The following is a 72,089-nucleotide window of genomic DNA, read 5'->3' as shown; positions in this document are numbered from 1 at the left end:
GTACCCGCTGCTGCCTCTTGGCAGATGGGCTGGATTGAATTGAGCACACTTGGGTGGGGGGAAAGGAGAGACAGTGTGGTGGGAGCAACAGCTACGTATCCCTGGGGAAGATCAGCAATGGCCCATTTGCCTTCCAAACCCCGGAATAAAGACGCGAGACAAGTAATATCGGTTAAAACACGGGCCGCACTTTATTGATTGTAATTCAAGTTTGCCATCCTTTGGCAAAAGGGGACCTGCTGTATTGCAGAAACAGGTAAATTGCAGAGGTATCCAAATACCCCTTAATCAACAGATGGGCGAGTCCCGAACCGCAGGTTCTTGCGCTCTTAAAGACAGCAGGAACCCGGCCGGCCGCAAATAAGCACCCCCAGACCTCAAGCCATCTTTAATCGATGGCTGTTGGTCCGGTAGTGGCCCAGCGCATCTTCCCCCCAAGCACTGTAATTGCACAATCCGCAGCACTGGCAGGTCCGATGCGCTGTCAGCTTACCTGAACGTACAGGGGGACTCACCGGAAAATACCTGTTTTTTTCCGCACTACCTGCCACAGCATAGGGAGTAGCATAGCTAAGTCCCATGCCCGGCATCAATCCGCTCAAGCTCAACAAGCAGGCCCCCCCTTGATGTCTTCGAAGAAGACATCCAAACCTGAATCGGTCAGATGGACTTCATCGTTCAGAAAAAAAATCAGGGCTATCCAGTTGGATCCTCTGGTGACCAGTCACCGAACCGTGGCCGCTGCAGACCGCACTGCAGGCCTTGCGCTTACCAACCCTGTGTGCCATGTTAACCTGGCGTCTCTCCACGTCAGTCGGGGTATGATCGTGGACCACATGATACACGTGGCCGGCTGCTTGGCCTTCAACCACTTCAGGTTGCGTGTTACGTTCAGGATCAGCGCCTGTCCAGGATGCCTGGCCAGATCATTGCCGCCAAGATGTGCCACCAACACAGTGGGTAACTAAGGTGGCTTACTAAAAATATTTTAAACATCTTGAAAGCATACTAATTTAAACTTCAAAACTATTGCATCCAAATATTTCAAAGCATTGCTATATGTTTGTAATGTAGCAGTAATAGACCAATTGTCTAGAATCCTACTAACATGCATACTTACATCAGCATGAAGTCCATTGATGGAAATGCCTTTGGTGCAAGTTAAGTGATCAGCGTTGGCATTTGCTGTCACCTATGAACTCATGTAACTGGTGCATAACAGCCAATGCCCATACTAACACAACGGCAATTTATACAAGATCCTGACCCCTGAGGACCTGCGAGAGGGCACAGACAAAGATTGCAAAGACAGCAGAAAAATGTTTTAGCTCTTCTCATGCAAGTTTTCCCTGCATAAATTACATTCTAAACGACCCAAAAAGGGCTTTAGCACTAGGGAGCAGTATAGAAGTCAAAAACAACAAGAAGAAGAGCTTGTTGACCTTGAATATTCTTGTTAAGATGGCACCAAATGCCAGAACATCCGGTGGCATTCTCACTTGTTCCTTTTGAAATGTAATCCTGTTATCCAATCATTACACCCCAAAAGTAACTCAGTACAGGTTACTGTTTATTTATTTATTATATTTATCTACCACCATCTAGAACGTGTCTACTCTGGGCGATTGTTTCACTCTCGTTCATTGTTTCCCAGTACTGGAAATAGCTAGTTACAAGGAACTGCTTTTTTTTTTAATCCCCGGTGGGTACAGCCTTATTTTAAAAAAGTTTGAAGAGAGAGCCATTACAGCAAAATAAAAGTAACAGAGAAAATGAGATTCAGTAGAACTTGTTCGAGACTCACAGTAAGCAATGATGGACATACTGGCTCATAATGCATATTTGAAAATTGATCAGGCAAGGACAGGATGATACCTTTATTAGACCACTACAAAACCACAGACAAGGCTAGCTTTCAGCCGATATATTGTACCTGTCATCACACTGGGCACCATGTATTTGGGGACGGCAGAGGAAAACCCCACAAGCTCTAACAATCAGGCAACACATCTATGGTGGCTTCCAAATGAGGGCTGGAAAGTCAAACAAGGAATGTTGGCTTTAAACTCCACCTCTTGATCGAATGGTCTCAGATTCACCAGACAACCTTGGCATCAACATCTAGTCATGATTTTTTTGGGAAATCTTGAGTCATTAAATCACCCACAGATAAATGAGGCTCTTACAAATTCCTTAAAGTTCTTTATAACTGCTTATGGGGTGGTAGATCAGAGGAAGAACTGGATTCCTAACGCTATCCACTTTAACTCTGAATACTCAGTAAACCACATCATTGCATCCACTTGTGGGTGCTCTCTTTCAACCTGTTCCAATCATTTCGGCTTGAAAACCTAGAAGCTTCAAAGAGGCACAGGGAAAAAAACCACTTAGGGAGCAAAAATGGGCTGGGCCCAATCTATAAGTGGAACAAATCCCTCAGTGTTTGACCATGTAATCGCAATCATGGTAGCAAGCTGTCCCAATCCTGTAGCATCTCCTGTATTTTTGTCGCAGTAGTCACACCTTATTATCTCCATTATTATCTATTATCACTACATCTATTGCCTGTTTATAACTGTGCCTAGCCTGGTGAAGACCAATATGGGCCAAAAGCTAGTGTTTGTGATTTTTAGTGGTTTAGTAAAGCCAAAAGTGTTGCTTGTACATTCCACCTCCGACAGTTTTGATTGACTCATCTCAAAATTCGCCTTCTCTCTAAAATCCTTGTTCTGTTCACTAAACAGAAATCAACTCAACCAGCTTCCGTGTGACTAGGAGTCGTAAGATATTTGCATTCTCACAACCAGTGTGTCATTCCTTCCAGGAATAAATATGAAGGGAAACTTTTTAAGTCAGATGCATTTAAACTGGTAATTGTCTTAATGAGATTATTGACTTTGAAATATCTCTGTACTATCTCTGCCCGAAGAGGTTATAATTAGGGCTGAGTCAAAACCCAATGAAATTTGTTCTCAAAGTTTGTTTAGAAATGTGCGTGAGGCGTATCTCTGATATTCTCTCCCACACTAGTACAGAGAGAGCGAGAGCGAGACACAGAGCGTGAGCTTCTTTTTTGATAAAGAAACAGAAATCGCTGCTCCTAGTGGTGAGTCAAACTAGACATTAAAGGGAATATTGGTGTCCTAAATTCATGCTGTTCCTGTTCTCCAGAACACAGTTTCCTCAGAGCTAAGATGTTACCATCCATCGAACTTGAACATGAAACCCATGTTTACCTTCCTATGGATAAGCACACAACAATGCACATTAAATACAAGATACCTATAGGAGGAACATTGTGTACTAGGACAAATAGAGATGGCCACGACTGCAGTGTGGCAGTTTGGTCCAGTTCAATGCCACATCCACACAGGTGTGATGTAAGTGCCGTGCACTCCCCTCTCCACCTTCTCTGCATGCTCCCCCTTTTCCTGGGTGATGTGCACTTTCCTCTCCACATCCCCAGCATGACTGCCCACTTACGGATCACAGTAGTGTGCACTCCTCTGTTCCATCTTCTGGAGTTGCTGCCTGTTCAAAGGCAGCAACTGCGTCTCCCGGATTGACTACTGCAGTCCTGTCTACAGGGGTCTTCCCTCGAGGATGATCCAGAAACTACAATGGGTCTAGATGAATGCGGCCACCAGACTGGTGTTGGGTGCAAGCAAATCCAATCACATCCCTCTGGTTCTGGCTCGCCTTCACCGGTGATCCATTGTGTCTCGGAACAGGTTCAAGCTTCTGACTCTCAGGTATAAAGTCCTCTATGATTTGGGCCCTTGTTACTTGTCAGAGCATCTTTCTCCAATGCCATCTGCCCAACCCACTAGATCATCCCAAGTGAGGCCAGGAAGTCATCTCCAAGAGGCAGGGCCTTCTTCACAGTGACTCCAACTTTGTGAAACCGGCTTCCAGAGGAGCTTTGCCTGGCCACCTCCCTGTGGATATTTAGGAGGCCACTGAAGATGTGGCTTCTCAGGGAGATTTTCCACCCAACCTAGTTGACCACCCATTTTTGTCTGCCATTTTTCTGTATTATTGTTTCAGCATCATCTATTTTATTGGTTATTTGTTCGTGGGTTTTAGCAGTTTTAGTTTTATTTTAATTTTTGTTGTTTTTCCTTTGGCACTAATGGGAGCACTATAGAAATTAAATCAAACCACTCACTCACTGACTCACTGACTCACTGACTCACTGACTCACTGACTGACTGACTCACTCACTCACTCACTCACTCACTCACTCACTCACTCACTCACTCACTCACTCACTCAATCAATCAATCAATCAATCAATCAATCAATCAATCAATCAATCAATCAATTTCCTCTTGTTCCCTCTCTTGTTTTATGGGGCACTGCAGCCCTTTCTTTAATGTTTTTTTTAAATTCCTGATATGTCAACACAGTCAACTTATTTATTTATTTATTTATTCATTCATTCATTCATTCATTCATTCTATTTATAACTCGCCTATCTGGTCATCGCGACCACTCTAGGCGGCTTACAACATGAAAAAATAACACAACAAATATATAAAAAAAATTATCACACAATTCAATAATTCTGGAAAATGGGAAGCAAACAAAAAATCCAATAAAGAGAGGAACGAAGAGAGTCAGGAATTAACTGGGGGAGAAGGCCTGCCTGAACAATCATGTTTTTAATTGATTTTTAAAAATACCCAGCGAGGAGCCGCGCGAAGCTCCAGAGGCAGATTGTTCCAGAGGCGAGGGGCCACCGCTGAGAAGGCCCGGTTTCTTGTTTTTTCCTTCTGGGCCTCCCTCAGCGTCAGGCTCCTCAGCCTCACATCCTGACATGAGTGACACGGGTAGAACTAGGTGGGAGTAAGCGTTCCGCCAAGTATCGAGGTCCTAAACCGTTTAGTGCTTTATATATATATACGTGGTGGCGCTGCGGGCTAAACCGCAGAAGCCTGTGCTGCAGGGTCAGAAGACCAGCAGTGGTAAAATCAAATCCACGCGACAGAATGAGTGCCCATTGCTTGTCCCAGCTCCCGCCAACCTAGCGATTCGAAAGCATGCAAATGCAAGTACAGTGGTGCCTCGCATAACGATGTTAATTGGTTCCAGAAAAAAAAAACGTTATGTGAAAACATCGTTATGGGAAGCACCATTTCCCATAGAAATGCATTGAAAACCGGTTAATCCGTTCCAACTGGAACGGATTATCCGGTTTTTTCCCTCCCCCCCGCGGCTTGGATCTGACCCATGGCGGCTACCTCAGCCATGGCCGCTGCGGTTACCCTTTAAGAGGCGGAGACAGGCTGGGGGGGTGGACCGGGGAGCTTGAAGCCTCTCCGCACCGCCTACCCCCGCCGGGAACGACCTGGTTGGCGGCGCGGAGAGGCTTCAAGCTCCCCGGTCCACCCCCCAGCCTGTCCCCGATGCCGGTAGCCTTCCCCGCCGCCTACCCTAGGTGTCCGAGAACAGGCTAGGTAGGCGGCGCAAGGAGGCTTTAAGCAGCGGGGACAGGCTGGGGGGTGAATCGGGAAGCTTGAAGCCTTCCCGCGCTGCTTACCCAGGCTGTTCCCGGACTTCCAGAAGTCCAGGAACGACGGGGGTAGGCGGCGCGGAGAGGCTTCAAGCTTCCCGGTCCACCCCCCAGCCTGTCCCCAGAGCTCGGAAGGGAATTGTCGGCAGGGGACGGTGGCTTCGGGGTCCTTCCGAGGCCGCAGCCCACTGCCGACATTTTCCCCCAGCGATTTTTCCCCATAGGCAAGATCGTAGTGCGATCGCAAAAGCGATGGCAACGAAGCCATCGTTATGCGATTTTTTTGTTAAACGGGGCACTCGTTAAGCGAAGCACCACTGTAGATCAATAGGGACCACCTCGGTGGGAATGTAACAGCGTTCGGTGTCTAAGTCGCACTGGCCATGTGACCACGGAAGATTGTCTTCGGACAAACGCTGGCTCTATGGCTTGGAAACGGCAATGAGCACCGCCCCCTAGAGTCGAACACACACACACACACACACACACACACACACACACACACACACACACACACCCCACATATATAAATGCAATAAATAAATAAGTAAATAAATAAATAAGTAATAAATTATAGAAAATAATAATTACAGTGGTGCCTCGCAGAACGGTCGCTCCATAGAGCGACGAATCCGCGCAACAGTGCCGTTTTTGTGATCGCAAAAGCGATCGCAAAACGGCACCTAGATAGGGCACAATTCACAGAGCGAAAGTCGGTAAGCGGTTCGCTTACTGACCTTCGCTTTGCGACCCGCCGATCAGCTGGTCGATGGGTCTAAAATGGCTGCCGCACGACCCCAAAATGGTCGCGCATAGCGTTTTCGCGCCCTCCCCTCGCTTACCAAGGGCGTGAAACTGCTGCGGCCGGCCATTTCGGCTGTTCCGGTGGCCATTTTGGACCCGCCGGACAGCTGATTGCAGGCATTTTCGTGCCCTCGTTCAGTGAGGGGAGGGCGCGAAAATGGCTGCCGGCCACCCGGAAGCATCGTTGAACGGTGAGTATTCAGCCCAATTGGAACGCATTAAACACTGTTTAATCCGTTCCAATTGGTTTTCTTGCCCCATTCAATGATGCTTTCACACAGCGAGGGTTAATCCGGAATGGATTATCCTCGTTGTGCGAGGCACCACTGTATTATGAATTCAGTTAACAGTTAAATACCATCCAATTAATTTATGTAGAAATATATGTATATGTATATGTGTATGTGTGTGTGTGTGTGTGTGTGTGTGTGTGTATGTATGTATATGAATATGTATGTGTATATCTATCTATATATAACATTAAGTAAAGTAATAAACAATATAGGAAATTATTTAATTTATTAATATCATACTCATATAGTAAACTAATTTGATTTTTAATATTCATTAATCGGTTTATAATTACGAATAGTATTGAATAATTAATTAATTTAGCTAATAAATTAACTTAAAGCTTTTTGATCAACCTTAAACTGATAATTAATTTTAAAGGTTGTTTGGGACATTTACCAATTAACCAAGTATCAATTTGTTAAGAATTAATAATTTTGATGAACCGTGGCAAGGCACTTCATCCCCGCCCGGTCTGTTGGGGTTGCAACTCCAAGGGCACTTGTACAAAGAGACCATGCCGCCTCAGGCATGAGTGGACCACCTGCAGAGGTCAGCACCCTGATTCATTAAGTTTTGAGCTGGCGCCTGGCACCAGAACAAGGGCATAGGAGGCAGATAAAAGCCCAGCAGTGGCAGGGGTACTCCAGGAAAAGGGACCCAGCCCAGTTAGAGAAAGGAACTCAAGGACGTGGAGATTCATCCTGAGTAGCTTCCAAGCATTATCAGAAGAGCTGGGACTACTCCTAGCCAAAGAGAAAACTGAAGGACCAACCGCATCCCTCACTTTCCTCAAGATAGAGCTGGACACGATGCAGCAAACATCATGGCTGCCTGACAACCACCTAGCAGATCTTAGGACCAGGATAGCGGCACTATTGCAGAGGCGAAAGGTGTCACTGAGGGAATTCATGGAGATGTAGGGCACCTGAACTTCGCCTGTAGAGTGGGGGCACCTGGGTGCGCATTTCTGCGGCGACTATGCAATGCTATGAAGGATCTACATTGACCACTGCACAGGACTGGGGTCACACGTGGAATGAAAAACATCTATTAGTGTGGAGTCAGGTTTTAGCAGAATCTCCTTCTGGAGAGGTGAAATTAGGCTGATTTCCAGGTTCCAGCAGGCTCCTTAGGATTCAGAATTTACTTCAGAGGAAGGTGGTGTGCTGGCACTTGGCCCGATGAGTGGCATCAGAACGGCATTACCAGAGATTTACATTCCTAGAATTTTCCCAATAATGGGTGCACTTTGGATACGGGCCGAAGAGTGGTCAAATCCGGTACTACGGTTTTGGTGCGACAATCAAGAGGTGGTTTACATTATAAACAACCTTACGTCACCTTCAGAACGGGTTATGACATTGGTTAGGGCATTTACATTTGGGCACTGCAGTTTAACATAGTAGTGGGCTGAGGCTGAACCCGGACAAGATGGAGGTACTGAGGGTGGGCGCCCCCACAGTTGGTGGCTTGGGAAACTCTCTCTCCTTTGGGGGGGTTACCCTTACGGCAAAGAGTGCAATTCGCAGCTTGGGGATCCATCTGGACCCGGCGCTCACCATGGAAACTCAGGTGCCCTCGGTGGTCCGTACCGCCTTTTCTCACCTTCGGCGGATAGCCCAGCTGCGGTCCTATCTTGATGTTGGGGCGCTCACTACCTTGGTGCATGTGCTCGTAATCTCAAGATTAGACCACTGTAATGCGCTCTACGTGGAGCTGCCTTTGAGGCTGATGCGGAAACTCCAGGTGGTGCAGAATGCGGCGGCCAGACTCCTCAGTGGGGTGAAAAAATACCAACATATTTCACCCACTCTGGCCGCACTGCATTGGCTGCCCATCCGATTCCGCATCGACTTCAAAGTGTTGATGCTTACGTAATAAAGCCCTAAATGGTTTAGGGCCTTGATACTTGGCGGAACGCCTACTCCCACCAAGAACTATCCGTATCACTCGATCGAGTCAGGAGGTGGGGCCTTCTCGGCAGTGGCTCCTCACCTCTGGAACAACTTGCCTCCAGAGATTCGCGAGGCCCCCACGCTTGGTATTTTTAAGCCCCATCTAAAAAATTGGATGTTTAAGCAGGCTTTCCCTCCAGATAACACTTAATCTTTCTTTCTTTAACTATTTTTTTGTTATATTGCCATCTTGAGGAATCGCTTATTGTTTATGTTTGTTGTTCGTCGCTTATGGTTTACAGTATATTGTTGATATTTTTATTTGTTATATGTATGTGTTACTTTATTTTTACATGTTTGGCAGCCGCCTAGAGTGGTCATATCGACCAGATAGGCGGGGAATTAAACAAACAAACAAACAAACAAACAAACAAACAAATAAATAAAATAAATAAAATAGTGCATGCCCGACATGTTCCAGGTCTAGAAAATTGGATAGCTAACACATTGTCACGCCAACAGATTGAGCTGTTCATGGAGCTAGTCCCTGGAGCCGAGGAGGTCCTCGAACCTCTGCCCCCGGAGGTCTGGCAAATTGGCGTGAAGATGCATCAAGAGTGGTAGGTTTGACCCTGGCACCGTGGATGAGGAAGGGTTATTTGGCCGTGAGGATAGAGTTCCAAGAATTTAGGGAAATGGTTGACCTGGAGCCGGTTTGGTCGGCACCGGTAGAACATTTACAACTATTTATGGTGCATTAAAACAGAAAGGGACTGGCACCTGGAATTACTTAGGGAAGGCTATCAACAAAAAAATTGATGGCTTTAGAGATCACTCGGCCAATTACCATATAAGCAAAATGATAAATGGATGGTCCAAACAGAGGGGTACAGTACAAGATACCAGGGCTCCTACATCACCTCCATTATTAGAGCGCATTTACAAAGAGTGGGAGCTGTTAGGCAGGGACAAAAACGAAAGGGTCCTATTTGAAACGGCGTCATTAATGACGTTCGCTGGGGCTCTTAGAAATAGCAAAGTGGTTGTATTGGGGCAAAATGATAAGCCTAGGCTAGCCCTGCAACGACTGGACATTAAGGTTGAAGAAGGGAAGGTGCAAATTATTATTCGGCGATCCAAGGCCAATCAGCTAGGCAAGTGCCCACAGATCACCTTAGGGCACTGTAGCATAAGCAGCATCCGCCCTCTGAAAGCCGCACAGCCATATTTAAAGGTTAGAGGACAGGTCCCCGGTTATTTCTGTCAACATACTGATAAGTCACCTTTGACGAAATATCAGGGCTGGAAATTAACTGACTTAGCACTAGACAGAGTGGATGTCCTAGGCATGAGGTTCGGCACACATTTATTCAGAATCGGTGCCGCCTCCACTGCAGCAGCCCTGGGTCATAGACCAGAAGAGATCAAGCGTCTAGGCTGGTGGTCATCATCCAGTTAACACAGATATATACGAACACTACCTAATGTGGAGGCAGGGGCCAAGTCTTGTTATGTCTCTTCACAGGTCCCATAGGGGCGGTGAGACATTGTGATCATCGGCCACAGCTATGTATACTGGACAGCCGGCCACGTGTATCATGTGGTCCACGATCATACCCCGACTGACGTGGAGAGACGCCAGGTTAACACAGCACACAGGGTTGGTAACCGCGAGGCCTGCAGTGCAGTCTGCAGCGGCCTTGGATCGGTGACTGGTCACCAGAGGATCCAACTGGATAGCCCTGATTTTTTTTCTGAACGATGAAGTCCATCTGACCGATTCGGGTTTGGATGTCTTCTTCGAAGACATCAAGGGGGGCCTGCTTGTTGAGCTTGAGCAGATCGATGACGGGCATGGGACTTAACTATGCTACTCCCTATGCTGTAGCAGGTAGTGCGGAAAAAAACAGGTATTTTCCGGTGAGTCCCCCTGTACGTTCAGGTAAGCTGACAGCGCATCAGACCTGCCAGTGCTGCGGATTGTGCAATTATAGTGCTTGGGGGGAAGATGTGCTGGGCCACTACCGGACCAACAGCCATCGATTAAAGATGGCTTGAGGTCTGGGGGTGCTTCTTTGCGGCCGGCCAGGTTCCTGCTGTCTTTAAGAGCGCAAGAACCTGCGGTTCGGGACTCGCCCATCTGTTGATTAAGGGGTATTTGGATACCTCTGCAATTTACCTGTTTCTACAATACAGCAGGTCCCCTTTTGCCAAAGGATGGCAAACTTGAATTACAATCAATAAAGTGCGGCCCGTGTTTTAACCCATATTATTTGTCTCGCGTCTTTATTCCGGGGTTGGGAAGGCAAATGGGCCATTGCTGATCTTCCCCAGGGATACGTAGCTGTTGCTGTCGCCACACTGTCTCTCCTTTCCCCACACCCAAGTGTGCTAAATTCGTTTCAGCCCATCTGCCAAGAGGCAGCAGCGGCTACATTTGCTCACAGGCGTGGCGCAGAGGGAGGTGTGGCTTCCCTCCACGCTCAGCCTCCCTCCAACTTCAAGGCCACGTCTCCGTTCCAAGGGTTCAAGGCTGAGGCTGAGCCCAACCCTCTCCCGGCCTCACCTCCCTCTGGCAAAATCTCGAAGGAAGCCACATGTCAGGGAGGAGGCTTTTGAAAAGTATTGATAGGGTGATGCGCACATTTCATACTTCTCAGGAATATCTTGATACACCATTGGAACAGAAAAACAGAAGCCTCCCCGTGAAAGGAGGCGAAAAACACAGTTAGGCCGAGTAAATGATTGGGTAATGTTAGTGCGTTGTGTGAACAGAAATTTCAACCACTACAGAACATGTGCCTTGTGTGCTCAAGCCCCGAGCAGCAGGAGAGGAGATGGGTTAATGGGAGCATTTATGAAGTCCTGCGAACATCGGGCTTGACCCTAAGCGGTGCACCTCCAAATCTCCACCAAGTATTTTCCACAAAACACAGAAGCACACTTCACAGATTCTGGTCATCATATGCACGTTTATTCAATGGGAAAGGAGAGAAACAGAACCTAATTGAAGGAGAATCAGCTGAGGGAGAAAGATCAAGTGACTCTCATTCCGGGGGGTGATGGTGGGTATACAGCCGAAAGATGGGGATGAACGAACGCCCTGGAAGTCGATGAGGAATTCACCACAAACAGGCAGCGACCTACAGGAAAGAAAAAAGCTTTCAGATGCAGAATTCTTTGTGAACATGGATTATGTTACATAATAAGATTTATGAAGCAGAATGTATGTCCCTCAGGCGGAATCATTTCCAGCTGTGCTCAGTGTAGGATTTGGGGGACATATATCTATCTATGTATATATATGTAATTAGGTCAGAATGGACTTGACGGCACATGGTCAATATTCGTAAAGCTATCGGTCACTCCTGCTTTCGGATCCACTTCATGGTTGGTCTGCCTCTTTTCCTGCGGATTCTGGCCCCCTGGTCTCCCCGTGATCTGCCTTTCCCCCTCTCTTTTCCAGCACACCTTCCATTATTAAAATGAAATGAAAAGCCTTTGTAAATGATGAAGGGGGCTGCATAAACACAAAAGCTTATCTGTTTACCCTCAAAGAAATGACCTCACAAACATCATAATTACCTTTCCAAGGAGAGAGCTCCTCATTTCTTGCAGCAAGCAATTTTATTCACACCACAGTGCCCGATGCGTCTTGCTCCATGTGGACAATTCCCAGGCTCGCAGTAGCCACCAGCCTTGTGACATTGGGCAAGGGAAGTTGGCCCACCAGCAAGCGCTAGAACAGAAGAGGGATCAAGGTGTTTTTTCCATGTTCAGGACCCACTGTTGCTACCATCCTGACTTGCTCTGATACCAAACTCAAGGGGCGAGTGCCAAGCCTGAGATGGCAATTCAGACACGGTGTACGAGAGCCATCTTCTCTTGCCTGAAAGAGGCCGCCTGCCAAAAAGTTGCTTTTCCAGAGAGGAGGATATGACGCAGTAGCTCCAATCCAACTGGAGTTAGGCAGACAGGGTAACTTTGAAATGTGAATTGCTTACCATCTCCTTAGGCCTTACCTGTTGCATGCTGAGTAGCACCACTCTGTATGCAAAAGACTATATATTGGAAGATTTCCCAACTTCCAGCAATTGACTTTCAAAATTGACCCTGTTTGTCTAGCAGGATTTCATCAAGGAATTCCAATTGCAAGAAAGGAGGTCTTGGCTAAATGGTAGGGAGACCTTCCTGGGAGCAAGACCTGCCCTGCAGTCGAACGGGTTATCTTGGAACCTGATGGAAACTTTGGGAGCAGAGGCGGGATGGGCATCTCTCAGGGGCCTCCAGCTAGGGTTATCTCAAAACTTAGATGCCCTCTGGGACTCCTTCTGACTCTAATGTTTTTTGATGCTGAGCAAAATGAGTCCATAGAGAAAGAGGGACTGACGTAGGGAGGAATTCAAGATAGGGAAAAGCAGGAGAATCCATAAGGAGCAGAAAGGTGAGTCCCTGCAAGAAGAGATGCCTCCACCAGAATTGGGCCTTCCTAACAAGGAACCACCTGACCATCCTGCTCCTTCTAGGGGATCTGAACAGCCAAAAATGCCCACTGCGTCGGAGTTTGGGTTCCACCACACACTACATTAAAGATGTCATGCACAGTTAAGATGAGATGAAATTACATTAAATTATTTTCATTCTAAAAGACCCTCCTCCCCACTTCATGAAGATATTTTGAGGGGGGAAATTGCGAACACCTGAAAGGAAACAAAGCAAAATAAAGAGAAACCTTAAACTGCCCATGAACCCTATTCCAAGTCACCACCCAGTTTTCAGCAGAGATCTTACCCGGAGCAGCCATCAGGACAAAGAAGAGAACAGCTGAGAGGATGGCCAAGAGCTTCATGGCTGAAAGGTAGGATGGGATGTCTCAGGAGGTGGTAAGACAAGGAGGTGACCCGAAGATCCTACTATTTATAAGGCACAGAAGCAGCCGTTGCAATGGGGTGTGGACATCTTGGCAGCTTTCCATAAGGCTTTCCAGCTACATGTGGGCAACCTTAATTATCATGCAAATCAGCCCTAGATAGTTGAGGAAGGATGTATGAGGAATTGAGGAATAAAATAAAACAGACAAAGGACGGATTGCCAGTCTGTTGCCTCAGCACCTTATTGATACCAGGACATCCTGTTTGGAAGAGTAACACCTGACAAGGAAGGAGATGGACGCCCTCCCACCTTTCCCGGACCTTCCTCCTTCTTTGTTACTGGAAAAGGCTGGAAACCAATGAAACAACTTCTCAAGAGTTCGGTTGACTACGGGTTCACTAAGAGTGAAGCCATCAGACTTGCTCCATTCTGACACAGCAATGCCATTCGAAAAAATAGGAGTGTTTCAACACGAGCAATGCTGTTTCTCCGGCATGACGTACTAAAATAATATAACAACATATCTTAGTGTTAGTTTAATACAATAACTTTTAAAGTCATTTTCATACCTGGTATCCACAATCACTGAGCAGAAGACCTGAGGTGCTGTTATTATCACTGTTTCCAAAGGTGTATATCCACCAGATACGGAAGGATGTATTTCCCTGGAGACAAAGAAACCCAACAGGAGCTACTTTCTTGTTCTTGTAACTTCTTGGTCCTCACAGGAATGCACCGAAAACTGAAACATCAACTGGTTCGGTTTCCCAGTTGGTTCATGCCAGTTCGTGGGTCAAGGGGTCATAGGTCATGGGTAACCACAGACCATGAACCACAACAAACCACCCTTTTCCACGTTCCTGCCTATCTCTTCTGTGGAAACTTAGACTAGGAAATGTATTTCAATCTTAGCTTTTAGTGGATTATAGTCTACTTCATTACTGATATAGGTCAGCCTTTCTCTTTGAAGATGTGATTTGTAATCCAGAAAAGCTGGCTGTTGCATCTTTTAAAAGAAAGAAACAAATTTACAGTGCCGTACACCTTAAATCAGGAAGATAAATTTCGATGATCCGAATACGGAGGGCTTCATTAGTCCACTTCATGAAGAAATGTGATTTTTCTGAACAACGGTTCCCAAGTTGTAGTCCCACAAAAATAGCTTCATTAAGTTCTATGTTTTTCACATGAGGAATGCTTTCAGCTTTAGATCAACCCTAATTATTATTTTTCTTTTCTTTTCTTTTTTTCGTCTTTTCTTTTAACTTCTTCGATATTTCCTGGATTTCCAAACTCTGTCAAGAAATCAAAGAGAATTTAAGCCTCAAATAGGGATACAGAAAGATTACAGTTACATTGTACAGATAAACCTATTGCTAACCAATAAAACTGAGCGTAGCAAAATCCTAACTGGAATATCCAAAGAAATAAGGTAAATAAACAATGAGCCATAGGCTGGAAACATTCCATATACATTCCAGTCCCCCAGAAAGAAGATGTCTAAACTGCAGTAACTAAAGGACAAGGAAAATGATGCTCAACGTAATGCAAGAAGGACCTTTACCATTTGTAGTATGATAAAGGTCTGATGTTGAAGCTAGAGTCCAAAACGGATGAGGCACGAGGGATCAAACTGCAAATATATAGTACTGGCGATTGGAGCACACCTGCAAATGTCAGAAGACTATCCGTCATATGTTTAGAGACTGCAGCGAAGCCTTTGACCGCATGGTTCCTGAGAAACCATGGATTGTTCTGAAATAATTGCCTTGATGTGTAACCTATGTTTTAGATAGACATTCTTGTCATGACGGAGCTTGGAAATACAGAATGGCTTTCTATAAACAAAGATGCCGATTTCTCTTGACCAAGTGGCAAAGTTGAAGCTACACTTGGCAAAGGAATTCTTCCTTCCTTTTTTCAAGCTGGATAGCAAACAGGGAATGGATGTCTGGCAGGATGGGTGAGCTCCCAGTATAGCTGCTAATCCCAGGAAAACTTTCTAAAAGTTCACTGTGGCATTGTGACATGCTGTGAAGTTGCTCCTGACTTAGGGGCACCCTAAACCTTAATAAACACCAGCGGGACCCATTGTTCGCTCTTGCAAACACAGCCCATGGTTTCCTTTATTGAATCAAACCATCTCCTATTCGATCCTACTGTTTTCCTACTGCTGTTGACGTTCCCTAGTATTCCATCACTTCCCATGAATCTTGTCTTCTTCTGATGTGCTCAAAACACAAGAGCCTCAGATAAATCATTCTTTTAATTGCTTCTAGAGGGTGTTCAGACTTGATTTCATCTAGCATCCCCTTCTTTATCTTTCTGGCAGTCCCTGCTGTCTGTGAAACTCTTCCCAAACCCATCATCTCGAATGAAACAATGTGCCTTCTTTTAGCATTATTTACTGTCCAGGTTTTGCATCTCTGTTTGTTTGGTTTGGTTTGTTTGTTTGTTTATTCATTAGTTTGTTCATTAGTTTGTTCGTTTTTATCTGCCTTTCTTCTTCAAAGGGCCCAAGGCAGCTTATATCCTTTAACGGAAAACATTTAAAAATTTGAAACAGGAAGTAGAACATGTTAAAAAGAAATGAATAATTATAATTTTAAAGAACCGCAAATCAAAACAGTTCTAACAAGAAATTGAAAAAACCACGGACCACAGCAATCCTTGTATTCTTGCATTTCCAAATGGAACCGAAACAAAGGATCTGAGGAACAGGTCCTTGTTTATGGTTGGGGACTGACGGGGCCATTTTTAAAAAAATGAATCCGAAATGTTTTTTCTCTTTGTGCAGGTATTGTCGCAGTGTTTGCCATTCGCAATGGCATTCTGGTTCCATCGAAGGCTTGAACATTCCTTGGTCGTGGGATTTTCAGTCCCTCTTCTGCCTGTTTTCCTGAGTTCTTATACATTTGAATATTCAAACATAATTGAATTTTATCAATCTGGAAGTTGAGTCAACTGGCAAATGGACTTCTTTCTTCTTAGGCTGAAACATTTTGCTCCTCATCCAAATGGCTTCTTCGGTCTGGGGAGATTTAGTAGGAGACTCCTGAGATATTCTCCACAGTGGTTTCCTTCCCCCTGGCCTGAACAGGTTCCTTCCATGGACAAAGGATGGAGTGGGGGGAGGGCGGGAGTGAACATGCCACTTGAGCACTCCTTCCCCACCCATTGTCACGGGTCATTAACCGTAGTTAGCAGTGGCCTTTCTGGAGGGTGTGGCCCTGAACTTTCTGGGGACGGATGAAAGGGGAGCAGGATCAATGTCCACAATGGGATATTTGCAACCACTAGCCCTCCCTCACGGGTGGAAGTTGGCTTGAAACTCTCTTGAAGACCCCAGTCAGGCCCCAAGTGGACTGGGGAAATGGGGGGAAGCTGGCTCCAGTCCGTGCTTCATGACCCACTCCTCTGCTGCAATAAGAACAATCTCAGGCCGTTCTGACAGACTGGAGTTCAGGGAGACTCACACTGACAACAGCCCGCCTGGTGCCACTGCCCTGAGTGGCTTGGTGGCACATTTTTTATTTCATTTTGGAGGCTCCTTTTTGGAAAAATATGCACAGAATTATCTCTCTTTTCTTAGAATCATAGAACCGTGAAGTGGGAATTAAATACAAGACACTTGTATGAGGGAAATGGTGTGCTACGACAAATAGAGATGGGTGTGAATGCAGTTTGGCAGTTTGGCTCACTTCAGTGCCACATCCATACAGGTAGAAGGGCCGGACAGAAATTAAATTAACAAATCAATAAAACCAATGAAATAAGGTTCCTTTTCACCTCACAAAATTCATCTTGGAATAACTGGCTGATATACTGTTTTCATCTCACACCTAAGTAGCAGAATACCCAGTACAAAGGACTGGGGAACCATTAACTGATATCTGGAGACAGCCACTTTTTTGCTTTTTTGTCTCCAGGGAAATATCGTTCGTTTAGTCGTTTAGTCATGCCCGACTCTTTGTGACCCCATGGACCAGAGCACGCCAGGCCCTCCTGTCTTCCATTGCCTCCCGGAGTTGGATCAAATTCTTGTCGGTCACTTCGATGACACTGTTCATCCACCTCGTCCTCTGACGTCCCAGTCTCCTCTTGCCTTCACACTTTCCCAACATCAGGGTCTTTTCCAGGGAGTCTTCTCTTCTCATGAGATGGCCAAAGTATTGGAGCCTCAGCTTCAGGATCTGTCCTTCCAGTGAGCACTCAGGGATGATTTCCTTTAGAATTGATAGGTTAGTTCTCCGTGCAGTCCAGGGGACTCTCAAGAGTCTCCTCCAGCACCACAATTGGGAAATATCACCATTGGTAATTAGCTTATACACACCTCTGGAAACAGTGCCTCTGGTCTTCTTCTAAATGATAGCAGACACCAGGAACGAACAACATGGAAATGTGTTTATTATATACGATTAGGACATTTTCTTAGATCATTATAAGACATTACAGCAAAGAAATGCCACTGCTCATTTTGAAGCACTCCTGTTTCTTTGAATGGCATTGCTGTGTGGACTGGAGCAAGTCTGATGGCTTCACTCTTAATGAACTCGTAGTCAACAGATCTCTTGAGAGGTTGTTCGGTTGGTTTCCAGCCTCTTCCAGTAACAAAGAAGGAGGAAGGTCCAGGAAAGGTGGGAGGGGGTACATCTCCTTCCTTGTCAGGGGTTACTCTCCCAAACACGATGTCCTGTTTGACTTCCCATTGGCTCACATATCCTTCCCAAACTATCTAGGGCTGATTTGCATGATAATTAAGGTTGCCCACATGTTGCAGGAAACCCATGTTGAAAGCTGCCAAGATGTCCACATCCTGTTGTGATGTCTGCTTCTCCAAGGTATAAATATTAGGACCTTTGGGTCACCTCCTTGTCTTACCACCTCCTGAGACATCCCATCCTACCTTTCAGCCATGAAGCTCTTGGCCATCCTCTCAGCGGTTCTCTTCTTTGTCCTGATGGCTGCTCCGGGTAAGATCTCTGCTGAAAACTGGGTGGTGTCTTGGAATAGGGTTCATGGGTCCCTTTTTATTTTACTTTATTTTGCTTTGCTTCCTTCCAGGTGTTCATGGGTGAAAATGTTAAACACCAGGGGAGCAATTTCCCCCTCAAAATATCTTCATGAAGTGGGGAGGAAGGTCTTTTAGAATGAAAATAATTTAATGTAATTTCATCTCATCTTAACTGTGCATGACATCTTTAATGTAGTGTGTGGTGGAACCCAAACTCCGACACAGTGGGCATTTTTGGCTGTTCGGATCCCCTAGAAGGAGCAGGATGGTCAGGTGGACATCCTGTTCCTTGTTAGGGAGGACCAATTCTGGTGGAGGCATCTCGTCTTTCAGGGACTCACCTTTCTGCTCCTTATGGATTCCCCTGCTTTTCCCTATCTTGAATTCCTCCCTACGTCAGTCCCTCTTTCTCTATGGACTCATTTTGCTCAGCATCAAAAAACATTAGAGTCAGAAGGAGTCCCAGAGGGCATCTAAGTCTGAGGTACCCCTAGCTGGAGGCCCCTGAGAGATGCCCATCCCACCTCTGCTCCCAAAGTTTCCATCAGTTTCCAAGATAACCCATTCGACTGCAGAGCAGCTCTTGCTCCCAGGAAGGTCTCCCTCCCTTTGCAATTGGAATTCCTTGATGAAATCCTGCTAAACAAACAGGGTCACTTTTGAAATTCAATTGCTGGAAGTTGGGAAATATTCCGAGATATTATCCTTGGCATACTGAGGGGTGCTACTCAGTATGGTAAGCAAGTTGCATATCAAAGGTATGCTTTTTGCCTAACTAGAATCGAATTGGAGCCACTCCTCCCCTCTGGAAAAGCAACGGACTGGTGGGTGGTCCCTTTCAGGCAAGACAAGATGGCTCTCGTACACCGCGTCTGAATTGCCGTCTTAGGCTTGGCACGATCCAGCTGGCACTCGCCCCTTGAGTTTGGTATCAGAACAAGTCAGGATGGTAGCAACAGTGGGTCCTGATCATGGAAAAACTGTTTTTGTCTCTTTTCTGTTCTAGCGCTTGCTGGTGGGCCAACTACCCTTACCCAATGTCACAAGGCTGGCGGCTACTGCCACCCCATGAGTTGTCCACATGGAGCAAGACGCATCGGGCACTGTGGATCAAGTAAAGTTTCTTGCTGCAAGAAATGAGGAATTCTCTCCTTGGAAAGGTACTAATGATGTTCGTGAGGTCGCTTCCTTGAGGGTAAACAGATAAGCTTTTGTGTTTATGCAGCCCCCTTCATCGTTTACAAAGGCTTTTCATTTCATTTTAATAATGGAAGGTGTACTGGAAAAGAGATGGGGAAAGGCAGATCACGGGGAGACCAGGGGGCCAGAATCCGCAGGAAAAGAGGCAGACCAACCATGAAGTGGATCCGAAAGCAGGAGTGACCGATAGCTTTACGAATATTGACCATGTGCCGTCAAGTCTATTCTGACCTAATTACATACATATATACATAGATAGATATATGTCCCCCAAATCCTACACTGAGCACAGCTGGAAATGATTCCGCATGAGGGACATACATTCTGCTTCATAAATCTTATTATTAATATAATCCATGTTCACGAAAAATCCTGCATCTGAAAACTTTTTTCTTTCCTGTAGGTCGCTGCCTGTTTGTGGTGAATTCCTCATCGACTTCCAGGGCGTTCGTTCACCCCCATCTTTCGGCTGTATCCCCACCTTCAACCCCCGGAATGACAGTCACTTGATCTTTCTCCATCAGTTGCTTCTCATTGAATTAGGTTCTGTTTCTCTCCTTTCCCATTAAATAATCATGCATCTGATGACCTGAATCTGTGAAGTGTGCTTCTGTGTTTTGGGGGAAATACTTGGTGGAGATTTGGAGGTGCACCGCTTAGGGCCAAGCCAGATGTTCGCACGACTTTATGTATGCTCCCGTTAACCCGTTTCCTCTCCTGCTGCTCAGGGTTTGAGCACACAAGGCACATGTTCTGTAGTGGTTGAAATTTCTGCTCACACAACGCACTAGCATTACCCAATCATTTACTAGGTGTAACTCTTATTTTCGCCTCCTTTCACGGGGAGGCTTCTGTTTTTCTGTTCCAATGGTGTATCAAGATATTCCTGAGAAGTATGAAATGTGCGCATCACCCTATCAATACTTTTCAAAAGCCTCCTCACTGACATGTGGCTTCCTTCGAGATTTTGCCAGAGGGAGGTGAGGCAGGGAGAGGGTTGGGCTCGGCCTCAGCCTTGAACCCTTGGAACGGAGAGGTGGCCTTGAAGTTGGAGGGAGGTTGGGCGTGGAGGGAAGCCACACCTCCCTCTGCGCCTCGTCTGTGAGCAAATGTGGCCGCTGCTGCTTCTTGGCAGATGTGCTGGATTGAATTGAGCACACTTGGGTGGGCGTGAGGAGGGATACTGTGGCGGGAGCCACAGCTATGTATCCCTGGGGAAGATCAGCAATGGCCCATATCGTCCTTGAAATGATAGAAATCTAGGTAATCGTATTACCTTCATTGGACCTTTAAGAAAACAAAGCAAAGCAAAAGAAAACAAACAAACAAAACAAACCAAAACTTTGTGGTGGTGGTTGATCCAGGGAATTGGTTTCATCCAAGAGGGCCTGAAGCTGATCGGCCACCACCCTCTCAACTACCTTGCTAAGGAAGGAAACATTGGCAACGGGCCTATCGTTGCCAATTTTTTCCGCTGCCAAGCTCAGTTTCTTCCTAATGGGCCTAATGAGCGTTTCCTTAAGGGCAAGACCTTCCCCTCAAGAAGAGACCCATTTATTATTTCAGTAGCCCATTCAGGTATCCCTGGCCTGGCAGCGTTGATTAGCCAGGCCGGGCAAGGGTCAAGGGAGGATGTGGTGGCCTGGCAGCGATCAAGGACCTTGTCCACCTCAACGGACATCACAGGTTGAAACTGATTAATTCTCAACAGACAAGGCTGAATGTTTCAGCTTGATCCACTGTTTCCAAAAAGGGTGCAAGATGATGGCCTCAACTTTGGATTTAAAAAAATGCTCAAATTAGTCACAAGAAATGCTAGTTGGAGGCCAATCATTTTGGCCAATAGATCGCGTACTATACAGAAAAGCCTGCTCATTGGAGGCTTCACTTATTCGGACAGTGAAGTAAGCTTTCCTATCAGCCTGGGTTCTTCACATGAGGAATGCTTTCAGGTGGAAACAGTCAGCTCTATTTAAAATGTTCTTTCCTTTCCTTTCCTTGTCTAAACTTCTTCAACATTGCCTGGATTTCCAAACCTTGCCAAGGTTTGGAGGGAATATAAGGCTGGAACAGCGATGCTAAAAGATCAATAGGGGCACATATTATATGACCACAATAAAATAATGAGAAATAAAGGCATGTAAAGAGGAATGGCGAACAATCAACTATACCAAAACAAAGATTATGGTCTTTGGGAAGAAAGCGCCTAAGTATAACTGGTCACTGAATGGGCATGCTATTGAGCAGGTACACTTATTTAAATATTTGTGCCTTCAATTTTGTGAGAAACTCTTCTGGAGACAGCATTTAAATGCTACCGTCGTATTGAGTGTGAGATCAATAGGGCAATTAAAAAGATTTTTAAGGCATGGGGGGGCAGCTGAAATCCTGTTCTCAAGGTGTTTGTTGTCAAAATTCTAGCACAAATGCTCTATGAACTATTGGGAGAGGCGTTTCGTTTAGTCATTCAGTCGTGTCCTACTCTTCATGACCCCATGGACCAGAGCATGCCAGGCCCTCCTGTCTTCCACTGCCTCCCGGAGTTGTGTCAAATTCATGTTGGTTGCTTCGATGACCAGCGTGCCTGCGCCCAGGGGAGCCGAAGAACATCAGCCTCTACAGCTCACTGAGTGAGAGACAGTGGGTTTGTAGTTGGGTAGCTGCCAGCCTTTTTTGCCAAGAGATCCGGCTAGGTCTTCCTCTGCTCTGCAGGATTGGGCCCTGTTGCTTCTGGCTGCCTCCCCGTTTCCAACATCAGCCACCTGGCTCAAGGGGTAAGAAGGCTTTTAAGTCAGAGCTGCTTCTAGGGTCCCACCAGACCAGCATGCCTGCGCCCAGGGGAGCCGAAGAACATCAGCCTTCTACGGCTCACTGAGTGAAAGACGTTTCCGTAGGAGGAAAATGGTGGCGTGAATCTCATCTCTCGCCTGGACCCTGCCACCGCTGTTGCTGCTGCTATTCCTTTTTGCTGACTCTTGCACCCTGACTAAGTCCTTTAGGGATCTGGGGGCTCATTCTGACAACAAGTTTCATACCTTAGCACTCCTAACAGCACGAAGAACATCTGACTTAATAGCACTAAGTCCAATAATACCTACCAGGACAATAACACCCAAAAGAACAAGATTCTGATGGTAGTGGAGGACAGACCAGGCTTATATGTGGGGGATAAATTCTGTGGGTTTTCCTTTCATTTTATTATATGTATTTTATCGTATAACTGGGATAGGTATTGTGGGTTTTGTAAAACATTCTTTTAAAAAATTTTTATTACACTGCACCTGGTTTATATTTGTTCATCTGATGTTCACTATATTTACTTTGTTATATTGTATATGATTTTTTGTTATTGATTTGTTTATATTAAAATTCCTTTTCACTCCCCTATTTCTTTCTTTCCTCTCTCTTTCATTTAATTTAGTCCCCTCTTCCCCCCTTCGGTCTGATATGGATTGGAAGGCCTGCCCTCCCAGCGAGGGAGCCCAAAACATTTCTGTGGTCACGGGTAGAGGGAGATATGGCATTGGCACGGTCCCTACTGGTGTCAGAAGAACGATGAACAGATGTTTGACGGCTGTTCATTGTTCTGAGACCGCGACCAACCCTCAGTATCGAGGCAGCCAGCCCAGCCAGCCTTCCACTCTGTCCCTGCTGCTGTTGAATGCCAGGTCTGTGTCCAACAAGACCCAGGTAATTTACGACCTTATCCTGGAGGAGGACGCAGACCTGCCATGCATAACCGAGACGTGGATCGGTGGAGAGGGGGGTCCTCCCCTCGCTCTTATCTGTCCGCCCGGTTATGCTGTCCAGCACCAGGGTAGACTGGAGGGGCGGGGGGAGGAGTAGCCATTGTTTATAAATCCAGCTTACAGGTCACTAGGCGCTCCTCGGTGGTAAAGCCGGGTCTAGAGGCACTCCACGTGTCGATTGGGGCCAGGGATGGAATTGGGATTTTGCTGTGTTATCGCGCTCCCTGTAACCCAGCGACTTCCCTTCCGGAGCTGGCCGACTTTGTCTCTGCGGCATTGTTGGGATCCCCGAGGCTTTTGGTCTTGGGTGATTTCAACGTGCATGCGGGGGCAGAGGTTACTGGGCCAGCTCTTGAGTTCCTGGAAACCATGGCTTCCTTGAACATGTCCCAACATGTCAACGGCCCCACCCATGTGGGAGGCCATACGCTGGACCTGGTTTTTTCTACCAATTGGAGCGAGTGTGGTCTGGTGGTGACCGACCTCATGTCGCTCACCTTGTCATGGTCAGATCACCATCTGGTAAAATGTAACATTTCTGTGGCTCTCCCCCCTCACAGGGAGCAGGGACCTATTTCTATGGTCCGCCCTCGAAGGCTACTGGATCCGGCTGGATTCCAGGATGCCATGAGAGGTGTTACGGCTGACCTGGCTAGCGCTCCTGTCGGCACTCTGGTTGACAGCTGGTCCACGGCTGCCACCAGGGCTATAGACATGATCGCGCCTAAACGCCCTCTCTGTCGCAGAACCCGCCCGGTGCCCTGGTTTAACCAGGAGCTCCGAGCTCTGAAGTGACATAGGAGAAGGCTAGAGCGTAGGCGGAGAAAGAACCCGACGGATTATAATAGGATAGCTGTCAGGGTCGCAACTAACCTTTATCTGTCTAAGGCAAAGGCTGCTTGTCGAACTTACTTCGCTAACTGGATAAGCGAAGCGTCCAGCCAGCAGGCAGAGCTATTCTGTATAGTGCGCGACCTATCCGGAACTGGTCTGGGTGATAGGCCTCCTCCTAGTTTCTCACCTGACCAGTTTGCAGCCTTTTTTAAAACCAAAGTGGAGGCCATCCGCCAGGACAGCTCTCCTTTTTTGAACACAGTGAGTCGAGCAGAGATGTCCAGCGCTCCGTCTTGCCCGGTAATTTTTGACTCCTTTCAGCCTGTTACGCCTGATTCTGTGGCCAAGGTGCTTGACCACTGTCGAGCCACTATCTCCTCCTTGGACCCTTGCCCGGCCTGGCTAATCAAAGCAGCCAGGCCGATAACAACAGAATGGGCCACTGCAATAATAAATGGCTCTTTCCTTGAGGGCAGGTTTCCCTCTGCCCTCAAGGAGACACTCATTAGGCCCATAAGAAAGAAACCTAGTTTGGCGGCGGACGAAAATGGCAATTATAGGCCCGTCGCCAATGTTTCTTTCATGAGCAAAGTGGTGGAGAGGGTGGTGGCCGACCAGCTTCAAGCTCTTTTGGAAGAAACAGATGCCCTGGATCCTTTTCAGTCGGGCTTCAGGCCGTGCCACGGCACAGAGACGGCATTGGTCGCCCTGCATGATAACCTGTTGAGGGAGGCTGACAGGGGAAAAACATCTCTGTTGGTCCTCCTCGACATCTCAGCGACCTTTGATACCGTCGACCACGGTATCCTCCTGGGGAGGCTCTCTGAGTTGGGGATTGGTGGTCTGGCGCTTGCCTGGCTCCATTCCTTCTTGGAGGACTGACCCCAGAGAGTTCAGCTTGGGGAGAGTGTCTCGGCCCCGTGGAGTCTCAATTGTGGGGTCCCACAGGGGTCGATTATCTCCCCACTGCTGTTTAACATCTATATGAGGCCGCTGGGTAGGGTCATCAGGGGGTGTGGGGCTTCATGTCATCAATACGCCGATGACACCCAGCTCTACATCTCCTTTTCACCAACTGCAGGTGATGCTGTCCTGTCCCTTCAGCGCTGCCTGGGGACTGTACTGGAATGGATGCAGGAGAATGGGCTAAGGCTGAACCCGGACAAGACGGAGGTTCTGAGGGTGGGTGCCCCCACTATCGGTGGCGCAGGTGACTCTCTCTCATTTGGGGAGGTGGCCCTCGCCGCCAAGAGTGGGGTCCGCAGCCTGGGGGTACACTTGGACCCGACGCTCACCATGGAAACTCAGGTGGCGTCGGTGGTCCGAACTGCCTTTTCCCACTTCTGGCGGATAGCCCGGCTGCGGCCCTATCTCGACGTGGGGGCGCTCACTACCTTGGTGCATGCGCTCGTAATCTCGAGATTAGACTACTGTAATGCGCTCTACGTGGGGCTACCTTTGAGGTTGATGCGGAAACTCCAAGTGGTGCAGAACGCGGCGGCCAGACTCCTTAGTGGAGCGAGAAAATACCATCACATTTCTCCTATTCTGGCCGCGCTGCATTGGCTGCCCATTCGGTTCCGCGTTGACTTCAAAGTTCTGATGCTTACGTATAAAGCCCTAAACGGTTTAGGGCCTCGATACCTGGCGGAATGCTTACTCCCACCCAGTTCTACCCGTGTCACTCGTGCGAGTCAGGAGGTGAGGCTGAGGAGCCTGACGCCAAGGGAGGCCCGGAAGGAAAAAACAAGAAACCGGGCCTTCTCGGCGGTGGCTCCTCGCCTCTGGAACAATCTACCTCCGGAGATTCGCGCGGCTCCCTCGCTGGGTACTTTTAAGAAACAACTGAAAACATGGATGTTCAGGCAGGCCTTCCCCTCCTAGTTAATCCCTGACCTCTTCCCTTTCTTTCATTACTATGTTCTCTTTCTCCATCTTATCAATTTTTTAATTATCTACAAACTTCCTTTTATTTAGATATTGTTTTTATATATTTGTTTCCTTTGTGTGTTGTAAGCCGCCTAGAGTGGTCAATATGACCAGATAGGAGGGGTATAAATGTAATAAATAAATAAATAAATAAATAAATAAATAAATAAATAAATAAATAAATAAATAAATAAATAAATAAATAAACCATCTCATCCTCTGTTGTCCCCTTCTCCTCTTGCCTTCACACTTTCCCAACATCAGGGTCTTTTCCAGGGAATCACCTCTTCTCATGAGATGGCCAAAGTGCTGGAGCCTCAGCTTCAGGATCTGTCCTTCCAGTGAGCACTCAGGGTTTATTTCCTTTAGAATTGACAGGTTTGTTCTCCTTGCAGTCCAGGGGACTCTTAAGAGCCTCCTCCAGCACCACAATTCAAAGGCATCAATTCTTTGGCGGTCAGCTTTCTTTATGGTCCAGCTCTCACTTCCATACATCACTACTGGAAAAACCATAGCTTTGACTATTCGGACTTTTGTTAGCAAGGTGATGTCTCTGCTTTTTAAGATGCTGTCAAGGTTTGTCATCGCTTTCCTCCCAAGAAGCAGGCGTCTTTTAATTTCGTGGCTGTTGTCTCCATCTGCAGTGATCATGGAGCCCAAGAAAGTAAAATCTGTGTCTGCCTCCATATCTTCCCCTTTTATTTGCCAGGAGGTGATGGGACCAGTGGCCATGATCTTAGTTTTTTTGATTTTGAGTTTCAGGCCGTTTTTTGCACTCTCCTCTTTCACCCTCATTACAAGGTTCTTTAGTTCCTCCTCACTTTCCGCGATCAGAGTGGTATCATCTGTATATCGGAGGTTGTTGATATTTCTTCCAGCAATCTTAATTCCGGCTTGGGATTCCTCCAGTCCAGCCTTCCGCATGATGTATTCTGCATATAAGTTAAATAAGCAGGGGGACAATATACAGCCTTGTCGTACTCCTTTCCCAATTTTGAACCAATCAGTTGTTCCATATCCCGTTGCTTCCTGTCCCACGTATAGGTTTCTCAGGAGATAGATAAGGTGGTGAGGCACTCCCATTTCTTTAAGGACTTGCCATAGTTTGCTGTGGTCCACACACTCAAAGGCTTTTGCATATTCAATGAAGCAGAAGTAGATATTTTTCTGGAACTCTCTGGCTTTCTCCATAATCCAGCCCATGTTAGCAATTTGGTCTCGAGTTCCTCTGCCCCTTCGGAATCTAGTTTGTACTTCTGGGAGTTCTCAGTCCACATACTGCTGAAGCCTACGTTGTAGGATTTTGAGCATAACTTTGCTAGCGTGTGAAATGAGTGCAATTGTATGGTAGTTGGAGCATTCTTTGGCACTGCCCTTCTTTGGGATTGGGATGTAGACTGATCTTTTCCAGTCCTCTGGCCACTGTTGAGTTTTCCAAACTTGCTGGCATATTGAATGTAGCACTTTAACAGCATCATCTTTCAAGATTTTAAATAGTTCCACTGGAATGCCATCACCTCCACTGGCCTTGTTGTTAGCCAGGCTTTCTAAGGCCCACTTGACTTCACTCTCCAGGATGTCTGGCTCAAGGTCAGCTACATTGTCTGGGTTTTCCAGGATATCTAAATCTTTCTGGTATAATTCCTCTGTGTATTCTTGCCACCTCTTCTTGATGTCTTCTGCTTCTGTTAGGTCCCTTCCATTTTTGTCCTTTATCATGTCCATCTTTGCACAAAATGTTCCTCTAATATCTCCAATTTTCCTGAACAGATCTCTGGTTTTTCCTTTTCTGTTATTTTCCTCTATTTCTTTGCATTGTTCATTTAAGAAGGCCCTCTTGTCTCTCCTTGCTATTCTTTGGAAGTCTGCATTCAATTTTCTGTAACTTTCTCTATCTCCCTTGCATTTTGTTTCCCTTCTCCTCTTTGCTATTTCTAAGGCCTCGTTGGACAGCCACTTTGCTTTCTTGCATTTCCTTTTCTTTGGGATGGTTTTTGTTGCTGCCTCCTGTACAATGTTACGAGCCTCTATCCAAAGTTCTTCAGGCACTCTGTCCACCAAATCCAGTTCCTTAAATAGGGAGAGGCAGCCAAACCCAAATTAGAAATCCTGCAGAACAAATTCATGAGGCTGATACTGGGGCTCCCCCCAGGAACTCCCTCGGCTCATCTCAGAGCTGAGTTAGGCCTACCCTCAATTGCCGCTAGAATTGATCTGGCTTATTTTAGCTATCGGCATAGACTGAACAGCTTGGAGGACTCCTCCCTGACAAAGTGCCGCTGGTTCAAGTCTGGTGGATGGGCACAACAATGTCACCAAAAATTAAAGGTTTACAACCTTCTGATGGAAAAGTTCGCTCTTGCGACCTTGTTTGTGTTTAGTCGTTTAGTCATGTCCGACTCTTCGTGACCCCATGGACCAGAGCATGCCAGGCCCTCCTGTCTTCTACTGCCTCCCGGAGTTGTGTCAGGTTCATGTTGGTTGCTTCGCAGACACTGTCCAGCCATCTCATCCTCGGTCGTCCCCTTCTCCTCTTGCCGTCACACCTTCCTAACATCAGGGTTTTTTCCAAGGACTCTTTTCTTCTCATGAGATGGCCAAAGTACTGGAGCCTCAGCTTCAGGATCTGTCCTTCCAGTGAGCCCTCAGGGTTGATTTCCTTTAGAACTGATAGGTTTGTTCTCCTTGCAGTCCAGGGGATTCTCAAGAGCCTCCTCCAGCACCACAATTCAAAGGCATCAATTCTTCGGCGGTCTGCTTTCTTTATGGTCCAGCTCTCACTTCCATACATCACGACAGGAAAAACCATAGCTTTGACTATTCGGACTTTTGTTGGCAATGTGATGTCTCTGCTTTTCAAGATGCTGTCAAGATTTGTCATCGCTTTCCTCCCAAGAAGAAGGCGTCTTTTAATTTCAGGGCTGCTGTCTCCATCTGCAGTGATCATGGAGCCCAGGAAGATAAAATTTGACACTGCCTCCATATCTTCCCCTTCTATTTGCCAGGAGGTGATGGGACCAGTGGCCATGATCTTAGTTTTTTTGATGTTGAGTTTCAGACCGTTTTTTGCACTCTCCTCTTTCACTCTCATTACGACCTTAGGAACTGGATCTTTGATCTTGATCCCAGTCAGGGTAGGGCGGCTATTGTTGGGTCCCGTTTTTCTACTTGGTATCCCCAACTTCAGGTGAATCACTCAAAACTAAAATATATTTTTTTAAAGTTTTATTTGAATTCAAACATACATAAAACAAAAATAGAAAAAGAAGAAAGAGAATAATGAAGGAAAAAAACTAAACTAAATCCTCTGCTAAGCTAAAAACCTCCCCCCTTTGGAGTAAGACACTCCAGCCTCGTTAACCTCTCCACTCTTCCCGGTTTGGTTTCCAATGTATATATGTATAACTAAAATATTTTGAGTCATTGACTTTTCCTGAGATTCGCAGAGCCTTGTGGCACAGTGGTTAAACCGCTGTACTGCAGCCAAAACTGTGCTCATGACCTGGGATTCGATCCCAGGTATCCGGCTCAAGGTTGACTCAGCCTTCTATCCTTCCGAGGTCGGTAAAATGAGTACCCAGCTTGCTGGGGGGGGGGCAATGTGTAGGCTGCATAATTAATTTGTAAACTGCCCAGAGAGTGCTTGAAGCGCTATGGGGCAGTATATAAGCAGCACGCTTTGCTTTGCTTTTTTACAGAACTTAGATTTGGACAGATGGCCTCAGCATACCTCAAAGGGTATAAAGGAATATATAGGGGTATAAAGATATAAAGGAATCCCAGTTGAGGAACGAAAATGTGTTTTTGGCTGCAAACAGATTGGGGATCCAACTTATGACTTCCTGTTCTGTCCTCTCTATAAAAATCCTAGAGAAAGATTTCTGTCACCCATCATTCAGATGTATTTTAACTGTACCACCACTGAAATAGTAGTAGGATTGCTTGCCGATACACAGTTGCACATTACATATGCTGTAGCACAATTTGCACCAGCAGCGAATAAGCTGAGGCTTCGATTTGTCGAAGATCATAAGGCCACATAACCGCTGAATACAGCGGGCTGACATTATACGTTATAACAATATTCTTGGATGGGGTTTTATTTATAACATATAACAAAATATTTAAATGTTATAGTAAGATGTATTTTAAAATATTAGGGTTTTTTACACCTGATGTTCACAATCATTTAGAACGAGACCTGAAGTACTGTTATTATCATGGTTTGCAAGGGTGTATATATACCAAAGACCAACTGTAATCTTTGGTGTCAAACCGAACCAATTCGCAATTCGGGGTTTGGTTCGTGCTGGTGGGACCTTTAATATACATATACATATACATATACATATACATATACATATACATATACATTTAAATAATTCCTTTCGCTCTTGTAAGCTGCCTTCGGTCCTTTTCCAAGGAGAAAGGCAGGGCGAAAATACATTTTTATATGGAAGTAATTATTTGAAGTTGAACACAATGAGTACACAGCTGTGGTTAACAAAGCTGAGAACAATGAGTGAAACTGGATAGCAATGAAAATTCATTTCTCGTTTTGAAAACGTTATGTTTCTTTGTACAGTACAGCTATGCCAAAGAGAACAAGTTTGATTGCTTCACTCTTCAAGAAACCTTCGTAAACAGAATTCTTAAGAGATCATTCAGTTGATTTCAAGCCTTTTTCAGTAACAAAGGAGAGAAAGGTGCGGGAAAGGCAGGAAGGGGGGTACATCTCCTTAAATGTCAAGTGTTACCTTCCCAAACAGGATATCCTGGTATCAAAATAGAGGTCAGACAAACAGACTGTTTATGAGTTCTTTGGTCATTTTATTTAACTCACCATTTCCTCTTAAATCCTTTCCCAATCATCTAGGGCCGATTTTCAAGATAATTCAGATTGCCCACATGCAACAGGAAAGCCATGTGGAAAGCTGTCAAGATGTCCACACCCTGTTGCAACGGCTGTTTCTCTGTCTTATAAATAGTAGGAGCTTTGGGTCACCTCCTTGTCTTCCCACCTCCTGAGACATCCAATCCTACCTTTCAGCCATGAAGCTCTTGGCCATCCTCTCAGCTGTTCTCTTCTTTGTCCTGATGGCTGCTTCAGGTAAGAGGTCTGCTTGGAGTAGATGGTACATTACTTCAGGATTAATGTGCAGTTTAAGACCCTAGTCCTTTTGATTTCCTTCCTTTTGTTTTAATATAATCAAGTGCAGCCCTCCTCCAAATTGGGTTCTGTAGGAAGGGGTGAAAATGTTAATCATAGAAACACAGAATCATAGAAACATAGAATCATAGAAGAGTGAAGTTGGAAGGGATCTATAAGGCCATCAAGTCCAACTCCATGCTCAATGCAGGGAATAGTTTAACACCAGTGTAGCACATTATTCCCCCCCCCAAACATCTTCTTGAAGTGGGAAGGAAATGAAAATAATTTAATTTAATTCAATCTCATCTTAACTGCGCATGACATGCTTAATGTAGGGTGTGGTGGAACCTAAACTCCGACTCAGTGGGCATTTTTGGCTCTTCGCATCCCCTAGAAGGAGCAGGATGGTCAGGTGGACTTCCATTTCCTTGTTAGGGAGACCCTAATCCGGTGGAGGCATCTCTTCCTGCAGGGACTCACCTTTCTACTCCCTATGGATTTCTGTGCTTTTGTATATCTTGAATTCCCCCTAAGTCTTCCTCTCTTTCTCCATGGACTCAGTTTTCACAGCATCATAGAACATTAGAGTTGGAAGGAATCCTAGAAAGCCCCTAAATTAACCTTCTGCCAAAGGAGGAACCAAGAGCTGAAGGCCTCTGAGAGACAGCCATCCCTCCTCTGCTCACAAACCTTCCATCAATTTCCAAGATAAGCCATTTAGCTAAAGAAAAGCATTTATTAGCAGGAAGGTCTTCCTATTCTTACCCGACCTCCTTTCTTGCCATTTGAATTCCATGGCAGAAATCCTATTACACACTTACACAAAGTGTAACTTTGGGATGAGAATTGCTGTAAGTTAAGAAATATTCCTAGATATTACTTGTTGCACACTGAGCGTGAAACAGAGAATGCTGCCAATGATTTCTAAATTTAGAGCCACAATGCTGTTTGCATAACTACAATAGGATTTGAGTGATGGGTTCGTGTCCTCCTCTCTGGAAAAGCAACCAACCGGTGTGTTGCCCCCCCCATGCAAGATCTGAAGATGACTCTCATACATGATCTCTCAAAATCCATCTTAGATTTGGCCTGATCCAGAGCTTTCCACTTGAGCTCAGTATCAGAGCAAGTCATGATGGTGGCTCTGGAAGCAAGACGGTGCCTCTGGAACCTGGAATGACCTTGTTGCTCTCTCTTTTGTTTTAGCAGTTGATGCTGGGCCATCATCAAGCTCTGGATGTCATGCTGCTAGAGGCTACTGTTACTTTATTGATTGTCGAGGAAGAAGGCAAATTGGGAGATGTGGCTCACTTAGACGTCCTTGCTGCAAATGACAAGTAAGATCTACTTGGAAAGGTTCTTTCCAGGAAGGTAGCTTCCTTAACGAATATCCCTATAGGCGCATCCATGTAGCGCTTGTCTTCTGCAAACTAGCTTCAATAACCTAAACCATGACAGATCCAGTAAATGAAACCAGGAACTGAGCTGAGCTGTTAATGGCAGCACTTTTTGGTGGTCTCTGATTCACAGTCAGATGTGACTTTATGGCACATAATAACAAGGTTCCAGGGTGCTCTAAGTTTGGGGTATCTTTCAAGTTCTGCTTACGATTTTATGAGGAAAAGTATTTTCTTGTTCAAAAGCCATGTAGACAAAGGATCGGATATGTTTTCCTTCCATGTCTGCTTATTTAAACTAGTATGCAAGGTTTTTACAAGGGGCACAAGAGTTGGTTTTAGTTAACAATATGAACGTACAAAGAAGGTCTCACCGTTTAAGTTCCTCATGAAATGACATCTGTTGCACTCTGCAGAATGAAACACATGCTTTGCCTGTGTGAAGCCTTCGGTCTGGTGTGTTGTATCACCACCCTGAAACTCCAGAGAGTTGGTGCCAGTTAGCCAAAGGCTGGAAATGTTACTTTCAATATCTACAACTTCTAAATTATCACATGGACACTCTCTGTGTGTGTGTGTGTGTGTGTGTGTGTGTGTGTGTGTGTGTGTGTGTGTGTGTGTGTGTGTGTGTATACTGACAGCTCCTAGATTTACTTTCCCAATTTATATGTATGCCACAGGTTCTGGAATGAGCACAGATGGAAATGATTCTATATGTGGTACATACATCTCACTTCAGAAGTACTGATTATTTATATAATACAATACAAATACTGACTTTGAAAGTGTTTTTCTCTTCTTGTAGGTTGCTGATTATTCACGGTCGCTTTCTCAGAGGCACCGAGGTCAGTCTTTCTGCTGTACCGCCATGCTCACTCCTAGAATCAACGCTCATTTGAGCTCTCAACAGATTCTCTCTGAATCCGATTCTTTTTCTATCCTTATCAATTAAAGAATCATCTGCATTTGTGAAGTGTGCTTCTGTGTTTTGGGATAAATAGTCAGGGAATCAAACTCTCAGCTGAAGCCACTGAGCTATCCAGGGGTTTGGAGAGGAAGCATAGAGGTGAACATTCATTGCCATAAGATGACTCAGTGATCATTAGCTCACATGGTTTACATGTCAATTACAATTAGATTATCACATATGACTAATTCAAGGGTATATAGAAAAATTAAATGTCTCTCAATTCTAGATGCTCAGCACTGACTAGACAGACCTGTAGCCTGATATAACAGAGCTCCCCTTATTTTCTTTTACTTCCGTTTTCCTTTACAAATGTGACAACTACGCATTGTTGGGAGGCAGTGGGCGCCTCCAGGAAAAGGAGTGGGTTGTAAGTCCATGATTTAATCTGAAATTTACAGAAGCTTTGAAAGGAGAGAGGACTGAGGATCTTGGACAGATCATGTAAAGTTTGGGAAAACCCTGGAGAATTTTCCTGGCTCCCATGAAACCTGAGTCCCACCAACTTCACCATCTTGAGGTGCAAGGGCTGTATAGGGGGAAGGCTTGTACATAAATTGTTCCAAATTGGGTAACCAAAGCAGAAGGGTTCAACTGACGTGGATGGCTCTAAATGTCATCCACATAACGTAAGAGCTATTTCTTTCCTAAGCCATTTCTGCCTTGCTAAGGCTTGGAAATAGAGAAAGGAAATCAAGCAACCAGGGGAAGCTAAACCACAAGAGAAACCCAGAGGCATGAAAAAGGAACAAGAAATTCAAGCTAATCCATGAAGTGCCACAACGGGTTTGCCAAAAGGACGAGGTCTAAACAGGCTTATCTAAAGTTCTGTGATCCAACAGAGAGTTGAGAAAGAGATGGGACTACTGGCAGGTAGTGGAATCTATGAAGCTTTGGATGAAACGAGACACCCTGGTGGAAATAGAGGTCTTTCCTTCGTATAACATATGTAGTGAGTGTAGGGCACAGCAATAGAACTGCTGACTGCAGGATGTTGACCTGGGAGAGAATGGACAGGCAGAACTGCACTGTGTTTTCTCAGGTTGCATCTGAACCTTTAGAATGGACATAATCTGCGCAATGGGAGACTACTAGGACACTGTGGACCCCCCATGCTAAGTTGGGACCCAATTACGCTATTCTCTGGGTATAAGGTTTTTTGAGAACTCTTGGGAACAGAATATCCACGGATCCTCCTCATCATTTACCTTTTTGGCCCCACTCCATCACCCCCACCCCCCTGCTCTCTTTGGTCCCATGCCTTTGGCACATCACCCTATCAATCAAATCCAATGGAAAGGTCGTCTGACATGTTCTCCTTGCAAACATGTGAATCGGACTCCCTGCTGTGAAGTGTTTCAACAAGCACGTAAGTTGTTAGACATATCTTAGAAATAGTCAGAAAAAGCTGCAAACAAAATAATTAAGTTTTTTTTCTGGATGGGGGGGAAACGTTTACCCTCTTTCTCCTAATCCATCCCCAGGAGAAGATCTGCTATGAAGCTTATGATTCAGGGCGTCTTATTCCAATAAGCGTCTAAACCCCATTGAAGAAGATGACATTGTCTACCCAAACCTTGTTGCTGGTTGTGAAGGGGCCCACCTAACAGTTCAAGCTTCAGGTCCACTACTGTTCCTCCTTGTTCATTGTGAAAGTGCACAGGCCTTACCAGATCTACACCCACTTTAAAAAGCCACTTCTCTAAAACCTCCTGTATTCAAGGAACATATTCAGTCTTTTAATAAACAGGCAAGATATCCACTTTGACATTGGAGCTTCTTTTCCTGGGTCATTGTGACGGACAGGTCAGTAACCACTCCTGTCCATCACAATGGAACCTTGATATATCAACCAACGGTTGAACAGAAGGGGCGGAACTAAGGAAATATAAGAGGAATGGAAGACAATTAAAGATCAGTTAGGGATATGAGCTAGAGTCATGGACTTCAGTTAAGGACCTCAGTTAAGGATATCAGTTTGAGGGAAGCAGTTTAGGCAGTTAGGACCAGTATTGTGTTAGAGAAGAATAGAGAGACAGAGAACAAGATAAGAAATGAATAAATACCCTGATTAACATGATTCGACATAAGCAAATATCAACGTTATCAAAGCACAGTTTATTGAATGGATAAAATAAGACCATCCATGATGTACTTTATATGATTTATAAACACATAGATAAACTTTGTTATATTGGATAACTGTGATTTAAGAGTCATATTTGACATAGTGAGGAATAAATCCTCTGGTGGCAACGAAAAGGGGTTGAAAAGTAAATGAAATTGAAGTAGGATTGCTTGCCGATACACAGTTGCACATTACATACGCTGTAGCACAATTTGCACCAGCAGCTAAGAAGCTGATACTTCAATTCGTCAAGGATCATAAGGGCACATGACTGCTGAGTACAATGGACTGACATATGTTATAACAATATTCTTAGATGGGGTTTTATTGGTTTTAAGGTAATTACCTGTTTTAATCGGATTTTATATGCTACAGTAGTCAGTACATTTTAAAGGTCTATGGCCAGAAACAATAAAGTTTATATGTATGCAGGTAGAAATACAAATGAAGAATGTTGCAGGAGAAATGCAAGGATGAGAGATTGATGAAGAAAAATGTGAGAAAGAATCTGAAGTTTTAGAAACAGAGGTGAAAGCCACCGTCAAAAGCCTTGGAAGTAATAAATCCCTAAGTGCAGATGGGTTACAGATAAACCTATTGCAAGCCAAGGAGACAAACTGAGTCAAAATCCTAATAGGATTATGGAAACAAATAAGGAAAATGAAACAATAGCTCAGAGACTGGAAACATTCAATATATATTCCACTTCCCAAGAAAGAAGTTGCTCAAACTATGGTAACTTGCCAAGGAAAATGATGGTAAATGCCAACAAACACATTTGTCACGTGTAATATGAAAAATGCCTGATGTTCATGATGGATTCTAAAAATGGATCCGAAATGCACACCACATCTTCATACAAAATGGCTAGTCTACATACGAAATGAGCAGATTATAATCCATAAAAGCTAACATTGGAATAAATTTCATTGAAATAAATTTCTAGACCTACAGTAAAGTTTCCATGGTAGAGTTGGGCTTGAACCTGCAAAATGGTGGTTTGTGATGGTTTCTGGATAACTATGATCCACGACCCACAACCCATCATGAACCAACTGGAAAACTGAACTGGTTCACAATTTGGTGTTTGTTTCATAGTTGGTGGGACCTTGCAGTCACAAGGCCATGAAAAGAGCCACACTTTTTTGGAAACAAAGAAGGAGAAGAGCGGCTGCTTTCATGCCCTTGTGAATGCAAGGTCCCACCAGGAAATGAACCATACACCAAATTGGGAATTGGTTCGGTTTGACACCAAAGATAGCTGAGAACAATGAATGAAACTGGATAGCAATGAAAGTTCACTTCTCGTTTTGAAACCGTTATGTTTCTTTGTACAGCACTGCGGTGCCAAACAGAACAAGTTTGATTGCTTCACTCTTCATGAAACCTTAGTAAACAGAATTCTTGAGAGGTCATTCAGTTGATTTCAAGCCTTTTCCAGTAACAAAGGAGAGAAAGGTGCGGGAAACGCAGGAGGGGGTTACACCTCCTTAACTGTCAAGTGTTATCTTCATAAACAGGATATCCTGGTATCAGAATAGAGGTCAGACAAACAGACTGTTTATGAGACCTTTGGTCATTTTATTCAACTCACCATTTCCTCTTAAATCTAGGGCCAATTTTCAAGATAATTTAGATTGCCCACATGCAGCAGGAAAGCCATGTGGAAAACTACCAAGATGTCCACACCGTTTCTCTGTCTTATAAATAGTAGGAGCTTCGGGTCACCTCCTTGTCTTCCCACCTCCTGAGACATCCAATCCTACCTTTCAGCCATGAAGCTCTTGGCCATCCTCTCAGCTGTTCTCTTCTTTGTCCTGATGGCTGCTACAGGTAAGAGGTCAGCTTGGAGTAGGTGGTACATTACTTCAGGATTAACGTGCAGTTTAAGACCCTAGTCCTTTTGATTTCCTTCCGTTTGTTTTAATATAATCAAGTGCAGCCCTCCTCCAAATTGGGATCTGTAGGAATGGGTGAAAATGTTAATCATAGAAACATAGAATCATAGAAGAGTGAAGTTGGAAGGGATCTATAAGGCCATCAAGTCCAACTCCATGCTCAATGCAGGGAATAGTTAAACACCAGTGTAGCACGTTATTTTCCCCCCTAAACATCTTCATGAAGTGGAAAGGAAATGAAAGCAATTTAATTTAATTCAATCTCTACTCAATTGCGCATGACATCCTTAATGTTGTGTGTTCTGGAACGTAAACTGTGACTCTCTGGGCATTTTTGGCTCAATGCATCCCCTAGAAGGAGCAGGATGGTCAGGTGGACTTCCAGTTCCTTGTTAGGGAGGCCCTAATTCGGTGGAGGCATCTCTTCTTGCAGGGACTCACATTTCTGCTCCCTATGGATTTCTGTGCTTTTGTATATCTTGAATTCCCCCTAAGCCTTCCTCTCTTTCTCCATGGACTCAGTTTTCACAGCATCATGGAACATTAGAGTTGGAAGGAATCCTAGTAAGCCCCTAAATTAACCTTCTGCCAAAGGAGGAACCAAGCGCTGAGGGCCCATCCCTCCTTTGCTCACAAACATTCCATCAGTTTCCAAGATAAGCCATTTAGCTGAAGAAAAGCTCTTATTAGCAGGAAGGTCTTCCTATTCTTCTCCAAGACCTCCTTTCTTGCCATTTGAATTCCTTGGCAGAAATCCTATTACACACTTACACAAAGTGTAACTTTGGTATGAGAATTGCTGTAAGTTAAGGAATATTCCTAGACATTGAGCGTGAAACAAGAGAATGCTGCCAATGATTTCTAAACTTAGAGCAACAACGCTGTTTGCATAACTACAATAGGATTTGAGTGATGGGTTCGTGTCCTCCCCTCCGGAAAAGCAACCAACCGGTGTGTTGCCCCTCCCATGCAAGATCTGAAGATGACTCTCATACATGATGTCTCAATTTCCGTCTTAGATTTGGCTTGATCCAGAGCTTAGCACTTGAGTTCAGTATCAGATCAAGTCATGATGGTAGGAACGGTGGCTCTTGAACATGGAATGACTATGTTGTTCTGTCTTTTGTTCTAGCAGTTGATGGTGGTCCGTCATCAAGCACTGAATGTCAAGATGTTGGAGGACGCTGTTACTTTATTGATTGTCCACGAGGAACAAGACAAATTGGGAACTGTAGCTCACTTAAACGTCCTTGCTGCAAATGACAAGTAAGATCTTCAGTGGCGCCTCACTTAACAACGTTAATTCATTTCAGCGAAATTGCTGTAGAGCGAAAATGTTGTTAAGCGAAATAAAAAAGCCCATTGAAATGCATTGAAAACCGTTCACTGTGTTCCAATGGGCTGAATACCTGCTCGTCCAGTGAAGATCCTCCACATGGTAGCCATTTTTGGGTGCCTGTTAAGCGAAAAATTCCTCCTAAAAACAGTGGGGAGCCATTTTGAGCAGCCAGCGGCCATTTTGAAAACCCGATGATCAGCTGTTTTGATCGCCGTAGTGTGAAGAATCGGTTCCCGAAGCACGGAACCGATCGTCGCAAAGCGAAAAACCCCCATAAAAACATCGTTTTGCAATCACAATTGTGATCGCAAAAACATCATCGTGAAGTGGGTTCATCGTTATACGGGGTAATCATTAAGCGGGGCACGACTGTACTTGGAAAGGTTTTTTCCAGGAAGGTAGCTTCGTTAGTGTATATCCCTATATGCACATCCATGTAGCTATTGTCTCCTGCAGTCTGCTTCATCTCTTGAAAAGGCTTTTCATTGCATTTTAAAAACTGAAGTGTATTGGGGGAGGAAAAGAGAGGCAGACAATGCAGGTGGTGCTGGTGGGATTCCAGAAGCTATAATCATGACTAGGCTTGGTATAAGATCAAAATATTTCCAGACAAAGAACAAGAAAATAAGTTTTGCTTGGTGTTGGCATGAGCAGAATTGACATTCATGCACAGCTAAAAAGGTAATATTTCCTGGCCCGTGAGTGACAGGTGAGAGGAATGTATCTTTCCAACATGGAAGTACGGGTCTTTTCGCTACAAGGAGAGCATGTAAGATCACTGGGCTCATGATGAAGGGGGGGTGTCAGCCTGCAGAATCTTAGGGGAAATCAAATTAGTTGATCTTTAAGCTGCCACTGTTATTTCTGCAAATAATGAGAAGACAAAGCTCACTGCAAGTCAACACAACCAGTGGTGGGATTTGAAACATCTGACTTGAATCTGTAGCCCCCATGTGTAAACTTAGGGCTCACACACGTGAGAAAAGAACCCGAGTTGTACCAGTTCATTTCAGCCCTCTGTTGTACAGATCCATTTTTAGCCTGGTCATGTGATATATATATATCAGAAGGAGCATTTACAATGTTTGGAACTGTATCAATCCATTTCTTTCTATTTGAACTGTTGTAGCTAGCTACGCTGCTCTTTAATTTTGTATTGATTCATTTTCTGTACTATTTCTTGGGGATAATCAGGCTCCCCCTTCCCCCTTTTTTAAAATTACCCAAGGTGATATATTGATGCAGCTGTACAAGCCTTCTCTCCTCCTCCCCTTTTCCCTTCCCTCCTTTACATGTCCCCTTTTCTTTAATTCCCTGCATATCTCTCCCTCTCAGTTCTGTCTTTCATTTTTCTTTTTCCTTTTGAACAGCGTCAGGAGGAGGAAGCGGATTTTAAATCACTTGCAAAGAATTGTGAAAAGTAGGGTTAAAATATGCAATGCTCCTTTCCTTTCAATTCAAAGCACGAAATCTCAAGCCCTCGAGAGCTCAAGTTCAAGACCTTACTCTCAAGAAAGGAATCTGGCAAGCACATCCAGTCAAGATTTTGAGAAGCTTTAAGTTTTTTCTACTCCATCCACAGATCTGCAGTACCGACCCTGATGAGGCTGCTGCAGAGGTCAAAAGCTAGCAAGCGCTTGTGATTATTTTTAGTACTCTACTAAAAGTATCACCCACTCTTGCCTTCAGATTGTGTACAAAAATCACACTGCTCCCCCACCTCCTTTTTTTTTAGTTGACCCAGTAAACGAAACCACAGCTTTGAGTTTGCAGGAACTGAGCTGGGCTGTTAATGACAGCTCTCTTTGGTGGTCTCTGATTCACAGTCAGATGTGACATGATGGCACATAGCAACAATGTTCCAGGGTGCTCAAAGTTTTGGGCATGATTCAAGTTCTGCTTACTATTTTATGAGGAAAAGTATTTTCTTGTTCAAAAGCCATCTAGACAAAGGATCGGATATGCTTTCCTTCCATGTCTGCTTATTTAAACTAGCATGTGAGCTTTTTACAAGGGCCACAAGAGTTGGTTTTAGTTAACAACATGAAGATATAAAGAAGGTGTGACGAACACGGGTTCGAAAACACACGTGTACGCTTGGACAGAGAGCAATCAGGAGTTTGCACATGCTAAAATGAGCTGAAGAGTCCAATTCAACCAGCTATGCTACAACACTCCTTCTCACAAGTCTGCCCACATAAGAACACCCTAGTACTCTCAGATATTATTGTGAAAAGGTCAAGTGGGCTTTGTAGTCCTTAGACTTAACTTGCACCACTGACAGGACTCTAAGTAAGCTAGGCCGAGGCAGCACTCTCAGGTGACCCTATGGCAAGTGTACTGTTCAGGAAACCAAATGAGTTTTATAATCTTTATTTTATTAAAGAAAAAGCATGTTACTAAGTCAAATTAAACCAAAACAAATAAACTAGCATTGTGCTGTTTAGTTACACAGATGTAGTGAGGCAAAGAAAACATGAAAAATAGAAAAGTATTCAAAAACCCAAAAAAGCCATTAAAACAAAATAATCCAAGTTGGTTATGAAAAGGCTATAGTCCTCAGTGATACTATAGAATAAAAATCCCTAAACAAAAGTAAAAATCCATTATATGTCCCATAGTCCTTAGAAAAGAAAAATCCAGTAAATGTACCATAGTCCTTACTAAATTACAAGAGCATAGTCCATATGGAGTATTCCAAGAAAAGAAGTCCATAAAGAATATTCCATAGAACAGTCCATAGAAAATAGTCCATGCATAGTCCTTAGGAAAAATCCCATAAGTCTATAAGTAATCCAGCAAAGCATAGAAACCAGTCCATGTAGGTAGGCCACCAAACCCTCTCTCAAGACATCAGGGTAAGTCCCATATGGCTGAAATGTAGGTCACGAATCACTGAAAGGTCGGTCTTGGAAAGACAAAGTCCATAGGTAAAAAGTTCCTTTTTCAAGAGTAACTGGCAAGGGCCTAATGCACCTTCCCACGATGTCATCCAATCAGAGTTCGTTACTAGGCAACCAGTCCTGTTACATCACATGAATTCTTTCTCATACACACCAGATGTTATTTGGGTTACGGTGGTTTATCAAAGAGTCACAACAATTCCCATCTAATCGCACCAAGTCCTTTTTCTCAGGCCTTCAGAATAACATGCTCTCTGCTCGCCTAGAAAACAACTTGTCAGCATAGCACAGATATTATATACAAAGAAACAAAATGGAACCTCTCTGGCTCACTTCATAATTACAAAACCCATATGCCTTTAAAAGATTTTAACTTAAAAACCCATCTCATCACAAGCCCCCTGAAGATTAACAAAATTCCTAAACAATTTAAGTTTTAATTTTGATAACTGAATAAGATGAGATGTCATAATTAAGCAGTAACAAAATAGAGAAAGATATTAACATGAGCATAAAGTAATACATTTCAAATATGATTCTAAAATAGCAAAACAATTGATACATAAGAACTATTATAATTACAGTATTTACCATACATGATAGAAATTTGCGTTAGACACCTCTACTAGTCTGAAAAACAGAAGAATAAACAAGTTAGTATACTTAATCAAATACATCACTCTGCATATGCTCAGATAATACTCTAGTCATCAAACAGTAAAATAGTGAAACCAGGGTTAACATCATAATAAATTGACAATCTAATATACTGATATGTAGTAATAATAGTGAAAACACTCTATGTATGCTCAGGAACATAGTCATACAGAATACCAAGAAAACTAAACATCAGAGCTTTAACAATTCTAGCCATTTTCTCCCCTTGCATCTGCACTAAACACTTGAGATAAACAATGGGGAATTAAAGCCTCTTTTACTGGTAGACATTTAACATCAAAATCATATGTTTGCAATCTGAAATACCACTGCATTAATCTTGGGCTTCGATGTCTCTGCTTCTCTAAGAATGACAAAGCATTTTGGTCTGCTTGAATTGGATCAGGGCTGCAAATTACAAGGTTGCCTACACAGCCAATCACATAACATAAATCGCCAAAGAATTCATCAACCAATTTCTGAAAAGTAACATAGGTATTTTCCATTCCAGGTGCTAGTTTTCTGAGGTGGTAAATTCCTTGAGGGCAAGTAAATGATGTATAAGGGCGATGTTCCTCTTTAATTAAAATCTGATAAAGCCTTTCAACAGTTCCAGACACTAAATTGCCCTTAGACCCTTCTAGATCTATAGGAACAGAAACAGCAGTAAATCCTTCATTGACTGTAATAAAAAGTTTCACCACATCAGTTTCTCCCGGTGAATTCGAGAAGACGTTTTGGGGTTTAGCTAACACAGGCTCCAACATCTGTCCTGGGCCAAATTGATCAATGCCTTCCACGCCTTGGTCCAGAAATGCCACACCCCTGGACACATGTATTGCTGAATTAGCTGTGCTATCAGGTTTGGTCACAAGAGGCCGCTGTTGCAACAAAGTTCCCTCGGGAGTACTCTGCATAGCCTCAGAAACAGTATCAGCATTCTCACCACTTCCTTGGAAAATAGGCTGTTGAAAATAAGTATTGTCCCAAACCTCTGCTTTTCTTTCTAAAGATCTTTCTGAAAAGATTAACTGTGGTACTGGGCCAAATCTTTCAGTCTCTGAAGAAACATCAGTACTTTGTAATCCCAAAAAGTTAGCGCTTCCCCCATCGTTGGTTGTGTTAGGAACAGTCTCACAATCTGGCAAGTTTACACAGTCACTTGTACTATTGAAACAATGTGAAAGTTCATGCTGCAAGGTCTCTGTACAAATAACTCCTCCTATGGCACTGGGCAAAGACTCTGAGAAAACCTTCACTCCTCCAGCTTCCTCAGCTGACACAAGTCCTGTTGCTTCTAAGCTCTCAGTCCCAGCAATTGCTTTATTACTTTGGAAAATCCCTTGCTCTCCTTCTTCTAGCAAACCCATAGTCTCCTCCCAAATTATTTCAGAACTTCTCACCTGTACTGTGCTCTGAGTAAGAGCTGAGGTTGGTGCTGAGCTGATTTCCAATGCACTGCATTGGTCGCCCGATGTTAATTTCCTCAAGGACACAGCTTCTCGGGAAACTTTTTCCTGCATTCCTCTCTCTGCGCGCGTCTCCAGGGCCTGTCAATCCTCTGTTTGGACGGACGATGAATCGCTGTCTTCTCTGGAATGCTCCTTAGCATTCCACTGGGCCTCGTTAACTCTTTCCACACAAACATCTTGCATCTCAGGGTTGCTTCCAACTGTATGAAGCGTCTCATTGCAGTAATCCCCAAAGGAACCCTGCTGAACTTGGAAAAACCTTTGCATCAAGCCAGGTTCTGTGCTAAGAAAACGTTTTAAAAGGACGTTTTCCTGATAAAGCTCACGTATCAGGAAATCTCTTTCCCTAATTTTCTGCTTGGCTTGCTCGAAAAATCCAGAAGCCATTTCTAAGAGTATATCTATGGTTTCTGACTGGTTTTCTTCCTCCATATCTGCTGGTACTCTAGCCTTGGCTAGGTCAGCGAAAACAAACAAAAAGGAGAGAAAAAAATTTAAAAATCTCCTCTGCACTTCTGACCAACTGCTGTCCCTTCTGCTATCCTAAGATAGGCGAGAGAACAAACAGCTGCCAAACCAAAATAAAATTAAAAATCTCTTCTGCACCTTTGCCCAACTGCTGTCCCTTCTGTGACCCTAAGATCTGTGAGAAGACAGACAGCTGCCAAACCAAAATACTGAAAAATCCAAAAGGAAGAGAAAAGAAAAACCGTGATTACTCTGTGAACCCTAGAGTTACAGAGCTGATCAATGACTGAACTGGGTGCAGATAGATACCTCCAAGATCCTAGGGCATGACTCTAGGCCAAGCCAGATGCAACTAGGTACTCCTGCTAGATCCTAAGATCGTAGTGGGGAGACCCAGAGCTAGTCTGGAACACGGCCAGGTGCTCCGGCAAATCCTAAGATTATAGGAGTACACTTAGGCCAAAAACAAAAACAAAATACCTGGATGCAAGTTCCAAAACAATATAGCCAGAACAAAGTGGCCAGAGTCATTTATGCAATCCTAAGATTGTGAAATGACCTGCTGCTTTTACAGAGTGCAAGCACTCTAAAAATAAAGGACATGCATCTTGGAATTTCTTCACTACAACGTTGTAACAACCTGCACATGCCTACTGCTTAAATTCAATTGTTTCCTAACAGTTTGCTTGTCCCACTGGGAATCTCTTTCTTAAAAGAGCACCCCAGATTCTAACACACATTACCACAGCCTGAAGATTTAACACCTCTCACCACAGCCTTTAGATCTAACTGCTGGCAAACAGTGTTTCCTAGGAAATTACTGTTTACACCCAGGGAAGCACCTAGCTCCTTGAAGCCTCAGTGTCCCACTGCAATCAAAACTTAGCTTGTGGATCAGAGTCACTCAAGCTGTTAGATAGAACAAAAATTGGTCATCCTGAGGTACTACAAAACCCAGCACGTGGTCCATCGCGCAGCTGCCACCATGTGACGAACACGGGTTCGAAAACACACGTGTACGCTTGGACAGAGAGCAATCAGGAGTTTGCACATGCTAAAATGAGCTGAAGAGTCCAATTCAACCAGCTATGCTACAACACTCCTTCTCACAAGTCTGCCCACATAAGAACACCCTAGTACTCTCAGATATTATTGTGAAAAGGTCAAGTGGGCTTTGTAGTCCTTAGACTTAACTTGCACCACTGACAGGACTCTAAGTAAGCTAGGCCGAGGCAGCACTCTCAGGTGACCCTATGGCAAGTGTACTGTTCAGGAAACCAAATGAGTTTTATAATCTTTATTTTATTAAAGAAAAAGCATGTTACTAAGTCAAATTAAACCAAAACAAATAAACTAGCATTGTGCTGTTTAGTTACACAGATGTAGTGAGGCAAAGAAAACATGAAAAATAGAAAAGTATTCAAAAACCCAAAAAAGCCATTAAAACAAAATAATCCAAGTTGGTTATGAAAAGGCTATAGTCCTCAGTGATACTATAGAATAAAAATCCCTAAACAAAAGTAAAAATCCATTATATGTCCCATAGTCCTTAGAAAAGAAAAATCCAGTAAATGTACCATAGTCCTTACTAAATTACAAGAGCATAGTCCATATGGAGTATTCCAAGAAAAGAAGTCCATAAAGAATATTCCATAGAACAGTCCATAGAAAATAGTCCATGCATAGTCCTTAGGAAAAATCCCATAAGTCTATAAGTAATCCAGCAAAGCATAGAAACCAGTCCATGTAGGTAGGCCACCAAACCCTCTCTCAAGACATCAGGGTAAGTCCCATATGGCTGAAATGTAGGTCACGAATCACTGAAAGGTCGGTCTTGGAAAGACAAAGTCCATAGGTAAAAAGTTCCTTTTTCAAGAGTAACTGGCAAGGGCCTAATGCACCTTCCCACGATGTCATCCAATCAGAGTTCGTTACTAGGCAACCAGTCCTGTTACATCACATGAATTCTTTCTCATACACACCAGATGTTATTTGGGTTACGGTGGTTTATCAAAGAGTCACAACAATTCCCATCTAATCGCACCAAGTCCTTTTTCTCAGGCCTTCAGAATAACATGCTCTCTGCTCGCCTAGAAAACAACTTGTCAGCATAGCACAGATATTATATACAAAGAAACAAAATGGAACCTCTCTGGCTCACTTCATAATTACAAAACCCATATGCCTTTAAAAGATTTTAACTTAAAAACCCATCTCATCACAGAAGGTCCCACTGTTTAAGTTATGTTCCTCATGAATTGACATCTGTTGCACTCTGCGGAGTCAAACACATGCTTTGCCTGTGTGAAGCCTTAGATCTGGTGTGTTGTATTTCCACCCTGAAACTCCAGAGAGTTGGTGCTAGTTAGCCAACGGCTGGAAATGTTACAACTTCTAAATTATATCATGGACACAGTGTGTATATATAATTTATATGTATGCCACAGGTTCTGGAATGAGCACAGATGGAAATGATTCTATATGTGGTATATACATCTCACTTCATAAGTACTGATTATTTATATAATACGGTACAAATACTGAGTCTGAAAGTGTTTTTTCCCCCTCTTCTTGTAGGTTGCTGCTTATTCATGGTCGCTTTCTCAGAGGCACCAAGGGCAGTCTTTCTGCTGTACCGCCATGCTCACTCCCACAATCAACGCTCATTTGAGCTCTCGACAGAGTCTCTCTGAATCCGATTCTTTTTCTGTCCTTATCAATTAAAGATTCATCTGAGGACCTGCGTTTGTGAAGTGTGCTTCTGTGTTTTGGGAAAAATAGTTGAGGGAATCAAACTCTCAGCTGAAGCCACTGAGCTATCCAGGGGTTTGGAGAGGAAGCATAGAGGTGAATATTCATTGCCATAAGATGACGCAGTGATCATTAGCTGACATGGTTTTCCAAAGGAGAGTGTGGAAGTCTGGCAGCATGCTTCTTTCCCAATCGATTATAATGAGATTATCACATATGACTCATTCAAGGGTATATAGAAAAATTAAAGGTCTCTCAGTTCTAGATGCTGGGCACTGACTAGACAGACTTGCAGTCTTATATAACAGAGCTCTCCTTATTTCCTTTTACCTCCACTTTCCTTTCCAAATGTGACAACTACACATTGTTTGGAGGCAGTGGGAGCCTCCAGGAATTTGAACATAGGAGGAGGGGGTTGTAAATCCATGATTTCATCTGAAATTTACAGAAGCTTTGGAAGGTGAGAGGACTGAGGATCTTGGAACGCTCCTGTAAATTTTGGGAAAACCCTGGAGCATTTTCCGGGCTCCTAAGAAATCTGAGTCCCACCAACTTCACCATCTTGAGGTGCAAGGGCTGTATAGGGCTTGTACAGAAATTGTTCCAAATTTGGTAACCAAAGCAGAAGGGTTGAACTAACATGGATGGCTCTAAACATCATCCACTTAACATAAGAGCTTCCTCTTTCTTAAGCCATTTCTGCCTTGCTAAGGCTTGGAAATAGAGAAAGGATATCAGACCGCTGAGAGACACTGAACCACAAGAGATACCCAGGGGCATGAAAAAGGAACAGGACAGTCAAGCTTATCCACGAAGTGTCACAACGGGTTTGCCAAAAGGACGAGGTCTAAACAGGCTTATATAAAGTTCTGTGATCCAACAGAGAGTCGAGAAACGGATGGGACATCTGGCAGGTGGTGGAATCTAGGAAGCTTTGGAAGAAAAGAGACACCCTGGTAGAAATATAGGTCTTGGGTACATAGTGAGTGTAGGGCACAGCAATAGGACTGCTGACTGCAGGACGTTGACCTGAAGGAAAATGGAAAGAACTGCACTGCGTTTTCTCAGGTTGCATCTGAACATTTAGAATGGACATAATCTGTGCAATGGGAGAATACCTGGACACTGTGCCCCCCCCCATGCTAAATTGGACCCAATTATGATATTCTCTGGGCTTAAGTTTTTTTGTGAATTCTTGGGAACAGAATATCCATGGATCCTCCTCATCATTGCCTCTTTGAATGCACTCCATCACCCCTCACCCCCCCCTGCTCTCCTTGGTCCCATGCCTTTGGCACATCACCCTATCAATCAAATCCAATGGAAAGGCCATCTGACATCATCTAAGCGGGAATTAAGATTGCCGGAAGAAATATCAACAACCTCAGATATGCGGATGATACCACTCTGATGGCAGAAATTAAGGAGGAATTAAACAACCTCTTAACAACAACAACAATGGAGGGGAATCTGCCATACTTTGAAATCTCCTGCTATCCTTGGGGGCCTCCTATTCATTAAAATTTGTGGGGAGGGGGGGAGAATGGCTAGTAGCGAACAGCCACAAGGGGGCTTTTCAGTTTTAACAAACTATTTTGGTTAAACCTTTTTTAAAATGTACAAATATACCCATTGTAGTAGCCTATGCAGTGCATAACCATACTATTAAAACTTTTTAAAGGATTTAAAAATAAATATGCAAATTAGCTTCTTCTGCCTTTCTTCCTTGGTACTTAAGCCCTCAAACTACAGTCAAATCTTTAAAAATGGGCTGCAGATGGGCTGAGATCTCCCAGCCTGGCTTAAATGTACATTACTTAGCCCTATAAAGGCTCATTCCCAAATTTTTAAAATAAGACAATTTCAAGAGCGTAGGGTTCAATTGCATTGGGTTTTTTTCTTTAATAAGCAAGCATGGGAAGTTCAACACAGATGAAATTAAGTGGGTGAAGATGGGGGAAATAGAACATGAAGAAGAATCCACTGCGTTTAAAATTCAAATGCATGACAACTCAAGGAAGAGGCAGCAGGCTGGTTGAAATTCCCACGAATAATGAATGCTCAAGTCCTTGGTGGAACCAGAAATCCATTGTGAATGGCCAGCACGGGGGCATTACCTGCACAAAGAGAGAAACCATTTCAGATTCATTATATCTAATTGAACCCCCCCCCCAAAAAAACACTAAATATTTTATAGACACATAAACAGATGGGTGTGGGTGTGGGTGTAGGTGGGTAGGTAGACGAGCATGTGCACATAAAGGTTAGAGAACATCAGTCTCTTCATAACGTCTTAGACTTAACTATCTGTTCACCTTAACCCTTGTCTACGCAGGCTGCAGCAGAGGTGGGCAACATGCATTCAGCTGGCCACATTCATCCCTCCAGGCACTCAAAAACTGACCACCACACACTTCCCCATTTTTTTTTTAAAAAATCAGTGCTTTCTCCAAAAGTACCCTTCTATTTCCCAGCATGGGACAGCCTTTTTGATGTGTTTTGAAGTCCCTTCACAACCTGGAGCCCCTGCATTTCTAAAAATATTTTTGGCCACTAGGTGGTGCAAGAGGATTTTTCTGTTTTTTTAAAAATTATATGAGAAAAATAATGGGAAAATGAGAGGCCAATGGAATGGAGGCTGTAGTGATCACCTCTCCCTAAAGAGAGTATTATATTTGGACAGGGAGTCACTGTGGGCACAAAACTCCCGCCTTTCTCTCTGAAGTAGGTCCTTTAGTCCAGCGTTCCCCAACCTTTTTCGGTCCACGGAGTGGCTGGGGAAAGCGGGCACCCCCCACGCTCGTGCGCATGCGCAAACAGCAGTGCCACACTCACACGGGCATGTGCAGGCGCAAACGGGCTGTGCAGGGGTGAGTGCATGTGGGGGCGGGGAAGGGCTCTTTCTCGGCGGCCCAGTCCGGCTAAGGCCACAGACTGGCAACAGGCTGCAGACCGAGGGTTGGGGACATCTGCTTTAGTCCTCAGAAGTACGTAGCATGAACCCCATGGACTATCCTGACCTTAAAAGAAAACCTTTGTTTCCTTTCCAAGTAACCAAGCATTGACTTTGTGCTTCCTTAGATAACACAACAGTCTTGCAAAGTAGGACCACTCAAATATAGGAGCAACTCAGTGACCTTCTCCAATCTTCACCAGATTTACCTGTAAGTTCTGCTATTTCAAGATGCCAGGCCTCTGTAAGAATCATATGTGTCTCTATTAAAAATAAAGTAGTTTTCATTAGGATACAGTTGTTGCAGTAAAGCAATAGCATTTCACATATCCACCCATTGCAATGGCTAAATAAAGCTGCTATTTCTAAATAGAATAAGAACAACTAATATCTGAGCTTAGTAATCATTCTGGCTTCTTGACGCTTTCTACCTGTCGTCCAATTAACTGCAAGAAAGCTTAACACAACTCTCTACCCATAATCCACATGAGATCCACAGGTGCCTTATCTTGCTTCTTGTTTGGTCTTTTTTCCTTCTTGGCACCTTCGGCCTTGATTCTTATCTCTGCAAAAACACTCTCACATATCCTATTGCTTTTAACTTTATCTCACACAGAACCTAACAGACTCCATCTTTATATGACTACGATTCCCAGGATCCTCCAATTCATTACAGAGGCCATCTCCTAAACATTTTAAGTGGAACAATTAGTAAAGCCCTAATAAAATGCCATGTCTAGAGAGGGAGAAAAGCACAGCTATTCTCATGCATTTCACAATGGCTTGATCTTAGTGAGCTATAAAGGTAAAAGTTTCCCTTGACATTTAGTCCAGTCATGTCCGACTGTAGGGGGCGGTGCTCATCCCCGTTTCCAAGCTGTAGAGCCAGTGTTTGTCTGTAGACAGTTTCCTTGGTGACGTGGCCAGCATGACTAGACACGGAATGCCGTGACCTTCCCACCGTGGTGGTACCTATTTATCTACTCCCATTTTTGCATGTTTTCAAACAGCTAGGTTGGCAGGAGCTGAGACAAGTGATGGGAGCTCACTCCATCACGTAGATTCGATCTTATGATGGCTGGTCTCCTGACCTTGCAGCCCAGAGGCTTCTGCGGTTTAACCCGCAGCGCCACCATGCCCCTTATGAACTGAGCCATGTCCAAAATCCATGTTCTTTATAAGCTTGTGAACTTGAACTTCACAGAAGCTGTTTCTTAGAAGGACTAGACCAGTGATCCCCAACCTTTGGCCTCCAGATGTTCTTGGACTACAATTCCCAGAAGCCTTCACCACCACTTCTGCTGGCCAGGATTTCTGGGAGTTGAAGTCCAAGAACATCTGGAGGCCCAAGGTTGGGGAACCCTGGACTAGACAACTCCCAGACAGAGAAAAGGATTCTGAAAACCAGACAACATTCGCTTAGAGTTCTCCTTACGGTTTCTTGCAGCAAACGCCTCCATTTTTATCGCACTTCCCAATGGCGGTCAGATTTGTTGGGCAACGCAGGAACCGGCATTTGCCGCCCGCTCTGTCACATTCCGCAGCAGTCTTTGGTGCAGCAAGGGCTAGAAGAAAGAATGCATCATTATTTTTATGCCCATGAGCCACCCGCCTTGCCAGTGTCACTCCTTCTCAGAGAGGGGGCTGGTGTCAAGGACCAGAATATGGACTGTTACATACAGCTATGACCTCACCTGTCCGTCACTGCTGAAGCTGTGAGTCATCTACCAATGGTGTGATGGAGGGTGGGACATAAGGGGTGGAGCTGTGGTATATAAGGGGAGTGAATGGTATGAGAGATTCAGATAGGGCTTTGGGATAGGGCTTTGAGATAGGGCTTTGAGATAGGGAGATAGGGACATATAAGAACTGTGCTACTTTGTGAGAGTCTGTGAGAGTGTGTGTGTGATCGTGATATTATTATAGTGATTAAAGTATTATTTATATTCAAGTGATTTACCATTCCTTTTTTTTTGTACACAATAAACTTTAGTTTTTATTTTGAAATCATACTTTGGCCTGAAGCTATTTATTTGAGGGAATGGTTGGTGGCAGTGGAAAGAAGAGTGATTGAGTGTGACGTAACGGCCCCTTTGTGAGGTAGAAGGAGGCTGTTACAGAGACCACTGAGCATCAGTGTTGGAGGGAATTTTACGGCCACTTGTCCCCTCAAATACCAAAAGTTTGGTTTGGAATGCAATGGGGGCCACACAAAATCAAGGAAATATTTCTACATCCTTGAAGCATACTGAAGTATATCCATATATGAATTAAAATAATGGTTTTTTTGGGGAAAAAACAACTGAAAATTGCTCCAAAATGATTTGTGGGCTGGATGGTATCAGGTACCCATCAGGTAGCCAAGGCCACTCTGGCCGATGTACAACAATTGAACAGAAGAACAATAGGATAACAAATCTGAGAGGTTAGATACCAGTCTAATATCCCAGATTTGACGTCCCTGTTATGGATCCTCATGGCCCAGACTTTGTCAGGAGATGATACTGCCTAACAGGTCACTCCAGTAGATCACAATGAGAAGAATAAAAGAGACCTGAATCAGTCCAGCTGAGGTCCAACAATGTGTTATATCCTAGAAGGACATCAAGAGAATGAGAAACAAAATGTGGTGCTTAGTGCTCTTTTTGGGGGTGATGGGAAGCTAATGGGAAATGACTCCCCCTTCTCTGAGTGAGCCTCTCTCTTCCTCATCAATTTATTTATTCTCCCATTGATTTATTTATTCTCTTCAACTCCCCATAGCTTTGAAATATTACCTTATTGGACTACAAACCCCATGGTACAGGGCAGGAAATTTTTCCTGATATTCAAGCGAAATCCAGCTTCCTGTAACTTGAGCCCATTGTTGCGTGTCTTGCACTCTGGGATGATCGAGAACAGCTCCTGCCCCTCCTCTGTAGGACAGCCTTTCAAATATTTGAAAAGTGCTATCTAATCACCCCTCAGTCATTTTTCCCCTCAAGGCTAAAAAGGCCCCATTCTTTCAGCCTTTCCTCATAAGGCTTGGTTTGCAGCTCCCTGATCATCCTTGTTGCCCCCCTCTTTATTTATTTATTTATTTATTTATTTATTTATTTATTTATTTATTTATTTATTTATTTATTTATTTATTTATTTATTTATTAAACTTACTAGTGTCTAGTAGACTAGTGTCTACTCTGGGTGGTTTACATAAAGCATAAAAATAAACTAAAAGTAAATTGTGAATTAATCAGAGAGTCCAAGATGGAAAAAGAAAGAGAGGGGAAAATAAAGAAGAGAAATAGGCTATTTATTGATTGATTAAACTTGTTTATCTATTTATTAAACTCCTCTGAAGTTGTTGCAATTTGTTAGCATCCTTCTTGAAGTGTGGTGTCCAGAACTGGGCACAAGACTCCAGGTGAGTTTCCCTGGTTTGTCTCATTCAAGAAGAATATTAATCAGTACCTTATATTTATAATTAAAGATATAGTATATCATAAATTATATTTGTAATATAAAATACATTTTCTAAACTGAGCAGCACTGATTTTGAAAACTGAGCAGAAACCAGGAATATGGTAACCAGGCTGGCTCTCTACCACTTACCGGGAGTAGCCATCGCCACCATGAAGAGAACAGCGAAAAGAAAGCCCAAGACCTTCATGGCTGAAAGATGAGGCAGATTCTCAGGAGATGACACGATGGAGAGTCAGCTGTCTGGATGGTCTCTCAGGAGATGGCAGGATGGAGTGAAGACCTAAACCTCCCGCCATTTATAGGGTCAAAGGAGTTGTTGGGTCACAGGTTGCGGGCACCTTGTGGGTGGTCATGGTGGCTTTTCTGCAGCCTGTGGGAGAAAATGGATTATTAAGCAAACTGATCCCCAGACGGTTGAGAAAGGTTCCCTTAGAGAAGTGCAGTGTGAGAACTAAGAGGCAAAAAAACCCCTCTTACTCAGATAAGCCATGAAATTTTCCAAGCAAGATCTGCAATTAGGGAAGCCTGTTTGAATGTAAGAAGTTGTGTCATACCATGCCAGACAATTTGTCTCCTCCTGCCCCCCACAAGCATTATCAGTGGCTCCCCCGTATTTCATACAGTAGTATGGATCTGAGCTTATGTGTTAGATGTAAGACTGTAGACCTTCACTTGTAAGCAAAAAACTGCCACATTTATCTAAGCAGTAGAATTTTATTTTTATCAACCAGGCATATACATCTATAGGCAAGCTACTGCCTAATTTTATATTACCTAATATTACTTGAAGTCTGTGCTTGTGATGTGAGTCAAGAAAGAAGGCTTCAAAAAGTTTTCTCCATGCAAGATACTTCAACAAGATTTTTTGTACAGTACTTGAAGAATTTTTTTGGGGGGGGGGAATTGCAGAATTGAATTTTGCGCAGAACAAGTTGTGTTTTGCACAGAAACAGTATTTTTTTCTCAAAAGCCATGAGTTTTGTGCAAAATACAAAGTTTTGTGCAAAACCTGCATTTGTTTATGAAACCCTTCTTTTTCTTTTTGATTTCCCCATTTTTTGCAAATTTCTTCTACTATAATTGTCATTTTGCTAACTGATATTACAGGTGGGATTTTAATCTATTATTTGCATTAATTCCTCAATTAGAATGGTTTTGACCCATGTCATCAAGGTACCCTGATTAACTGGACTACAGATTTCGTAAAAAAATCAGAAGCCATCTAAGTGAGATTTTTAAATAAGCCCTTATGAATACTATATACAACAAGGACCCAAGCAGAACATGTAGCCTTTCAGTTCTAAGGCATCATGGAAGTAGAAGCACTGGCAATGGTGCGGCTAAAAAATATTGTAAATAAATAAATAAATAAATAAATAAGCACGCATCACTGAAAAAAACGAAGAGATATGGACTTTCCTAATTCTTTAAGAAAGATGATGCTGTCACAAAACCTGTCTTAGGAAATCTCCAGGCCTTTGCATTTTTACTTAAAAGAAAATTGCAAAGTTCTTTACCTTTTCCAGTTTTTTCATTGGTAGAGAAACAGCGGCTTGGCAGCACATAACAACAAAAGAGACACCAAAGAATTTAGTTATGCTTGCATTTCAAAAGCAATTTGTTAAAACTGCAAATCAATACGTAAACAAGAACGCAGATGTATTTCAGTTTTCCTATTATTTTGAATTTTGTAAGGCAGATGCACTGGAGGAAAAAAAAGAACAAAAATGTGCATATTGTAGAGAAAGTGCAGTCCAGCCAGAGCTCAGAAATGTTACCTTTTAGATTTCACATCCCTGAAGTCTCAAGACGTAAAATTAAAGATAATGATCATACAAGGAAGAGAGCTTCCAAAATGCATATTTTAGGGGAATTGCACAGCTAAAGCAGTATGACTATTTTAATTTTTTGTTTTTAAAATTAGAAAATTAATTTGAATAGGGAAGATGAAACCATGAGAAACCAAACTCGACTGTTTCCTCCATCCCTCCTCAAAGGGCCACAGATGTCTGCAACAAAGCCAGAAAGCAGAAATATTCTGACCAGTGGTGAAGACAGATCTCAGTACTGCTTGCAGAAGAACTTGGTTGAAGCCAGACAACTTTTTGCAAGGGTTTTTGAAAGAAAGAAAAAAAATGATGAAATATCCCAAATAAAAAGTTCAAAAGAAGGAGAGGCTACCTTTTCCTCCTTGACTGTTGGGTTGGCATTCACTCATGGAACTTTTGGATATTTATTGTCATCCTTAGCTCTTCCAAATATCCAAAAGCTGATATGTTAACATTAGGGAACATTCCAAAAGAAGTTCAGTTCACCTTCAAACTAGTTTAGAAATGACTTGATTACAGGGTCTACTGATCATTTGATCTCACACACTCTACTTTCTCTCTATAGGTTCTACAAGTACGAGATATGGAATCAAGGAGATGGAATCAGTAGAGGGGTTTTTAAGAAGAGTCTGATGAACTGGACATATCTAGAAAAGCTCACATTCAAGAATATGACAGTAAGGCTTTAAGGTGCCACCATAAATTTGTCTTTTTTCAATTTTTCCTTCATCTTCTCCATTTACAAGCCTCAGCAAGACAGAGAAAAGCCTCGTTCTCAGGTGAAGTGGATGACATTTAGAGCAGTCCATGTGAGTTCACTCTGCTTTGACGCACCGGTTACCAGAGTAGGAACAATATCTATACAATCCTTGCCCTAAAGGCCTTGTTCCTGAAGATGAGAAGGTTGGTTGGCAACTGATTTCACAACAGCCAGGAATCCTTTTCCAGATTTTCTCCGGACTTTACAAGAGCTCTTTAACATCCTTTAACAGTTCAATAGCTCCTGTCATGTTCAGATTACGTCCTAGAGCTGATGTACAGGACATTGTCTACAGTGTGCTTCCCCAACCTTGTGCCTCCAGATGTTCGTGGACTTCAACTCCCAGAAATCCTGGCCAGCAGAGCTGGTGGTAAAGGCTTCTGGGAGTTGTAGTCCAAGAACATCTGGAGGCCCAAGGTTGGGGACCACTGGTCTACAGGATTCAGTCCTCTGTTCAAGACCAGTCACATTTATTGAATAACAGCCCAAGGCAGGCCCTGTTCTCCCAAGGAAGATGGGCTGGAAAGGACTGGCTGATGTCGGCACCCAGGGCCCTTCTGCTTTGCTCCCCCCCAGCCTCATTGCCCAGAGGGAGATGGGCTGGCTTTGCCTTCCATGGACAAACTGCACCCATTTCCCTCTCAGAACCTCACCCTGGCACTTGATGCACCCACGCGGCTTTGGGAGTTTCATAGAAGCATCGAATTTGGGAACTACCCACAAGAACCTGGTGCGCAGCCTGAAGAAGATAGATAAACGTCCAAAGTGTGCTGCTTAGTTTTGGTTTGTTTCCTTTGTTTCCTTTGCTTTGCTTTCTTAAAGCTCCAATGAAGGTATTACCATTACCTACGGTTCTATTGTTTCAAGGACAATATGGGCCACTCCTGATTTTCCCCGGGGACACGTAGCTGTTGCTGCCACTCCGCTGTCCCTCCTTTCCCCCAATCCAAGTGTGCTGAATTCATTCCAGCACATCTGACAAGAAGCAGCAGCAGCTACATTTGCTGAAAAGCGTGGCGCAGAGGGAGGTGTGGCTTCCCTCCACACCGAACCTCCCTCCAACATCAAGGCCACCTCTCCGTTCCAAGGGTTCAAGGCTGAGGCCGAGCCCAAACCTCTCCCTGCCTCACCTCCCTCTGGCAAAATGTTGAAGGAAGTTTATATACCGGCTGCAGACAAAGATTTTAAAAAAATTGCAATAGGGAAGCCACATGTCAGGGAGGAGGCTTTTGAAAAGTATTGATAGGGTGATACGCACATTTCATATTTCAAAGGAATATCTTGATACACCATTGGAACAGAAAACAGAAGCCTCCCCGTGAAAGGAGGCGAAAAACACAGTTACACCGAGTAAATGATTGGATACTTTTAGTGTGTTGTGTGAGCAGAAATATCTACCACTACGGAACATGTGCCTTGTGTGCCCAAGCCCCGAGCGGCAGGAGAGGAAATGGGTGAACGGGAGCATAAATAATGTCCTGCGAACATCCGGCTTGGCCCTAAGCGGTGCAACTCCAAATCTCCACCAAGTATTTTCCCCAAAACAAAGAAGCACACTTCACATATTCTGGTCATCAGATGCACGATTATTTAATGTTAAAGGAGAGAAAGAGAATTTAACTCAATGAGAAACAGCTGAGGGAGAACGCTCAATTGACTGTCATTCCGGGTGTGTGTGTGTGATGGTGGGGATACAGCTGAAAGATGGGGGTGAACAAACGCCCTGGAAGTCGATGAGGAATTCACCACAAACAGGCGGCGACCTACAGGAAAGAAAAAAGTTTTCAGATGCAGGATTTTTCGTGAACATGGATTATGTTACATAATAAGATTTATGAAGCAGAATGTATGTCTCTCATGCAGAATAATTTCCATCTGTGCTCAGTGTAGAATTTGGGGGACATACATACATACATGCATACATGCATACATGCATACATGCATATCCATGTACATGTACATGTACATGTACATGTACATGTACATGTACATGTATGTATGTATGTATGTATGTATGTATGTATGTATGTATGTATGTATGTATGTATATTTCATTAGGTCAGAATGGGCTTGACGGCACATGGTCAATATTCGTATCGGATCCACTTCATGGTTGGTCTGCCTCTTTTCCTGCAGATTCTGCCTTTCCCCCTCTCTTTTCCGGTACACCTTCCATTAATAAAATGAAATGAAAAGCCTTTGTAAACGATGAAGGGGGCTTCAGACTACAAAAGCTTATCTGTTTACCCTCAAGGAAGCAACCTCACAAACATCATAATTACCTTTCCAAGGAGAGAGCTCCTCATTTCTTGCAGCAAGCAATTTTATTCACACCACAGTGCCCGATGCGTCTTGCTCCATGTGGACAATTCCCGGGCTCGCAGTAGCCGCCAGCCTTGTGACATTGGGCAAGGCTAGTTGGCCCACCAGCAAGCGCTAGAACAGAAGAGGGATCAAGGTGTTTTTTACATGTTCAGGACCGACTGTTGCTACCATCCTGACTTGCTCTGATACCAAACTCAAGGGGCGAGTGCCAGCTGGATCGTGCCAAGCCTGAGATGGCAATTCAGACACGGTGTACGAGAGCCATCTTCTCTTGCTTGAAAGAGGCCGCCCGCCAGTCCATTGCTTTTCCAGAGGGGAGGAGTGGCTCCAATTCGATTCTAGTTAGGCAAAAAGCATACCTTTGATACGCGACTTGCTTACCATCTCCTTAGGCCTTACCTGTTGCATGCTGAGTAGCACCACTCCGTATGCAAAGGATAATACCTCAGAAGACTTCCCAACTTCTGGCAATTGACTTCCAAGGATTTCATCAAGGAATTCCAACTGCAAGAAAGGAGGTCCTGGCTAAATGGTAGGGAGACCTTTGTGGGAGCAAGAGCTGCTCTGCAGTTGAATGGGTTATCTTGGAAACTTTGGGTGCAGAGGCGGGATGGGCATCTCTCAGGGGGCTCCAGCTGGGTACCTCTGACTTAGATGCCCTCTGGGACTCCTAATATTTTTGATGCTGAGCAAAATGCGTCAATGGAGAAAGAGGGGCCGAAGTAGGTGTTACATACAGCACTGATGTTACCTGTCTGTCATGGGTTGGAGGGAAAGTTCCATCCTATGGGGAGTGGAAGGCGGGACATCAGGAGGAGGGGCTGTACTGTATATATGTGGAGCTTGTGTGGAGAAGTTTAGAAGCTGGGAGAAGAAGCTGGGAAGAAGAAGCTGGTGTGGGAGTCTGTGTGTCAGACAGGGTACTACTGTGTGTCAGTCAGTACCTACCTGATAGGTTCAGGTGTCTGTATGGTTAGCCAGAACTGATAGGTTCAGGGTCTGTGCTTTATTTAAAGGTGTTCTGTGTGAACCAAACTGGTGTATGTATGATTGAGACTAAGCCACGTTACTGTATCTTATTCACTTGATCATTTTATTTTCCCTGTGTGTTGTTTAAATAAACCTTATTCCTTTGTTTGTTAAAAATCTATTCCTGGTCTGTGTGACTCCTTACAGGGAATGGTTGGTGGCAGCTTAGTGAAACTGTGGCATATCCCAGTAGGTCTGGGTTTGTCACAGTAGGGAAAAGCAGGGGAATCCATAAGGAGCAGAAAGGTGAGTCCCTGCAAGACGAGATGCCTCCACCAGATTAGGGCCTCCCTAACAAGGAACTGGAAGTCCACCTGACCATCCTGCTCATTTTACGGGATCCGAACAGCCAAAAATACCCACTGAGTCAGAGTTTAGGTTCGACCACACACTACATTAAGGATGTCATGCCTAGTTAAATTACATTATCTTCCTTTTAAACGACCCTCCTCCCCACTTCATGAAGATGTTTTGAGGGGGGAAAATTGCTACCCTGGTGTTTAACATTTTCAACCATGAACACGAACACCTGGAAGGAAGCAAAGCAAAATAAAGAGAAACCTTAAACTGCCCATGAACCATATTCCAAGTCACCACCCAGTTTTCAGCAGAGATCTTACCCGGAGCAGCCATCAGGACAAAGAAGAGAAGAGCTGAGAGGATGGCGAAGAGCTTCATGGCTGAAAGGTAGGATGGGATGTCTCAGGAGGTGGTAAGACAAGGAGGTGACCCGAAGATCCTACTATTTATAAGGCACAGAAGCAGCCGTTGCAACAGAGTGTGGACATCTTGGCAGCTTTCCACATGGCTTTCCTGCTGCATGTGGGCAATCTTAATTACCATGCAAATTGGCCCTAGATTATTGGGAAAGGATTTATGAGGAAATGGTGAATTAAATAAAACAACCAATGTACTCATAAACAGTATGTTTGTCTGACCTCTCTTTTGATACCAGGATTTCCTGTTTCAGAAGGTAACACTTGACAATTAAGGAAATGTACTCCCCTCCTCACTGGGAGGACAGATACTGAAGCTGAGGCTCCAATGCTTTGGTCATCTCATGAGAAGAGAAGACTCCCTGGAAAAGACCCTGATGTTGGGAAAGAGTGAAGGCAAGAGGAGAAGGGGACGACCGAGGATGTGAGATGGCTGGACAGTGTCTGCGAAGCGACCAACATGAATTTGACCAAACCCCAGGAGGCAGTGGAAGATAGGAGGGCCCGGCGTGCTCTGGTCCATGGGGTCACGAAGAGTCGGACATGACATAACGACTAAACAACAACAACCCCCTCCTCTCCTTCGTTACTGAAAAAGGCTTGAAATCAACTGAATGAACTCTCAAGAATTCTCTTTATGAAGGTTTCATGAAGAGTGAAGCAATCAAACTTGTTCCTTTTGGCACAGCAGTGCTGTACAAAGAAACATAACAGTTTCAAAAGGAGAAGTGACATTTCATTGCTATCCGGTTTCACTCATTGTTCTCAGCTTTGTTAACCACAGCTGTAGACTCATTGTGTTCAACTTTAAATAATTCCTTCCACTTGTGTAAGCTGCCTTGGGTCCTTTTCCAAGGAGAAAGGCAGGGCAAAAATATTTTAAATAAATACAAAATATTTAACTATTTGTCAAGACTCAGCATCCCTTTAGGGAGTGCTTGATCCCCGAACAGAGAGTCTGTGTACCCCTAAACAGCTGGGTAGAGTCCAGTTGACCACAGCTGGGGCGTAATACTGACTCCTTCTCATAAGTCTGTTCTAAAAAGAATCCTGCTTGCACTTACTTAAGTTTAGCAAGAACATGCACATGAGCTTTGTAGTCCGTGAGATTTATCAAAGCTCAACAAGATAGGACTTCGCAGCACTCTGTGGCCCTTACAACCTCCCTGGAAGCAGGCTCAACAGACTTGCTGTCCAAAAGACCATTCTTAAAGATTTTTAAGAATATTTTAATAGGAAAAATAAAGTCTTTATAGAGATATTCAGTTTGTTGCATAAGCACAGCATAGGTTACATTTCCATAGAATATTGCAGTTAAAATCATAACAAAATTCAGCTAAGTAAAAATACTCTAAAATTCTAAAAAGCTTCTTTAAGGGTAGGCATAGGGTATAACCCCTCCTCTCTTTCTCACTGCTGTTCTACATTCCAACTCCCTTCATCCTAACATAAGGAAAAAAGGTTCAAAATGGCTCCTAAGCCTCTAGATAGACTAAGGAACATTCCGCATGGCACAACGTCCATTTTCTACTTTTCTTAGCACCACCCTTCATTTCCGTCTCTTGACCATTTGGCGATTGGGACAGTCCATTCTCATCACACCTTCTGTTCCCAGGAGAAGTCCAGGTATTGCTTCCTTCTCCTCGTCTCAGTCCAGATCTAGACAACATGTTTTGTCTTCAGTCCTTATCGTCTCCTGACAGTGCAGTCCTTTGGGTGCTGCCTGGAGGCCGTCCTACAATATTTGGACTGAGGAGGAACCCGGACAAGATGGAGGTCTTACGAGTGCGCAGCCCTGATGTCAGTGGTTTGGGGAACTCCCTCTCTTTTGGGGGGGGGAATGACTCTCACCACAAAGGACTGAGTTTGCAGTCCCGAGGGTCCATCTTAACCTGGTGCTTATCATGGAAACCCAGGTAGCGTTCATGGTTCCATCTGCCCACTTACATCTTTGGTGGATCGCCCAGCTGCGTCCCTATCTAGACACGGGGGTGCTTACCACACTGTGTAATTTTTAGCTGCTGTTTCTTCAGATTCAGAGGAATACTCTCAAACCCTGTCACAATGCCTAGGGTTTTATAGGCTTTTCTAGTAAGCATAGTTAAACTCCACTCATTGACAGGCGTTGCTTTTGACCTCCGTAGGAATTCCTCCCAAGAACAGCCCAGCCGTGTAAACACCAAAATGCCGAGGGTCCTTATGATTCCAAGGCGACTTTATGTTGCTTTGCTAATAATTATATTGAGGGACAAAAATTGTTTTATTTAAGTGTTCTTAATGACAAACGCAGTAGCCTTTGGTTTCAAAAACCCTCGAAGGTTATTTTACAGGTTATAGTTTATTATTCCCCCCCCCCGCATATTAGAAAAGTTACTCTTTTTAAACTATAATGGTGCCCTGCATAGCAACGATAATCCGTTTCGGAAAAATTGTCGCTATACGGATTCATCGCTATGCGGAACAAAAAAGCCCATAGGAATGCACTAAAACATGTTTGATGCGTTCCTATCGGCAAAAAACTCACCGTTCAGGGAAAATCCTCCATACGGCCACCATTTTCACTGTCCGGTAAGCGAGGAATGGGTGCGAAAACACAGTGGGCGCCCATTTTAATTACCTGGTGGCCATTTTGGAACCGCCGATCAGCTGTTCTAAAAACATCGCTATGCGAAAATTGGTAAGCAAAACAGCTTACCGATCATCGCAAAGCAATGTTTTACCATTAAAAACATCACAATGCGATCGCTTTTGCAATCGCAAAAAAATTGTCACTATGTAGATTCTTTCTTAAATGAAGTGCTCGTTAACCGAGGCACCACTGTATAAATCACAGAATCTCCCCAGCTGTCATGGCTACTGGTCGAGCTGCTGAGGCATTATTCAGAGCTATAATGCAGAAAAGTAGCTCAGTGCTTTAGGTCTTTGGCTCTGGAGCCAGAAGTTGGGAGTTCAATTCCCCGGGGAGCCTCCTTGGAGGAAAGCTGTCCTGTGTGGCCTTGGGCAAGCTGCTCAGTCCCAGAAATGCCCACAGAAGAAAGAAGTGGTAAACTACTTCTGAGTAGTTCTCCACTTCTGACCCTGGAAAGGGTCCCTGTAACACTCCACACAATTGTCGTTGTTGGTGTTGTTATTATCTTTCTCAGACTGTCATTTAAATTTTCTTGTAATGATTAGAGATAGCCATGGAAATCAACCAGGAAGCAAACTCCTCCCCCAGGAATTGGGTTACTTTGTGGTGTGTTTTGGGACATTTTGAAGAGATGCACCTCCCCAGAATGAAAGAAGATGCTGAATTATTATTGGTGCTTTGTGTTTCATATGATTTGGGACTTCCAGTAACGATAGAACGGCCCCCAAACAAGTTAGATTTCCCAAACACATAGCAATTCTTATACAGATTTTCCTCTTTAACCCCTCCACATTCGGTGAAGATTGGATTCGGGATGTCCAAGTTATATCCCCCCAAAAGGAGGTGCCCACAGGAAAGTACCCTTCAGTGCTCTACCACTCCCTGAAACCCTGAATTGCATGAACCATGAAATGGTTCACTTTGTTGAGAAATTAATGAAAGTTTGTGGTTCGTGGTTCGTGAATAATGACAAACCCCAAACCCCAATGAACCACTGCTTTCCTGGTTCGTGTCCATCTCTAGTGATGATTGCATACTTGAACTGGTTTTTATCAGGATCCTCCCTGGTAGTACTCTCCCTTCTTTTCAACAACCAAGCTCAGCTTAGTAATTAAGATCCAGAGAGGTTAAAGGGCTATTTCCTGTAGGCCTATGTCCATTCCATTTCGGTACTGGCTTAGCTGAGTGGGTCTGAGCGTTTGGCTGCAGTGGCAAGGTTGGGAATTCAAGGCAGAGGGCCAGACAAGATAAACCACAACATATGTGGCCGATGGGGACGCATGCCCAGCATGTCTGCTGCCTTGGGCAAACACCTTGGTCGTAGTGCACCCCCGAAAGGAGGGAGTGGAAATTGATTGATTGATTGACTGATTGACTGATTGATTGATTGATTGATTGATTGACTGGCTGACTGAGTGATTTGATTTGATTTGATTTCTACAGTGCTCCCATTACTGCCAAAGGAAAAACAACATGGAATAAAAAAAAATAAAACTGCTAAAACCCATGAACAAATAACCAATGAAACAGATGGTGCTGAAACAATAATACAGAAAAATGGCAGACAAAACTGGGTGGTCAACTAGGTTGGGTGGAAAATCTCCCTGAGAAGCCACATTTTCAGTTGCCTCCTAAATATCCACAGGGAAGTGGCCAGGCAAAGCTCCTCTAGAAGCTGGTTTCACAAAGTGAAATAGTTTCATTTTCCCCACAGTTGGCTTATTTCCAATCTTCGCATTTGGGTGGTGCTTCAGCACTATCCAGCTGGTTTTATTCCCGTTGTTTTTCATTATTGTTTACAGTTCTTCGTTTATTATATTTGATTGTTGATATATGCAGTTGGCTGATTGAGAGGGGGAAGAGCTTGAAGATCGCACCCCCTCACCTCCTCTTCCCTTGGTTTTATGTCTTTTAAAATGTGTTCTGGTGGGGATAACCCAGTTTAGCGTATTGTTCACCATGGCATTTGCTAAGTTCTGTTCCAATATTTGATTAATTTACAAAGACAAAAAACATTGATTAGGCATGCTTCAGTATCGAGAGACTATGGTAACGTGCTCTGTATGGAGGACTTTGAACAGCGTCTGGTGTGGCTGAGAAGGCCAATTCGAGAGTGACAATCGCTTCCACACTGAAGACAAACACAGTTTGTACCCCGTCTAGTTCCCTGATTTTGCTGCTTTCGGGACTGCCTCTTGGCCTTGGCCTGCTGAACAAGGGTCTCTTCAAATTGGGAGAGGCCACGATGCACCGCCTGCCTCCAGGCTGAATGCTCAGATGTCAGGGCTTCCCATCTGTTGGGGTCCATTCCTAAGGCCTTCACATCCCACTTGCAGATGTCCTTGTATCGCAGCTGTGGTCTCCTTCGGGGGCGATTTCCCTGCACTAATTCTCCATACAAAAGATCCTTTGGACTCCGACAATCAGCCATTCTCATGACATGCCCAAGCCAACGTAGAGGTCACTGTTTCAATAATGTATACATGCTAAAAAATCCAGCTCGTTCTAGGACTACTCTATTTGGAACTTTGTCCTGCCAGGTGATACCAAAAATGGATCAGAGACAACGCATATGGAATGTGTTCATGTTCCTGTGAACATGTAGCTTCAGACCATTTGAAAGTGCAAAACAAGTTTGTGGATTAGAGAGAAAGGCAACACAATCACAGTCACAAGTCTCCCACATTATGATCTAGCAGCACACTCCTCCCTTGTCCCAAATGTTACTCTTTCCATGGCAAATCTTATTGAGACACATCTTCATATCCTAGCATGCTTCTCCTCTTTGAAGGAGAGCAACAGAAATTATGAAGATATACAATTTACTTAGGCATCTAACTCTTCCTTAAACCCACTGGAGTGTTTTGTTTTCTCAATTATTCCAGTAAAAAACATATATTTCTGAAAAGAATTTTGTGCTTCTGAAAACTGTTCAGCAAATCAGAAAGTCTCTTTTGAAAATAACTCACACTGGCAAATTCAATATGCATTAGGAAATACAAAGAAGACAGAAGCCGAGTGGATGAGAAATAAATGTAAAATACCGAATGTTGTGAAATACAACTTGTGGTGGCTCTAGAAACAAGTTTATCAACTACAACTACAAAGTCTTAGAAGACAAGGTCTACAGCTGAATTCCCTTTTTCCTCCAAGAACAAAGATGGAGGGGAAAGTATATAGAGATAAATGTGTGATCCTTTGAAATAAGAATGTTAATGCAACTTCAATCAAGGACAGTTCCCTTTATTACTTGCACAGCTCACTTCAAAGTATGTCCTTGGTAATGTCACGGTGGCCGCAAGTGTTTTGAAGGCTTCTGGAGCCCAATTCCCTTTGTTTCTCCAAACCTCCAAACCTCATGTAATGAGCTGCCTAGTGCAAAACAAAAATATGTCAGATCAAAAACAGAAGCATTTTGAATTGAACCCTTTTACTCTCACTTTGTACTGGTTTAAATAATTATGGGCACAGAAGACCCACACACTATTTATTTTGAGATTACGTAGGAAATGTATCTGATCTCAAGAGTTGGAAAAGTCTTTTGGTTAGGGAAATAAGCATTAACCGAACACCAGCGTTCATGTTGATAGCCAATGTCACCTGAGCTTTTCGTTTCTTTAGCTTTACCAGTGATTCTCCACGCCGTGCTGGTGAAGACCTGGTTGCTTCAAGGCCCAAACTGTGAGCAAGTGACCCTAACAGTCAGAAGCAGCCACCAAGGTCCACAGCATAATAATTGACAGGAAGGGAAGCCAACAGATGTGTCTGACCCACAACACCTGGAGTTGCCCTTCTGCCTCCTGATTAGAAATCTCATTCCTGTCCTAAACAAGCAAAATTGGAGAATAGGGGAAAGGCTGGACAAGAATATAAGACCCTAAGAAGAGCCCTGCTGGATCAGGCCAAGGGCCCATTGAGTCCAGCTTCCTGTATCTCACCATGCCCCCACCAGATGTCTCTGGGAGCCCAGGAGACAACGAGATCCCTGAGAATTATTGTTCTCAACCAGATAAGCTACCTCATTAACAGAACTTGTTGAGAAATTGCTGACAATCCTGAGATTCCTTACCATCAGAAAAAAGAGAGTACTTTCCCACTTCTGCTGAGGCTGCCACAATTTGTGCAAAACCGTATATGCAGAAAACTGGTGCCTTTTCCCTTTTTGAAACATAGTACACATCTAACTAGCAAGCATAGCTCGACTGGTCAAAACGCTGCAAACAACCCATTCAGTGGTTGCTGTAGGTTTTTCAGGCTGTTTGGCCATGTTCTGGAGGTTTTTCTTCCTATTTCTCACTCCTGTCCTCTGAAGATGCCGGCCACAGAGACTGACGAAAGGTGAGGAAGAAAAACCTTCAGAACACGGCCAAACAACCCGAAAAAACCTACAACAACCATCGGATCCCGGTCGTGAAAACCTTTGAGAAACCCATTCAGTGCTTCTGATTTGAAAGCCCATGCAAGATAGAAGCAGTTACTGTAATTCTGCAGTTCTGCAAGCTATACAAGCAACCATTTCTGCACATGTGAGAACTGTGATCAATGTGAGCATAAAATACTACCTTGCTTTGTCAGAGGAAAGAAATTGCGGCTTCTTATCCCTGAAAATCATATAAGCAAGGATTCACATCCTAAACAGTAGCCAAATCAGATATCATGGAAAGTGGAAAAGGGAAAGTTTGCAGGATTCCCTTGCAAGCATGCAGACAGAAGGGACATCTATAAAGGTGCTGTTTGCATTCCAGGGAAAGCCTCCACTGGCATCAGATGCAAGTGGTAGCTTCAGAGAGGGAGCATTTTGCTGTGGCACTGAAACAGTTACACCATTCCTCCCTGCCCTACAGTTGAGATTCTCCATGACCTAACTCTTATGCAATGCCTAAAAAAAGATCTGATCATGGAGTGCCTATCCTGGCTGGGCCACAATGGCTGCCCATTCATTTCAGGGCCCAGTTCTAAGAGTGTTTCCCACCTGTAATGCTTTTTGTAGCTTGGGATTCAACACATGGCAATAAGCTTGTGACAAGATGAAGAATATCTGAGGCTTTCTCAAAGTGCTTGGACCATAAGGCTTGGTGCGTGATGACAAGGGAGAGGAACTTTTCAATGCCTGGCTCTCTCTATAGAATACACTTAACATGAAAACCCCCTAATACCGAAAGTTTTTTCTGGGTGGTTTACAATTTACAATTATGCAAGGCACACACTGCTTCCTCTGCATGGTGAACTGGATACTCAAATTGCCCAGCTGGGAAGGACGGAAGGTCGAGTCAAGCTCGAACCCGCTACCTGAGTCTGGGATCGACTCCCTACAATATTGCAGTTTAGCCACTTCCCCATGAGGCTCCATTATGACCTTTCTGTAATCACGATCTCTACTCCCAGTTATGAGATGGGATGAGATGGGTCTGGATGTTACAGGTCAATTTTTAAATGCAAGCATTATTCTAACTAACTAATCCTGCAATTTGTGATGGAGGCAATGCAGATTATAGTAAAGATGCACCTTCACTTTGGTTTTCAACATTCATACATTTTAATTGTCATTAGATGTCTTCAATGCTTTTTTAATTACAAAGTGATATCTAATAAATTTGACAAATCTAAAGCTCTTTATGAGGATTTAATAAACCTAAAGCCCTTTACAGACTGGGGCCAAGCCACCTCAGGACCATCTTTTTCATGCTGCATTCTGCCTATCCTCTAAGGCAGCATTTCTCAGTCTTTTCTATATTATGCTCCACCAAACAACCTTGATCCCACTATGATCCAAGCAGTCCATTTTCTCCACGAATTTATTTATTTATTTATTTATTTATTTATTTATTTATTTATTTATTTATTTATTTATTTTCCAACTTTTGACTTGCTCAAGGCTTGCTTTCATAGACATCTGAACCACTAGGCGCTCAGAGGCACCACTGCCGTCAAGCAGATGATTTTGCAGTACCAGTGTATTTTTGCCATCTCTCCATGGCATGGATCCACATGAATTATAGTGTACACTCATCTCCAAATCATTGCCCATCTCCATTTCCTCGGTTGTGGCACTGGCATGAGAGGTTGGACTGTGAGCTTCTTTGAAGTGGCATATTTTCTCTCCACTTGTACTTCTCAAGGAACTGGTCATGAAGTCCTCATGGTGTTGATGGTGAGGCTTGCCAAGACTCAGAGGATGAGCTGGTGTGCCAGGAAACGGCTGGGCTCCACTGCATCTCCAGGCCAGGCAGACAAATGTCAGGAGTAGTGGTGGAAAGGAAGGAACCAGTTTCGTTTGTTGTTACTGGGCGGCCATAGGGTTTGGGGACCCAACTCCAACCCTCTTGGAATGGCACCAGGGCTCACTGGCGTCCTGGGTCTGTCCAACACAAGACATAATATACGTGCTTAAGAGCTCAGGCAGGGAACCCCCCATGCCTAGCTCCCTCCCTCAGACAGGCATGGAGAAATGATGTGTTCCCAATTCCTGTGACAGCACAAGGCCCCACACCAGTACTTCACCAAGACCCACCCCAGGCTTTGGGCCCCAGATATAATGGGGGGATGGGAAAGATAACCCTGTGACAGCCCCCACCAAAAAAAGGACAACACTTCAAAACCATTCCAGAAAAGAACTTTTATTGTTTTTGGAAAAGAGGTTAAAACGGGTATTATATTTTAAATTTAAATCGGTATATCCTCAGCGCAGACAACAGCCTGGTTCATCTCCAGGGGGACGCCTGCCTTCTGGTCCTTCGCATCCCCCTGGGGAAGAGGAAGCCTCGGGCCCTGCAAGAGAAAGAGAAAAAAGAGTTAAGTGGGGAGCTCCTGCAAGGGCCGCCAACCAGCTTCTACCCAGGCGTATCCACCCACCAGTGTTCTGGCAACTTCATCCCTAAGTTCCGCCTGCGGCCCATTCACACACAAACACCAGCCACCCCCTGACACACACACACACACACACCTTCACTACACCAGCCATTCAAGCACAAGCCCAGGCTTCCATCCACTGATATCCACACATCTTCCGCCAGCTGGTTTCAGGAGGCCAACTTCTACTGGCTTCATCCGCCAACCTCTGCCGGCCTCTGCCTCGTGGCCTCAGCCACCTTCCGCAGGAAGATCCCACCGGCTTCTGTCTGCCAACGTCCACCGACTTCTCTCCGGTCCATTGCCGACAGCAGACAGCTTCAAGCCAGGGATCTCCAGCGGTTCACTCGCAAAACCCTTTTGGCAAGTGGCCTTGGGCAGAAGGGCTGGGTCCCCTGCAGGCGCTGCTGCTCTCTCTGCCCGACTGCCCTCCGGCCACTGCCTCCTGCCCTGCCCAGCGAGCCCCTTTTATCTGCTAGCAGAGAGGGGGGGGCTCTGTGAGGTGACAAAAGACCCAGGAGGATGATGCTTTTGGGTTGCCAAGGCAGCAGCAGCAGCTGCACCCTCAGGATTGGCTGAGTCCTGAAGATGATGTCAACAATCCCTCTGATCATGGGATTCACCCACAACAGCTTTCATTTTATATGATTTTATATATTTTTTAATTAGTGGCCTATAAATGTATCCCCGATCACCAATCCGTCTGATTGTTAAATCTCCCCATGTTGGCCTTCTGACAGGATTCTAGGCTGTTGCTCCAAAACTTTATCTTCCATCGTTTGCACCTTAAGGAAGTTTCCTAAGCTTTGAGCTAGGAAAAAAAAATAAAGTAATAAATGAATGGGGATGGGCACAGTCACACAATGCAGCCTTCAACCTTTTGTTTTTGTTGTTGTTGCCTCTTTTTGGACTTTTTTTTTCTTGCCCTTGCCATGAAAAAGATATTATAAGGAGCCCGTTAGGAAAAAACCTAAGTGTTTGAAACAGATACCGGTATTCTAACACCATCCCTGCACTTTCAAAGATGCAACTGTGTTTCAAAGATGCTCCCAGCCTTTGGAACTCCCTCCCACTGGAAGGTAGACATCTTTGTTGTCCTTTCACAAGGCGCCGAAGACCTTCCCATTTAGGCAAGCTTTCCCTTATGGACTGGCTGCCTGGGTTAGGACTTTGAATGGACTGTTGTGCCCTATTGCTTTGAATGTGTTTTTAGTGTTGCTTTTGTTTACTGTTTCTAGTGGGGTTATTTGTTCCTGTTAACTCCTTTTTCCAGCAGTGGTTGTTCCAGGAGGTTTTGAAGCGTGGCTGTCAGGGACTGTACCTGCAACTTCCCGAATGCCAGACTCGCTGCCGGCCTCTGAACTAAGTTGCTGACATTGCTGGTGCCGTCACTGGCCTTAGGTGGCCTTTGGTTATGGATGCCAGGCACCTATTCTACGCAGGTGCTTGCATACTGGTGTTTGCGTAAGGATTGAGTAACGTGCCCTGGCCGATTGAAAGGTGCCATGGAGTGTCTGGGTCACATGGCTGGTCATATGCCTGATTTGTGCAACCAGGATGTACCCCAGCACCTCATCCATCAACTGTAGGTAGCCATGGCAAGTTACTCATATCTTATGCAAGTGCCGATGGGATTCCAATTAAAATGTCTTTAAAAAGAAAGTGCTTCCCCTCTCTCTCCCTTTCAGCGTTGAACAGATTACTGCCAAAGTACTGCAGACAGTTGGGTAGACATCTGTTTCCCTCAGGCTGGACATACAGCAGGACCCCTGTATCCGCTGGACCAGTATCTACGGTTTCACTTATGGATACTGAAATTTAGAAAACAATTAAAAGAAAAGGAAAAAAATTAGAAATAGGTATTGTCACAATGTATTCGTGGCGCAGTGGTTAAAACGCTGTACTGCAGCTAAAACTGTGCTCACGACCTGGGGTTCAAATCCCAGGTAGCCAGCTCAAGGTTGACTCAGCCTTCCATCCTTCCGAGGTTGGTAAAATGAGTACCCAGCTTGCTGGGGGGGGGCAATGTGTAGCCTGTATAATTAAAATTGTAAACCGCGTGGCGGTATATAATTCCAAAAGAAAGAAAGAAAGAAAGAAAGAAAGAAAGAAACAAACAAACAAACAGACAAACAAACAAACAAACAAACAAACTGGCCACTACAGAGAGCCCGAGACCATACTAGGTATTGTTATTGTTGAAGAATACATAGCATGGTCGCTGGCTCCCTTGGTTGGCCAGTTCTGGTGATACAGGTGAAAAGACATATTCCTGGATATTGCTCTTTTACCATGCTAG

At 44.2% G+C, this 72,089-nt stretch overlaps 4 long non-coding RNA genes across 4 annotated transcripts; 1 reads left to right on the top strand and 3 right to left on the bottom strand.

Moving 5' to 3' along the window:
- Positions 1 to 11,460: 11,460 nt before the first annotated feature.
- LOC144584902 (uncharacterized) lies at positions 11,461 to 13,387 on the bottom strand. Its single transcript, XR_013539383.1, has 2 exons — positions 13,300 to 13,387; positions 11,461 to 11,651 (listed from the first exon to the last, which is right to left on the bottom strand). It is a non-coding gene; the product is annotated as an uncharacterized LOC144584902 (long non-coding RNA).
- A 35,723-nt stretch (positions 13,388 to 49,110) lies between these two features.
- On the bottom strand, positions 49,111 to 51,536 carry LOC144584901 (uncharacterized). Its single transcript, XR_013539382.1, has 2 exons — positions 50,401 to 51,536; positions 49,111 to 49,355 (listed from the first exon to the last, which is right to left on the bottom strand). It is a non-coding gene; the product is annotated as an uncharacterized LOC144584901 (long non-coding RNA).
- Positions 51,537 to 58,550: 7,014 nt separating this feature from the next.
- Positions 58,551 to 60,877, bottom strand: LOC144584900 (uncharacterized). Its single transcript, XR_013539377.1, has 3 exons — positions 60,217 to 60,877; positions 58,967 to 59,071; positions 58,551 to 58,678 (listed from the first exon to the last, which is right to left on the bottom strand). It is a non-coding gene; the product is annotated as an uncharacterized LOC144584900 (long non-coding RNA).
- Positions 59,066 to 61,473, top strand: LOC144584903 (uncharacterized). The gene is made up of 2 exons (XR_013539385.1): positions 59,066 to 59,293; positions 59,810 to 61,473. It is a non-coding gene; the product is annotated as an uncharacterized LOC144584903 (long non-coding RNA).
- The last annotated feature ends 10,616 nt before the right edge of the window (positions 61,474 to 72,089 follow it).

The sequence above is a fragment of the Pogona vitticeps genome, chromosome 1 (assembly GCF_051106095.1).
Source record: "Pogona vitticeps strain Pit_001003342236 chromosome 1, PviZW2.1, whole genome shotgun sequence".
Taxonomy (NCBI): domain Eukaryota; kingdom Metazoa; phylum Chordata; class Lepidosauria; order Squamata; family Agamidae; genus Pogona; species Pogona vitticeps.
Note: the sequence above shows the minus strand (reverse complement) of the source record. Positions and strands in the feature narration are given on the sequence as shown.